At 44.6% G+C, this 70,128-nt stretch overlaps 4 protein-coding genes across 5 annotated transcripts; 3 read left to right on the top strand and 1 right to left on the bottom strand.

The window, feature by feature from the left end:
* Positions 1-1,998: 1,998 nt before the first annotated feature.
* LOC137608737 (phytanoyl-CoA dioxygenase domain-containing protein 1-like) lies at positions 1,999-5,552 on the top strand. The gene is made up of 10 exons (XM_068335291.1): positions 1,999-2,034; positions 2,412-2,570; positions 3,601-3,676; positions 4,537-4,584; positions 4,660-4,715; positions 4,789-4,851; positions 4,934-4,955; positions 5,033-5,161; positions 5,230-5,346; positions 5,422-5,552. The coding sequence occupies exons 1-10, from the start codon at positions 2,002-2,004 to the stop codon at positions 5,550-5,552; spliced, it is 834 nt and encodes a 277-aa protein (XP_068191392.1). The 5' UTR covers positions 1,999-2,001.
* A 24,768-nt stretch (positions 5,553-30,320) lies between these two features.
* On the top strand, positions 30,321-35,871 carry phyhd1 (phytanoyl-CoA dioxygenase domain containing 1). 2 transcript variants are annotated; one of them, XM_068335288.1, is made up of 11 exons: positions 30,321-30,590; positions 31,637-31,795; positions 33,330-33,405; positions 33,740-33,787; positions 33,863-33,918; positions 33,992-34,054; positions 34,137-34,158; positions 34,236-34,364; positions 34,433-34,549; positions 34,625-34,751; positions 35,670-35,871. In XM_068335288.1, the coding sequence occupies exons 1-11, from the start codon at positions 30,561-30,563 to the stop codon at positions 35,716-35,718; spliced, it is 876 nt and encodes a 291-aa protein (XP_068191389.1). In that variant the 5' UTR covers positions 30,321-30,560; the 3' UTR covers positions 35,719-35,871. The 2 variants fall into 2 exon arrangements, with proteins under 2 accessions (XP_068191389.1, XP_068191390.1); XM_068335289.1 differs by having other exon boundaries at positions 30,322-30,658.
* A 142-nt stretch (positions 35,872-36,013) lies between these two features.
* Positions 36,014-38,732, bottom strand: dolk (dolichol kinase). The gene is made up of 2 exons (XM_068335287.1): positions 38,398-38,732; positions 36,014-38,211 (listed from the first exon to the last, which is right to left on the bottom strand). Exon 2 carries the CDS (start codon positions 38,109-38,111, stop codon positions 36,540-36,542), a length of 1,572 nt encoding a protein of 523 aa, XP_068191388.1. The 5' UTR covers positions 38,112-38,211; positions 38,398-38,732; the 3' UTR covers positions 36,014-36,539.
* Positions 38,733-38,928: 196 nt separating this feature from the next.
* On the top strand, positions 38,929-57,537 carry nup188 (nucleoporin 188). Its single transcript, XM_068335285.1, has 42 exons — positions 38,929-38,996; positions 45,821-45,875; positions 46,091-46,164; positions 46,242-46,326; positions 46,395-46,475; positions 46,547-46,591; positions 46,672-46,764; positions 46,836-46,955; positions 47,022-47,233; positions 47,342-47,456; positions 47,541-47,741; positions 48,585-48,665; positions 48,741-48,833; positions 48,905-49,151; positions 49,224-49,382; positions 50,093-50,219; positions 50,282-50,369; positions 50,452-50,528; positions 50,812-50,926; positions 51,001-51,121; positions 51,198-51,264; positions 51,358-51,483; positions 51,554-51,794; positions 51,866-52,072; positions 52,139-52,308; positions 52,598-52,667; positions 52,740-52,807; positions 52,882-53,077; positions 53,147-53,224; positions 53,301-53,386; positions 53,461-53,606; positions 53,994-54,172; positions 54,241-54,438; positions 54,532-54,624; positions 54,700-54,852; positions 55,835-55,972; positions 56,044-56,118; positions 56,183-56,392; positions 56,461-56,592; positions 56,670-56,743; positions 56,957-57,086; positions 57,168-57,537. The coding sequence occupies exons 1-42, from the start codon at positions 38,971-38,973 to the stop codon at positions 57,342-57,344; spliced, it is 5,229 nt and encodes a 1,742-aa protein (XP_068191386.1). The 5' UTR covers positions 38,929-38,970; the 3' UTR covers positions 57,345-57,537.
* Positions 57,538-70,128: the final 12,591 nt, after the last annotated feature.

Here is a 70,128-nt window from a genome sequence, read left to right as displayed (position 1 = left end):
GTTCTGGATCCAAACTCCTGGATAGGGGTTGGACCTTGTTTTACTCCGGAGTTGCGTCAGGCGTGAGGCGCAGGGCGGGTGTGGGGATACTCACAAGCCCCCGGCTGAGCGCCGCTGTGTTGGAGTTTACCCCGGTGGATGAGAGGGTCGCCTCCCTACGCCTTAAGGCTGTGGGGGGGGGAACTGACCTATTTGTGCATATGCACCTAATATCAGTTCAGAGTATTCGGCCTTCTTGGGGTCCCTAAATGGGGTCCTTGAAGGGATCCGTGCAGGGGACTCCATTGTCCTCCTGGGGGACTTCAATGCACACTTAGAGGGGTGTGATTGGGGGAAATGGCCTCCCTGATCTGAACCCGAGCGGTGTTATGTTGTTGGACTTCTGTGCTAGTCACGGATTGTTCATAACTAACATCATGTTCGAACACAAGGATGCTCATAAGTGTACCTGGTACCAGAGCACCCTGGGTCAGAGGTCAATGATTGATCTTGCGATCGTGTCATCTGACCTTCATCTGACCTTCGACTGTGTGTGTGGAGGCTGGGGGCATTGAACCTGAATGGTCGATGTTCAAAGCTTCCATTGCTGAAGCTGCAGCTGAGAGCTGTGGTCTCAAGGTCTTGGGTGCCTCAAGGGGCGGTAACCCTCGAACACCGTGGTGGACCCCGGTGGTCAGGGAAGCCGTCCGACTGAAGAAGGAGGCCTTCAGGGGCATGTTGTCCCTGGGGACTCCTGAAGCAGTTGCAGGGTACCGACGGGCCAAAAGGACTGCAGCCTCGGCTGTGATGGAGGCAAAACAGAGGGTGTGGGAGGAGTTTGGAGAGGCCATGGAGAAGGACTATCGGTCGGCATCAAAGTTGTTCTGGAGGACTGTCCGACACCTCAGGAGGGGGAAACGGGGGACCATCCAAGCTGTATACAGCAAAGATGGGACACTGTTGACCTCGACTGAGGAGGTTGTCGGTCGGTGGAAGGAACACTTTGAGGAACTCCTGAATCCAACTACCCCAACTGACCCGTCCTCTGTTTGCAGAGGCAGAGCTGGAGGATGATAGGGGATCAGAGTCAATCTCTCAGGGTGAAGTCACCGAGGTAGTTAAACAACTTCACGGGGGCAAAGCCCCGGGTGTTGATGAGATTTGCCCTGAAATGCTGAAGGCTCTGGGTGTTGAGGGGCTGTCGTGGATGACACGCCTCTTTAACATTGCGTGGAAGTCTGGGACAGTGCCGAAAGAGTGGCAGACTGGGGTGGTGGTTCCTCTTTTTAAAAAGGGGGACCAGAGGGTGTGTGCCAACTACAGGGGCATCACACTCCTTAGCCTCCCTGGGAAAGTTTACTCCAAGGTGCTGGAAAGGAGGGTCCGGCCGATTGTCGAGCCTCAGATTGAGGAGGAACAATGTGGGTTCCGTCCTGGTCGTGGAACAACGGACCAGCTTTTTACTCTCACAGGGATCCTAGAGGGGGCTTGGGAGTATGCCCATCCAGTCTACATGTGTTTTGTAGACTTGGAGAAGGCATATGATCGTGTCCCCAGGGATATACTGTGGGAAGTACTGCAGGAGTATGGGGTGAGGGGGCCTCTCCTCAGGGCCATCCAATCCCTGTACGCCCAAAGTGAGAGCTGCGTTCGGGTTCTCGGCAGTAAGTCGGACTTGTGTGACTTACTATCTCAACACTGGCCTGGGGACGTCTTGGAACCCCCCAGTCAGAGCTGGTGGATGTGGGGGGAAAGGGAAGTTTGGGGATCCTTGTTGAAGCTGCTGCCCCCGCGACTCGACTATGTATAAGTGGTAGAAGATGGATGGATTTCCACGGTGACCACCAGGTGGTGCCACATCTGAGTCAGGTCGGCCTCTAGTGGTGGTCCTGGGCTCCTGCAGCCTGATTGACGCAACAGATGGGTTAAAGTCCAAAAATTTTTTGGTCTCCGGCCAGTCGGGTTGTAGTCACTTGGAGACGACCCTGCGCTGGCTGCACTTCAACAGAACCTCGGACCAGCATGGACTTCCTCACCGATCACGACATCCAGAAGGTGAGCGGATGTAATGTGAGTGGCTGTGGGCTCGTTAATGCTGGGTCACGTGGAGTGGGTTAGTGGGTTAGTTAGTGGGCTAGTTAGTTACTTCGTTAGTTACTTATTCAGTTAGTTAGTTAGACACACCTGATTTTCAGAGCTGCGGTCCAGGTGTGTTACCTGTGTGGAAACGGTCTGAAATCATTTTGACAGGACTGTCCAGTTCTCAGCCCCCCAGCCCTAATTCTAACCACACACACACACACACACACACACACACACACACACACACACACACACACACACACACACACACACACACACACACACACACACCTGTATCACACTGAGACTTTCAGGTTCCTTCATTGTCTGATCTTTAACCCCCCCCCCAGTACCTGGCGGACGGCTATGTGGTTCTGGACGGGCTGCTGACCCCCCAGGAGTGTGAGGAGTTGAGACAGAGGATGGTGGAGATAGTGGAGGAGATGGACGTCCCAGAACACTGTCGCATCACCTTCTCCACCATCCAGGACGAGCAGGCGGAACATCAGGTGGGTCGGAACCAGAACCACTAGCAGAACCAGAACCACTGCTAGAACCAGAACTGCTGCTAGAACCAGAACCACTAGCAGAACCAGAACCACTGCTAGAACCAGAGCAGATGAGAGCATTGGGTCTGGTTCTGGTACTGGTGAGATCTCAGCCGCGGTTGTTGTTTCTCAAACATTGGTTCTGAGGATTACAGTGATCCCTTGTTACCAAATGAAATTCTGCGATACAGCGTCGAACTCTCTTACTATTTATGGTAATTTTAACGTTTCTGGACCCCCCCATCCTGATATTAAACCACCTTCTGTCTGTATTACCTTTAAAACACTTGTGGTGGTTTATCTTTAATTGATGTTTAACAAAATGCTTAATAATGTTTTAATCGTGTGATAAAATAATGCGGTGGTGATGTGATGTCAAAGGCCTGACACTCATCGGCTGATGTGGACGTGGACGGTAATCTGATCTGTCTTGCACAACGTATGAAGGGGTGGGCGTTTAGGGGAAATGATTTGAGAAACACTGTCGGTCAGTCACCACCCCCTGTCAGGGTATAGGTTTATTAATCAATGAGGGACACTTGTGGGGGGGGGTGAGTTCAGCGCTGGATGAGCTTGAGTCATGTAATATGAGTTACGTATCTGTTGGTTTTTATCATGGATGATGATGTTGGATTTTCTTCCAAACCGGTTCATAAATAAATAAAAATAAAACCAGGAATTGTACTTCATACTTCTAAGTGTTTCTTTAATACATGGCAGTCTGCTGCGTTCCGTGAGTCCGCAGCACACTTCCAGATGCCATCAGCCAATAGAATGCGTGTACGGTATCACGTGACTACCGACTAAAAATCCTCGATGTAGTGAAGCCGTGTATCTCGAAGCGCAAATGCACGAGGGATTACTGTATCTGAAAACCTGTTTGGTGTAAAAATACACAACCAGCCCGGTACTGAGGCCCGGTGACTGGGGTCCACTGGGTCAGGTGGTTCCTGCCGGGTCAGGTGACCCATGTTGACCTTTTGACCCTCAGGGAAATGCCGACTACTTCCTGACCAGCGGGGACAAGATCCGGTTCTTCTTTGAGAAGGGCGTCTTCAACGCCGAAGGTGAGCTCCTCTCCATCGGACCGGTCCCAGTGGAGCGTCAGGTCGGGTTCAGGTTGGGTTAGGATCAAGTTCAGGTTGGGATCAGGCTCAGGTCAGGTTGAGATCAGGTTCGGGTTGGGATCGGGTTCAGGTCGGGTTCAGGTTAGGTTATGATTGGGATCAGGTTGGGATCGGGTTCAGGTCAGGTCGGGGTCAGGATCAGGTCAGGTCGGGATCGGGTTCAAGTCGGGTCGGGACCAGGTTCAGGTCAGGTTGGGGTCGGGTTCAGGTCGGGTCGGGTTGGGTTTAGGTCGGGATCGGGTTTAGGTCGGGTCGGGATCGGGTTCAGGTCGGTTTGGGATCGGGTTCAGGTCGGGTTCAGTTCGGGGTCGGGTTCAGGTTGCGTTCAGGTCAGGGTTGGGATCGGGTTGAGGTTGGGTTCAGGTCGGGTTCAGGTCGGGTTGGGATCAGGTTCTGGTTCAGGTTGAGTTAAGGTTGGGTTCAGGTCGGGTTCAGGTCAGGTTCAGGTCGGGATCGGGTTTAGGTTGGGTTCAGGTCAGGTTCAGGTCGGGATCGGGTTTAGGTTGGGTTCAGGTCAGGTTCAGGTCGGGTTGGGATCGGGTTCAGGTCAGGTTCAGGTTGAGTTAAGGTCGGGTTCAGGTCAGGTTCAGGTCGGGTTCAGGTCGGGTTCAGGTCAGGTTCAGGTCGGGTTCAGGTCGGGTTCAGGTCAGGTTCAGGTTGAGTTAAGGTCGGGTTCAGGTCAGGTTCAGGTCGGGTTCAGGTTGGGTTCAGGTCAGGTTCAGTTTGGGTTCAGGTCGGGTTCAGGTTGGGTTCAGGTCGGGTTCAGGTGGGGCGAGTGACACCTGTGTTTCGTCTTGCAGGAGAGTTCGTGGTGCCGAAGCAGCGGTCATTGAATAAAGTGGCGCACGGTAACGGTTCCGGTCAGAGTTTCCCGCCCTGTTCTTGAGGGTTCTAGAGGTTCTAACCCGTGTTCCTTGTTTCAGCGCTGCACGCTCACGACCCGCTGTTCAAGAAGGTGACCCATTCCCCCAGAGTCCAGGTGAGCACACAGGTGAGCACACAGGTGAGCCCGTCGAGGCACAGGGGAGACACTCAGCTGACTGTTCTCTTAGGGCGCAGCGAGGAAGCTGGGTCTGGTCCAGCCCGTGGTTCTGCAGAGCATGTTCATCTTCAAGGTACCGTATGAACCCGCTGGCGTTCCTCAGGGAGTCACATGGTCTGAGAGGAGTAACCAATCATGTTGTCTCTCCGCTGCAGCAACCAGGGATTGGAGGTGAAGGTAGGACCCCCACCTGACGGGGCTGAATGTTTGGGTGTAGAGCCACACTCAGGTTCTGGTTCTGGTCTGGTTCTCAGTGACGCAGCATCAGGATGCCACCTTCCTGCACACCGAGCCGCTGGGACGGGTCCTGGGGGTCTGGATCGCCCTGGAAGACGCCACCGTGGACAACGGCTGCCTGTGGTTCATCCCGGGGTCGCACACCTGTAGGTTCACCCCCCACCCGCCCCCCAGGGCTGTGTGTGAGGTTCTGACCCCACCCGACCCGTTCCAGGTGGGGTGTCTCGCCGGATGGTGCGTTCTCCACCGGGCAGCTTCCCCCGGACGGCGTTTGTGGGTCGGGAGCCCGAGTACGAGGAGGAGCGCTTCATTCCTGCACCTGTGAAGAAAGGTGAGTTTGGTTTAATGGGACCCAACCCGACCCGTTCTGTTAAGGATGAAGTCGTGACCCCCCCACCACCTCCAGGTGGTGCCATCCTGATCCACGGGGAGGTGGTGCACCGCAGCGCCGCCAACACCTCGCAGGACTCCCGCCAAGTCTACACCTTCCACCTGATGGAGTCCAAGGACACCCAGTGGAGCCCCGACAACTGGTGAGTCGGTCCACCGCGGGTCGGATGGCCGGATGTGGCCCCGCCCCTCACACCTGACACCTGTCTGAAACCTGCAGTGTTGTCATTAGCGTGCGTCTCTCTGCCCAGGTCATGTCTGAACTGAATGTAAAACATGACCCAGAGAGCCAGGGTGCATTGGAGAGACTCCACCAAACACTAAAAAGTATGCTTCAAAAGCTCTGCACTGAGTCAAACCGTGACTGAGGCTAACGTTAACCCTACCTTCCTAAACTTGCACTTTTCAAGTTTACCAGCCACATCAGGAAGCCACGTTCAGGGGGAGAACAGGTGCCAACATAACAAACAAAAGATATTCTAAACCAACCCTACCTTCCTAACAAAAGAAAAGGGAAATAAATCACAAGTTACTAACCTACCTACTAACTTAAAACAGGAGAAAAGGGTTGAAGGAAAACGGCTTCTCTCTCCTACCAACTGCTCAAATTGTCTCAGTTATCTACAGATTTAAATACGATATTTTTCACACTATAAGGCGCACCTAAAGCCTTTAATTTTCTCAAAAACCACCTTATATATCTTCTTCTTCTTCCTCCTCTCCTCTGGGCTTTTCCCTTCAGGGGTCGCCACAGCGAATCAATTTCCTCCATCTAACCCTGTCTTCTCATCCTCTTCTCTCACACCAACTACCTTCATGTCCTCTTTCACTACATCCATAAACCTCCTCTTTGGTCTTCCTCTAGGCCTCCTGCCTGGCAGTTCAGAACTCAGCATCCTTCTACCAATATATTCACTATCTCTCCTCTGGACATGTCCAAACCATCTCAGTCTGCAAAAACCTCTGACGTGTGCTTCAACCCACCTGCTGAATCTATCACCACCAACATCTACCTCTTCCCTTGCACTGGTCCCAATCACTCCATCAACATGTTGTTGTAGTTTAGGAGCCCAAAAATTCCATTCTTGAATTTTTCTCATCACTTCACCTCTAGACTCATGGCCTACCCCATGAGCCTCATGGATCAGTAAAGGTAGGAGTCCACTAGGAGCAACAAATAGCCCCTCATGGTTTCTCCACAATCCTTCAGCATCCTTAGAAGCTCCTCTCTGAAGCCATAAATGGCATTCTGCTTCTGGAGCCTCTTCCTGTAACAATATCAAATCTTTACAAGTTATTTGTTCCTCAAGGTCCACAGCATGAGTTACCATTACAGCTTTATTGTTCACTGAAGCTGCACTTCCAGCTGCTTCAATGTAGCCTCAAGAGGACACAAGCCAGTGTCTTATTTTGCCGGTCCCAAGCCCGGATAAATACAGAGGGTTGCGTCAGGAAGGGCATCCAGTGTAAAACTTTTGCCAAATCAAAGATGCGAATCAAACCTATGACTTCCATACCGGATCGGTCGAGGCCCGGGTTAACAACGACCACCGTCAGTGCTGTTGACCTACAGGGCGCCGGTGGAAATTGGATTACTGTTGGTCAAAGAAGGAGAGGAGGAAAGTGCGTTCGCTCGAAGAAAGAGAAGAGGAACACCAAGAGTATAGGACTGAGAGTAGGGACGTTGAATGTTGGAACTATGACAGGAAAAGGTAGAGAGTTGGTTGACATGATGCAGAGGAGGAAGGTAGACATACTGTGTGTCCAGGAGACCAGGTGGAAAGGTAGCAAGGCTAGAAGTTTAGGAGCAGGGTTCAAGTTGTTCTATCATGGTGTAGATGGGAAGAGAAATGGAGTAGGAGTTATCTTGAAGGAGGAGTTTGTTAGGAATGTCCTGGAGGTAAAAAGAGTGTCGGATAGAGTGATGAGTCTGAAGCTAGAAATAGAAGGTGTGATGTTCAATGTTGTTAGTGGGTATGCTCCACAGGTAGGATGTGAGCTGGAGGAGAAGGAGAAATTCTGGTCGGACTTTGATGAAGTGATGCAGAGCATACCTAGAAGTGAGAGAGTTGTCATTGGAGCAGACTTCAATGGACATGTTGGTGCAGGAAACAGAGGTGATGAGGAGGTGATGGGCAGGTTTGGTATCCAGGAGAGGAACGCAGAAGGACAGATGGTAGTTGACTTTGCAAAAAGGATGGAAATGGCTGTAGTGAATACTTTCTTCCAGAAGAGGCAGGAACATAGAGTGACCTATAAGAGTGGTGGTAGGAGCACACAGGTAGACTACATCTGGTGTAGACGGTGTCACCTGAAGGAGATCAGTGACTGTAAAGTAGTGGTAGGTGAGAGTGTAGCCAAACAGCATAGGATGGTGGTGTGTAGGATGACTCTGGTGGTGAGGAAGATCAAGAGGGCAAAGGCAGAGCAGAAGACGAAATGGTGGAAGCTGAAAAAGGAAGAGTGTTGCATGACTTTTAGGAAGGAGTTAAGACAGGCTCTGGGTGGTCAGGAGGTGCTTCCAGATGACTGGAGAACTACAGCTAATGTGATCAGGGAGACAGGTAGGAGAGTACTTGGTGTGTCATCTGGAGGGAAAGTAGATAAGGAGACTTGGTGGTGGAATGAGGAGGTACAGGAGTGTATACAGAGAAAGAGGTTAGCTAAGAGGAAGTGGGACACTGAGAGGACTGAGGAGAGTAGACAGGAGTACAGGGAGATGCAGCGTAAGGTGAAGGTAGAGGTAGCAAAGGCCAAACAAGAAGCTTATGATGACTTGTATGCTAGGTTGGACAGTAAGGAGGGAGAGACTGATCTATACAGGTTGGCAAGACAGAGAGACAGAGATGGGAAGGACGTGCAGCAGGTTAGGGTGATTAAGGATAGGGATGGAAGTCTATTGACAGGTGCCAGTAGTGTGATGGGAAGATGGAAAGAGTACTTTGAAGAGTTGATGAACGTGGAAAATGAGAGAGAACAAAGACTAGAAGAGGTGACTGTTGTGGACCAGGAAGTAGCAAAGATTAGTCAGGATGAAGTGAGGAGGGCACTGAAGAGGATGAAGAGTGGAAAGGCAGTTGGTCCTGATGATATACCTGTAGAGGTATGGAAGGGTCTAGGAGAGGTGGCAGTAGAGTTTCTGACTGGGTTGTTCAACAGGATCTTAGATGGTGAGAAGATGCCTGAGGAATGGAGGAGAAGTGTGCTGGTGCCCATTTTTAAGAACAAGGGAGATGTGCAGAGTTGTGGCAACTACAGAGGAATAAAGCTGATGAGCCATACAATGAAGTTATGGGAGAGAGTAGTGGAAGCTAGACTAAGGGCAGAAGTGAACATTTGTGAGCAGCAGTATGGTTTCATGCCAAAAAAGAGTACTAGAGATGCAGTATTTGCTTTGAGGATGTTGATAGAGAAGTACAGAGAAGGCCAGAGGGAGCTGCATTGTGTTTTTGTAGATCTGGAGAAAGCTGATGACAGGGTGTCCAGAGAGGAACTGTGGTATTGTATGAGGAAGTCTGGAGTGGCAGAGAAGTATGTTAGAGCCGTGCAGCACATGTATGAGGACTGTAAGACAGTGGTGAGGTGTGTGTAGGTGTGACAGAGGAGTTCAAGGTGGAGGTGGGACTGCATCAGGGATCAGCTCTGAGCCCCTTCTTGTTGCTATGGTGATGGACAGGCTGACAGACCAGGTTAGACAGGAATCTCCATGGACTATGATGTTTGCAGATGACATTGTGATCTGCAGTGAGAGCAGGGAACAGGTGGAGGAGAAGCTAGAGAGGTGGAGGTTTGTCCTGGAAAGGAGAGGAATGAAGGTTAGCCGCAGTAAGACAGAGTACATGTGTGTAAATGAGAGGGACCCAAGTGGAAGAGTGAGGTTACAGGGAGAAGAGATCAAGAAGGTGGAGGATTTGAAGTACTTAGGGGCAACAGTCCAGAGCAATGGAGAGTGTGGAAAAGAGGTGAAGAAGCGTGTCCAGGCAGGATGGAACGGGTGGAGGAAAGTGTCAGGTGTGATGTGTGATAGAAGAGTTTCAGCTAAAATGAAAGGAAAGGTGTACAAAACTGTGGTGAGACCAGCGATGTTGTTTGGTCTAGAGACAGTGTCCCTGAGGAAAAGACAGGAGACAGAGCTGGAGGTAGCAGAGATGAAGATGCTGAGGTTCTCTCTGGGAGTGACCAGGATGGATAGGATCAGGAATGAGTCCATCAGAGGGACAGCACATGTTAGAGGTTCTGGAGATAAAGTCAGAGAGGCCAGACTGAGATGGTTTGGACATGTCCAGAGGAGAGATAGTGAATATATTGGTAGAAGGATGCTGAGTTCTGAACTGCCAGGCAGGAGGCCTAGAGGAAGACCAAAGAGGAGGTTTATGGATGTAGTGAAAGAGGACATGAAGGTAGTTGGTGTGAGAGAAGAGGATTCAAAGGACAGGGCTAGATGGAGGAAATTGATTCGCTGTGGCGACCCCTGAAGGGAAAAGCCGAAAGGAGGAGAAGAAGATCTGCTGCTGCATTTCCTTTGGCAACCCATGAATCATTTTTCTGATGTGCAGCACACTTTATTATGGCTGAGGATCTTGGTTTCATCATTGCCATTAATAATTTCCTGATCTGATTACGGTGCTGAATGGGAGAGCCGTCAGTTTTTCTGAAACCTCTTCCCTTCCACGCTGCACCAAACAAATGACACACCCCATGTGCACAGGCAGAATCTGTGTAGATGTTAGCGTTTTTACCCTCTGCATACTCACATGCAGACGTCAAAGCCTTTAGTTCTGCCAACTGGCTGTAACACGGCTGCACACACTCTTCCATTGAACAATCTCAGTTCTGCCATGTTTTAACTCAATAACTGGACAACCTGCTCTGAGTGCTTCCCCATCTCTGTAGCAGGAGCCGTCCACCAACAGAGTCATGTCGACTGACTCCAAAGGGATAGCACTCAGGTCAGACCTTAGTTTAGCATCTCTCTGCCTCAGCCACACAGTCATGTGGTTCTCCCTCAAACGGGAGTGGAATGGAGTCTGCTGGGTTCTTCACCCTGCAGACATGCAATGTCACATCCGGGTATTCAAGAAGTCGGTGATAGTCAGTCAACCGTTGTGAGGTTAACAGAAATGTTCCTCTTTCAATAAGTTTATCAACTTATGATGTGATAAAATCTCTATTGAATAGCCCGTAGTAAGAGCTGATGCTTTCTCATACAACAAATGAGTGGCAGCCAGGTGCTGGTAGCATTCTGGCAAACCTAGTTCTACCGGTGTTAGTGCAACAGAATAATAGGCCATTGGTTGAGCATGTGTACCTATACCTGTTTTCTGGCCTAACATCCCTACTGCATGTCCCTGACGACACGACACAAACAACTGGAACGGTTTCTCATAGTCTGGAAGAGTCAAAGCTGCATCAACTATCTTTCCTACATGTTTTTTAGAAGCATCTCTTAATTTCTCTCCTTGGGTTTGAAACATCTGCAAAATAGCTAATTCTCTATCGCGTTTTTGAACACGTTTACGTTTATATCCATTGGTCTATAGTTTTGTATCAAAGCCTCCATCTCTCTACACTGACTTAAGTCAAATGTACCATCCACAGGCCAGGGAGACTGATTGCTTCGCGTTCGCTTGCTCCATTTTTGAGAAACTTTATTTATGTCATCAGACAACAGTGGGTTCAGTTTACTGAGAATCCCCACTGCAGTCCAACTCTGAGATTCAGAGCTCCATCTATTGCCCCTGATGAGGCACCATATGGCACCAGATCCCCGTGTCTGTGGTGACACTCGGGGCGTCGTGAGGGTGACTACAGAGCACCACAGGAGGTCAGCTGTCTAACAGCCTCTGGGAAGAAGCTGTTCCTCAGCCTGGTGGTCCTGGTGGTCCTGGTGGTCCTGGTGGTCCTGGTGGTCCTGGTGGTCCTGGTGGTCCTGGTGGTCCTGGTGGTCCTGGTGGTCCTGCTCCGGATGCTCCGTAGTCTCCTGCCTGAGGGGAGGGGTTGGAACAGACTGTGTGCTGGGTGGGTGGGGTCTCTCATGATGTAGGTGGCCCTCCTTCTACACCTACTTGTGTAGATTTCTGTGGTGGTAGGTAGGCCACCCCCTACAGTCCTCTGTGCAGCCTTCACCACCCTCTGCAGAGCTTTCCTGTCTGCTGCAGAGCAGCTGCCGTGCCACACGGTGATGCTGGTGGTGAGGATGCTCTCCACCGCGCCCCTGTAGAAGGCCTTCAGGACGGGACCCCCCAGTCCAGCACGCCTCAGCTTCCTGAGGAAGTAGAGCCACTGGGGGGCCTTCCTGAGCAGGTAGGAGGTGTTACAGCTCCAGGTGAGGTCCTCAGTCCTGTAGCTGTGGACCACCTCCACAGCTGCTCCTCCGATGTGCAGGGGGGGAGGGGAGTGTCTCTTCCTCCTGAAGTCCACCACCATCTCCTTGGTCTTCCCCACGTTGATGCAGAGGTTGTTGTGTCTGCACCAGTGCACCAGGTGCTCCACCTCCTCTCTGTATTTGGACTCATCGTCGTTCTGGATGCGTCCCACCACGACTGTGTCGTCTGTGAACTTTACGATACGACAGCTCAGGTGTTTTGCTGAACAGTCATACGTCAGTAGGGTGAACAGGGGGGGGCTGAGCACACAGCCCTGTGGGGAGCTGAGGGTGATGGGGGAGGAGACCGTGTTGTTGACCCTCACAGTCTGTGATCTGTCTGCCAGGAAGTCCAGGACCCAGTTCCCTGTGGTGGCAGACAGTCCCAGCTCTAACAGTTTCTGCACCAGGCGGGGGGGTGATGGTGTTTAAAACAGAGGTGAAGTCCAGGAAGAGCAGGAGGATGTAGGAGTCCCTGCTCTCCAGGTGGGTGAGGGACGTGTGGACCACAGAGGAGATGGCGTCGTCGGTGGAGCGGTTCCTCCTGTAGGCATATTGGTGGGGGTCCACCGTAATGTCTATGGAGTCTTTGATGTGGGCCATGACCAGCTTCTGGAAGCACTTCTTGACTATCGGGGTGGGGGCCACCGGCCGATAGTCATTCAGCTCCTTCACCGAGTGGCCTTTGGGGGCCGGGACGATGGGGGCAGGCTTCAGGCAGCTGGGGGCCGTTGCTAGCTGCAGTGAGGTGTTGAAGATGTCTGTTAGCACCTCTGCTAGCTGGTGGGAACAGAGTTCTTCCTCATAGTTGGAGATTGTGAACACATCTGGCATGTTCTCCCTCCTCTGCGCCAGAAGAATTCTGCGCACCAGTTCGTCAGCCGTTAGCATACTTAGCATTTGGACTTCGTGTGTGTCCTTAATGAGGTTCATCCTCTTGTCCATTGTTCTCACACACCATTTCCTCAGGATAGACACGATGCAACATGTCAATAAAGAGAGTAGTATCAGTATTATCAGTATAATTATCCCAGATTTAGCCAAAACGGCTCCCCATTTTCCAAACATGTCCTCTAGCCCATCCCACTTAATCCTCCACCCCTACCAGCATTGTCATTCATTTCAAACTTTAAAGCTTCAGGTTTTCTCATAGCAACAGAAAATGTTCCCTCAGGTGACGTGGTATTTGAGATTTATGTACAAGGTGTTCCAAACATTTTACACACTCAAGATTATCAAAAGGTATTATTGTGATTTTTGTATTAAACGGGGGCTGATGTTATTTTTACAGTAGTAGTAGTTGGACTAATTCTACTATATGGATATAGCGTCACATGATCAATAATATTTGGACTAGGTGTTGTGGCCTTTCTAATAATCTTAACGGTGGTTGGGGAAGCTGTTGTGCTGACTGTAGTTAGCTGTGTGGCAGTTTCTGTTGTTTTCATGGGGTAAGTTGTCCTGGCAGCTGTAGTGTTTTCTATCATAGGTGTCGGCGTTTTAATCTGCATATTGAAACCTGTAGGTCTTCTAGTTGGAGTCTTATCACTCACCGTTTCCCTGTTACACTCGTAGATCCAGACGTCCTTCCCTAAACTCTAACCTCACTATTCTCGTCCAAACAACTCCCGTCTACCCCAGTTTCAAAATGTATTCTCCAATCACACGATGGGAAGTTTACATTTCCTGTAGTCTTTATATCTTTAAGGAGGATTACATTACGAATCGAGTGACTAGTCAGCTTCTTAGAGGGGATGTCCTTCCTAACCTTTTCTCCTTCCCCTTCCAGCCTCACTGCTCTTGGACATGATAAAGCTCTTCAATGTTGTTTTTTACTGCATTCTGTGTAGTAACATGTGGAGTGGTAATTATCTGTGGGGGGTGGTTGTTAGCTTAGTCAAAGATTTAATGTCCCAGGGCCAAATCCTACGGGTTTGCTGTCCCTCCTCAACAGTTACAATCATCGCTATCGCATAGGTCATGTTGGGTTTAACAATACTTGTGTCTAGCTGAACCTGCCAAACCCCTTGTTCAAATGTTGCTGTGTCCCACATTGTTCAATTCCCCACGCTGCTCGTAGCGTCACACTAGTTTGCTAATCATGTGTGGTGCCACAGAGTACATTCTGCTCTTGGTTCAGTATATCATTTTCCAAAACTCTAAATCTTCGTTGGGTATCCCTGGCAGTTACATCCTTACTTGGAATCTTTAAGGTTATTCTCTTACCCACTAGTGTTCCTGCTAACATTGCTTCTGTCTGATAAACTGGATCCATCTTATCCACTCGATTTAGTTTAGTGTATGTTTTAAGGTTTGTGGCTCTCTCATCTTTTCTACACTTTACGTCGGCGAAGAACGCATCATTAGGATTCATTCTCCTATCTAATTTTACTTGTATCTCGAGCTCTTGATCTATGGTGATGTTTATGTGGCATAAAAAGTTGTTCATACTTATCTGCCCTTCCCCTGATTTCATCCTACATAAAATGGTTTTATTTAATTCAACACTTATTTCACATTTTGCCCCCGTCTGTCTAATCCCATCAGAAATGATCACTGTTCCTGTCCACTTCCACATAGTGTGAAGATCTCTTACTTCTCCTGTCATCTTGCTCCTGGTTTACTGGTTGTGTGTCATCATGAACATGAGATGAGAATGCCAGCATGGGCTTCAACACAGTGTGAATTGGGAATTTTGTGGTTGCATCAAACTCATCTTGATCATGGCTGTGCGGTGCTTCCTGGAGCGGCTGTGACTCCAGCGGATGTCTCTTGTTCTTTAGCTTCAGAATCTGAGTCGGGCTCCTCAGAACAGCCCCTTGTGTCCCCAGATTGCCTGTTGATTGCCACATCAGGCTTCACATTACTCCCGTCACCAACCACATCATCTTCCTCATTGTTTCTGAGTTTCATCCTGCCCTTTGTCTCTGGCTGGACTTTGGTGCAGTGGCTCAGTTGATACCACGTGGTGCTTCCCTCGACTTGGACCGCTGTTGGGGTCGCCCCCACCACGGTGTACGGCCCTTCTCTCCGTGGCTCGTGCCACTTTTGTGTTCAGAAAATTATGTGGTAGACAAGAACTACGTGTTGTGTTACCTCTGTTTGTGTAAGCAGATGCGTTTTGTGGTCATCTCCATTGTTAAATGGAGATTCCCAACAACTCACCTCAGTGTGGCGATCCTATATGTATCCTATATGTTCACTCCAACTGCTGAGGACGTGGCTCCCCCCCCCAAAGGGATTTAGCGTACACCCCGCTCCACAGGCAGTGGAGAGTGTATGTAACAATATGGAAATGTCTATAGCCATGTGTTTTCAGCTGGAACAATGGAAGCTAACCTTCCCATGAGCCCTAGGGACTCAGCAAAGCTTCATTATCGGGGTCTGTGGTAGCTAAGACAATATTACCCCCCCTTTTACCACCACAGCCCTCACATGAGCAATGAGCACAGAATTACCAACAAAACTGTCCCTGCAGCCGCGTGATCATGTGTTAGCATTAGCATTAGCGACATTGTGAATGTGAATTGTAGAACCTGACTAAGCTGCCCCCCCTCTCCATCAGAGGGATGGACGATGTCTGGACAGGCAATAGGGCCTCCTGCTCTGCCTTCTGATATGACGGGGGCGTTTCCAGTCTGCCCACCGCCCGACCGATGCTTCTTAGGAGCAACTGTTGAATGCAAGCAAACTAACAGCATCCACAGAAAACAAACAGCAATTCTGTCTTTATAAGTAACTAATGAGGTGGCAGACAATTAATCACATACAGCTTCAAGTCTGTTTCTACTGAAACTTGTCAGACATTGAATGTTGTGATGGACCTAATTAATCCTGTCAATGCTTTTTTTCCGGAGGTGATTCAAACAGAGACTGACTCAAAACCACCTGTAATTTTATCAGTCATTATATACTCATCTGAACTCCAGCTGGGATGCCAATAGCATCTGTGTAAACTGAACTGTCCTCCGGTGTCGCGGTGTATGACCTCAGGTGTGACCATGTCATCACCTCAGCCTCCAACACGTAAATCTGATTGGGAGGAATGAGACACACAAGCACACATCTCCCTGCCCAGGTTGGGGCAAGGAATCATTTGTGTCTTGGTGTTAGTCTTGTTAGTTTTGTGGTTGAGCTTTAGTTAAGTGCAACTGTAGTTTTCGTGAATTCTTTACTAAATCCTCAACTTTCTTTTGGACTTTATCATCGTCTCGACATCTCATGCTCCACTCTTTCTCTCTCTTGAGTTGACATGTTTCTGAATGGATTATTACCATTTTTTTCAAATTAAAAATTCTCTCCTATCATCAGTAAAACTATTGTCCTTGTTCATGGGTTCCGGCTGTCGCAGGAGGGCCCTTCCCCGGCAGCCAAAAATCCAAGACAGGACATGGGGGTGTGGTTTGCTATTTTCTACAGTCTCAAGAAAATACACTTTTTGACCACATCCCTTGTGAATTTCAAATCATCTGGTATCATCTTTTTATTTCAGTCTTTTCTCAAAAGCTGCTTTAAGGCATGAATGAATGAAAAATATGTTAATAACCTTAAAGGGAAATTATTTCCCTCTGATAAGAACACGTACAATCATATGTTACACAGGAATGCACAAAAAGCCAACTGTCACAGTTAGACAACACAGCATTCACTAAATAAACACATAAAAAAAATCCAGAGTTAAGTCATGTCAAGAGTTATAAAAATGAAAGAAAAAAAAAGACCTTTTAAAACCTGCTGTAAGTCAGTAAAGCAGTGTTTCAGTCCGACGTCCAAGTCATAGTCAGTCATGGCCAAACGTCTTCCCCACGTGTGATGTCATTTGGGGTTGAGAGATCTCTGTAAAATCATGGATCCAAAAACTTAAGCGCATCATTTATGTTCATTTTTCACTCACGATCTTTTGTACGAGGTCCAGACAAAGCGTATACACCTCTAGAGTAATAATTCAGCTAAAAAACCCATGTGATTGTTTCACGAGCGGAAAGAGCAAAAATATTGTCAAGAAAAAAGAAACGTGGCATTTGTCCATATATATATATATATATATATATATATATATATATATATACACACACACATATATATATATAAAGTAAAATGTTTATCATTAAAAATACAAGTAAAAGTGTGAGTCAAGGTTTGCATTTATCAAATTAAATAATCAATCAGTTAACCAACAGGAGTCTACTGGAATCTTTTTCACCTTTTACTTCAGCTGGGGCTGGATGACGTACAGATTCTTTACCCTCTGAGCTCTGACACTGGTTTCCAGCCCCCAATAGGTTCTGAACAGACAAGATGTGGTTTTCTGTGGTGGTTTAGGCCATTCAACAAAAGGCACCTTGGTTCATGAGTGATTGAATGAAAAGATAAAACATCCTGATTTTCTTCTGATCTAAATAAACATCATCATGGGCTGAATCCTGTGTTCCTAAGGTCAACCTATAATCTAATGAACAACCAGGAACTGTTGACAACATTACTTCTTCAGTCATTAGAATCATAATCATAACCTGTGGGTCTGTCTATGTTTACCATAATGGTGTTGTTGTGTGTGTTTGTATCTAAAGTGTTCATAGGTGTGTTTTCTTCACTGCTCTGGCCTTTCTCCACTGTCTCCTCATTACTTCATTTACGGCCTTGTTGCTGGATGAACACATGAGTCGTGTCACACATCCAGTCTTTAGTGAACATCATCATTGGTATCTGGTGTTGCCACCTTTGAATTCCCTTTGCTTTGTGAAAGTATCCCAGAATGCTGCTCTGGAAGAAACAGGACATCTTGGAAAAAACAGTCAGTTTGAGTGTCTTTAGGTATCAGAAATAAATGTTTGCAGACAGGATGTGAAGACAGTGAAGACAGATACAGAGCCCTATCCTATCGCTTCCCCTTCATGACTGTTTCTCCTTCTTTTCAAACATACTTTTTCCTTCATTACTTCATTTAACTGCAAACCTCTTAGAAATTACATAATCCCTCCTCTTGGAAATTAACATTCTCTTCATTCTTAGCAGTCTATCTCCTCTCTCTTCATCTTCTTTTTCTCTTATCAACATGGCCAAAACTTTCTAAACAATTCTTGTTCAATGTAACCATTAATGTAAACCCCCTTAATGATGTGGTGCCAAAGTGAAACATCTATAACCACATTTATTTACCCCATTGTTCCTAGCAGGGCCTGTGAGAGGATTACCCCCATTGGTTCCCCTTCATAATTTGAACTGACTCAGGGACATGTAGAGATTTATTCTCATTAGTATCAATTAATCTCCCTTCTTAAATCTATTCGTTTATTGGGCAGATCAATCCAGAAGCTACAGATTGTTCTCCTCCTGCACTTTTCCTCCCCTCGTAGCGATCCAGTACGCCTGGCCTGCTGTGTCTAGCCTTCCTAGCAGTGCTACAATATTTTGGACTCATTACCTGTACAGTAGCTGAAGGTGTTGTATTGTTAAATCTCATCCCTAGCCTCGTGATTACCAATGATCTGGGATGTTTCTTCTTCTTGTGGTTCATTAACATTATCATTGAAATGCAACCCACCCTCCAAGTTTGGGTATAGATCTGCAAATTCTGTTGCATTAAGTTGGTTGTCGTCCTGTCCCTTCTCTCTGCCTACGTAGTTCTGTAGTGTCCTCAGTCCTTGTCTCACCTTTGACCTGTAGAGTTTGTCTACCTCTTTGAACAACTTTTAAAATTTTAGACTCTAATTCTCTCTTCTTTAAACGTTTCTTTTAAATTTTGTTAATATCCTTTAAAATGTCCGGGTTTTTGGTTCCCACCAGAGCTACTGGTGTGGGATTCATTGTTTTAGAATGTATTATGGTTATTTAAAGTAGCTTGTGTTCTTGTGAGTGGCTCTTTAAGGAAATAAACTGTGCGCCCAAAAGGAGAGGTTGTAAGGGGGGGTTTGCTAAAGCGGGGATTTCTTCTGAAGCTTCTGCACCTGATATATTTTTAGACAAGTCCAGTCTGTGTCTGCTGACCCCTCCCCCTTCAATCTGTTTCATGATTTTAACTTCCAGTCTCTTCTTGACCCTCCTACTGTGCAGATCTCTCCACACAAACCAACTTTAAGCACTTTCTTCTTCACTACGCACAAATAAATAAATACACACACTTTCAACACACTTTAAACACACTGTGTACTACTCCATCTACAGCACATACCGTTCAATCTCAGTCGAACAGTCAATCACAAACTTTTTGTTTTTTCAACACACACACTCACATCTGAGCTCAGCGATCATTCACTCAATCACTCAGTATCACTCATGATGTCCAAACAAACAGTTTTCCACACTCATGAAAGAAAAAACCTTTTTATCCCAAGCTTGTATCTTCAGATTATTTGATTTGTATGCTTGTACTTTCAATGGGCTTATCAGTCACACAATTCTCATTGGCTCTGATCTTCCCATACGTATGGTTGGATCTTATCAAACACACACTAACTCTGGGTGACCTTATTTCAGCCAGATGACGCTTAAGAAACGCACCCCAATGTATACACGGATGTATGCAGACCCTGAAAGACTCACCACAAGTTTATATCAATTACTTACACAGTTTATGCATTCATACCCCCATTTTATTTCAGTGGGACATGTGTGTAGAGGAGGGGGGGGCTTCAATTTAGATGGGATTCACTTTAGGTTCATGCGCATGAAGTGATTGTTATATTTAGCTGCAGCCTTTTTACGCTATTTCACAAATTACGGTTCCCAAATTTTCCTTTATATCACCTTTACTTATATTACTCTTATAATTTTACTTAATTTCTTATTTTTACCGGCCGTTTATTATAATTTATTTTATATCAGCTTATGATCGTTTTCTTTTCAGACCATCTCCTGGATCGTAGAGACACGATAGGCGTAGTCTCTTAACTATGATATTTCTCAGCACCTTTTCTGAATTTTAGAGTCAAATTGTGCCACAATCAGCTACTGCCGGCGCTCGGTCAAAGACACACAAATGGACAAAAAAAACAGCTGCTTCCCCGCTGGAAGCAGTAGAAGGGCCCAGGGTTGTCAACTCAAAACCCTGGAAAAAGCTCAAAGTCCACTCTTGGACCCCGGTTTCCCAAAACCGTATTTTCAAAGTGGTCTACCCATAGACTCACCCTGGTCTCCCAAGACCAGTAACACAAGTCCACACTTGGACAATACGAGCTTCACTAAGCTCCACAAACTTCTCCCCAGCTGCTGTCTTAATTTCTGGCTGTTCCCTTTTAGTCGTAATGCCAATCAGTCCAATCTGTGCTTCACTTCTCTAAGTGAAGCTCTCCTTGCAGCAGCCGTCCATGTGCACCTGGAGTTTTAGCGAAACACACCCTCTGCTGCAACACCTCTCACGTCTCTGAGGTCTCTGAACAACTATTTGGAGCATCCAACTACGCTTAGTGACTTAAACTTTAGATATTTTAACTTTGCCAATTCAAATTTGTGTAAGGGATTCAAATGACCTTACCTTTAGCTAGCCTGTCACACCACGCAGAGAGGATGCCCCTCAGAGCCGCACCGACCGCTCTCCTTCCTTTCAGAGATCCTCCTGATCCTACATCCTGTTCGTGACGCCAGTTATGTGGTGAGAGTGTTTTGTCCAGCAAAATACCAAAATAAAACCAAAGTAAAACGAGGATGATGTTACAGCCAAAACGGGAATTCTTTATTGATACTCAGATCATCAGTACAGATCAATCAGGAACAGCCCCTGGATGCATGTCTCCTGACCCTTTTATAGTCACAGTTGTCCATTTGTGTGTGCGTGAGCTTTGTTCGTGTCCTATTCATGAGAAAACAGGAGACCAATTGTTCCTGGTAACTGTCCAAATCTAGGTAACCACCCCTTGTCAGGTTGACTTGCTTCCTGTCTTCCTGTTTTCTGGACAATCTGGTTATTCGCTGCCAAACTTAAAAGTGTGTTTCCTCTGATTTGAAGTGTGACCCACACATGCATTATTTCACTTCCACACTATGAAGTGACACACTTATCAAACTACCCAATTTTATGACAAAAATGACTTTTAACTCCACATTAAGTTTTTTCACAAGATGGTGTTTGTAAACTGGATGACCTCCAACATGAACCCAGTGTTCTGAAGCTGGATAGCCTCCAACGCCAAACATCTAAGCCTTATCCACTATTAGAGAATTTAGTTACACGCTTACTCTGAATATTCAGTAAGAAAAAATTGAAAAATAAATTTTGCAACAAATGAAAATACTAGAGATAACAGTTAATATCAATTATTGGGGGCTTTTGGATAAATCTTTAACTGCGTCTAACGCAGTAAAACTCAAACAGAGAGAGAAAGGCAAACATTGGCTCACATCTAACAAAAAATAAAAGTATTGCTCAATCACACCACAGTCATCATGCAAGAATCTAAAGTTCAGTTACCAACAGGTCAACAATCTATTTACTTATCTATCGCCTTTGAAACACCAGATACCAATACGACAAAGTAGTGCACATGAAAATGTGAGGCTCTGTCACTCGGCACTAACACAGAATGAATCGTACACACTTATCTCACTTCTGTCATTCCTTTTCATCTACACACACACACACACACACACACACATACACACACACACACACACACACACACACACACACACACACACACACACACACACACACACACACACACACGTGCTGTCCCTCTGATGGACTCATTCCTGATCCTATCCATCCTGGTCACTCCCAGAGAGAACCTCAGCATCTTCATCTCTGCTACCTCCAGCTCTGTCTCCTGTCTTTTCCTCAGGGACACTGTCTCTAGACCAAACAACATCTCTGGTCTCACCACAGTTTTGTACACCTTTCCTTTCATTTTAGCTGAAACTCTTCTATCACACATCACACCTGACACTTTCCTCCACCCGTTCCATCCTGCCTGGACACGCTTCTTCACCTCTTTTCCACACTCTCCATTGCTCTGGACTGTTGCCCCTAAGTACTTCAAATCCTCCACCTTCTTGATCTCTTCTCCCTGTAACCTCACTCTTCCACTTGGGTCCCTCTCATTTACACACATGTACTCTGTCTTACTGCGGCTAACCTTCATTCCTCTCCTTTCCAGGACAAACCTCCACCTCTCTAGCTTCTCCTCCACCTGTTCCCTGCTCTCACTGCAGATCACAATGTCATCTGCAAACATCATAGTCCATGGAGATTCCTGTCTAACCTGGTCTGTCAGCCTGTCCATCACCATAGCAACAAGAAGGGGCTCAGAGCTGATCCCTGATGCAGTCCCACCTCCACCTTGAACTCCTCTGTCACACCTACACGCACCTCACCACTGTCTTACAGTCCTCATACATGTCCTGCACCGCTCTAACATACTTCTCTGCCACTCCAGACTTCCTCATACAATACCACAGTTCCTCTCTGGACACCCTGTCATCAGCTTTCTCCAGATCTACAAAAACACAATGCAGCTCCCTCTGGCCTTCTCTGTACTTCTCTATCAACATCCTCAAAGCAAATACTGCATCTGTAGTACTCTTTTTTGGCATGAAACCAAACTGCTGCTCACAAATGTTCACTTCTGCCCTTAGTCTAGCTTCCACTACTCTCTCCCATAACTTCATTGTATGGCTCATCAGCTTTATTCCTCTGTAGTTGCCACAACTCTGCACATCTCCCTTGTTCTTAAAAATGGGCACCAGCACACTTCTCCTCCATTCCTCAGGCATCTTCTCACCATCTAAGATCCTGTTGAACAACCCAGTCAGAAACTCTACCGCCACCTCTCCTAGACACTTCCATACCTCTACAGGTATATCATCAGGACCGACTGCCTTTCCACTCTTCATCCTCTCATGTCCCTACTCTCAGTCCTATACTCTTGGCGTTCCTCTTCTCTCTCTTCCTATGGACACACTTTCCTCCTCTCCTTCTTCGACCATATATGAAAAGAAGTTTTAGAATAGGCCCTTCTTTGAAGATGAATTCTTTGATGAGTTCTCAGCTCTCAGCTGTAACCTCAACCCCCACGCTGTTGGCGATCTGGACAGCAGCCCAGACAGAATACGTAAGTCAAATACATGGCTTAATGTCAGCACCCAAGACAAATAATGAGTTGCAACTTACAAATAAAATGTGTGTCTGAAGGTTGTGTCAGCTTGGTGCAGCGTCCACAGGAGAAAACATGAATTAAAGGCAAAGAATTGAGTGAAAAAAAACTATTACATCTTTATTTCTAGAACTTCTATAAGAATGACACCAGGCATTAATATTTTGATTACTATAATATATAATTTTACTCTTAAAGTTATGATGTTATGGATAAAATCGTTAAATTAAGAGTTTGTTTTTATGTTGTACTATTGGCTAAACTCAATCCTTGTGTTTCTTCTACCGTATATTCTGTTGTTACTGTTGGGATGCACACATTTTTTGAAGCGTATCCCAGGATGCACTGCTTCCTGGCGGTAACATCAACTCTGAACCTGCTCCTTCCAGGTGGCAGCCCAGCGAGGAGCTGCCCTTCCCGCCGCTCTACACCAGCTAGGAGGCGCCAGGAGGGCGTGGCAGGACCGATAGTCGTGAACTCCGACCTGGTGTATAGGACACGCCCACCGCCACCTGAACACGTCAACACGGTTCACCTCAGTTCACCTCGGTTCACCTCGGTTCACCTCAGCTGGAATCCAACCGGTTGTATTAAAGGCACCAAACAACTGATGATGAGATAAACTTTATTTGTTAAAACAGACGTTCTGACAACACTGAGCATCACGTGTTTCACGTGTGTTCACGTATGGTCACATATGTTCACATATGTTCATGTATGTTCACGTATGTTTTAAATTTCCCAGTTTGGGATAAATAAAGTATATCTATGTTCACGTATGTTCACGTATGGTATGTTCACGTATGTTCACGTATGGTATGTTCATGTATGTTCACGTATGGTCACGTATGTTCAAGTATGTTCACGTATGGTATGTTCACGTATGTTCACGTATGTTATGTTCATGTATGTTCATGTATGGTCACGTATGTTAAAGTATGTTCACGTATGGTATGTTCACGTATGGTCACGTATGTTCACGTATGATATGTTCACGTATTTTCACGTATATTCACGTATGGTCACGTATGTTCACGTATGGTCATGTATGTTCACGTATGGTCACGTATGTTCACGTATGGTATGTTCCTCTATGTTCACGTATGTTTTAAATTTCCCAGTTTGGGATAAATAAAGTATATCTATGTTCACGTATGTTCACGCATGGTCATGTATGTTCACGTATGTTCACGTATGGTATGTTCATGTATGTTCATGTATGGTCACGTATGTTCAAGTATGTTCACGTATGGTATGTTCACGTATGGTCACGTATGTTCACGTATGATATGTTCAGGTATATCACGTATGTTCACGTATGGTCATGTATGTTCACATATGGTCACGTATGTTCACGTATGGTATGTTCACGTATGGTCACGTATGGTCACGTATGTTCACGTATGGTCATGTATGTTCACGTATGGTCATGTATGTTCATGTATGGTATGTTCAAGTATGGTCACGTATGTTCACGTATGGTCATGTATGTTCACGTATGGTCACGTATGTTCACGTATGGTCACGTATGTTCACGTATGGTCATGTATGTTCATGTATGGTATGTTCACGTATGGTCACGTATGTTCACGTATGGTCATGTATGTTCACGTATGGTCACGTATGTTCACGTATGGTCACGTATGGTCACGTATGGTCACATCAACACGTGTTCAGACAGTTGATCTTTAGTACCGAACCAAAACATGGGGGGTTGAGGGTGGTGGTCAGGATGCAGGGGGGGCGGAGATTTGGGGTCAGGACGCGGGGGGGGTGGAGGGTGAACATCACAAACATCACGTGTTGTGTGTGTGTAGCCCCGCCCTCCGTTTCACACACATCAGGCCTGCGGCGCCTTCGCTCAGTGACTTCACTTCAGTGTCAACGTGTTCTTGTGATGGCTCCCTGCTGAGTCGGATGAAAGAGCGTTGCCTGGCAACCACTTTAAAGTTTAAGGAGGAAAAGGTCACTGAGAACAGTTTCCAGCACGTCAACAACGTCAGTTCACTTCCACAGGAGCAGCTTCACGTGAGGCACAGGGCAGAGTGAGGCACAGGGCAGATGGGGCACAGGGCAGAGTGGGGAACAGGGCAGATGGGGCACAGGGCAGAGTGGGGCACAGGGCAGATGGGGCACAGGGCAGAGTGAGGCACAGGGCAGAGTGGGGCACAGGGCAGAGTGGGGCACAGGGCAGAGTGAGGCACAGGGCAGATGGGGCACAGGGCAGAGTGGGGCACAGGGCAGATGGGGCACAGGGCAGAGTGAGGCACAGGGCAGAGTGGGGCACAGGGCAGAGTGGGGCACAGGGCAGAGTGGGGCACAGGGCAGAGTGGGGCACAGGGCAGAGTGAGGCACAGGGCAGAGTGGGGCTCCATACAGTTGTGTTCATGTAGTCGCTAACAGAACCATCACTTCTCTAACATTTCTGTAACACCTGCTCTTTGGACAGGAGCCTTTTCCTTTAGCGTTAGCTCCTTTAGCGTTAGCTCCTTTAGCGTTAGCTCCTTTAGCGTTAGCTCCTTTAGCCTTAGCTCCTCTCCCAGTCTCACCAGTACTTAGCTTTCTTTCTCCAGTTAGCCTGCTAGCATTCAGCTACGGCTTCACAACGGCCCTCCCAGCGCCATCCATGATTGGCCGACACAAAGTCGTTACGTCACCACGGTGATTTTTGACTACGTTGGTGATCTTTTTTTATAAACCAATACATGTGTTTTATATGTTGGGTATGAAGTCTGATGTCATTGTTCATCGTGGAATTCACGCGGGTTCCCTCTCGAAATGCTGTAATCATTTGTCAGTGTAATTTCCACAGTGACCACCAGGTGGTACTGCAGCTGAGTCAGGTCTTTTTTCTTTTCTTTTTGTAATAAAATTTATTAAAGAAATTCAGTATAGTATACAAAAACAGTATACAATTACAGACAGAGAACATATAAAGGAGTTGCCAGGGGGTGTGACCACAGGTCCTTACATTACACTAAAACACCTAAAGCGGAACATATGTTTAAGGTCTTCACAGCTTTTTTGTTGTCAGAGCCGTCAATAAGCTGTTTATATTGTTCAACATCTTCAAGAAAATGAATGAAATTAGGTTTTTTGTTGCTGAATTTACATTTATGAATAAAAAATTTAGCCAAAATTATTAACAGATTTATAAGAAAATAAGCCTTTTCCTCTTTCTTAGAGCACTTATAAAAACAAAAAACAACATTTTCCCAGGATAGGGTAAAGTCCTTGGAAACATAGTCTATAATGAATCTACTGACATCCTTCCAAAGTTTTTTCGTATAAGGGCAATGCTAAAGTAGAGGTAACACAGTCTCTGGGTAGTCCACACAGAAAGAACAGTCTGTATTCATGTCCCTTTTAATTTAACCATGTGGTGACTTGCAGGATAGTATTTATGAATAAATCTGAAGGAAACTTCCTTCTCCTTAATGGAGATGAGATATTTGTGTGGAATCATCCAGACCTTGTTCCAAACAATGTTATTCACAAAACGATTCCAATAAGAAACAACATAAGAAACACAAACAACATCTTTCTGGAATAGAGCACGTATATGTCTGTTATCATTATGGGGAAAGGTCGAAAAACACATGTTCCCTATGTGGGACTCAATTGGATTGGGTACGGAGATTGAGGGGGGTGGGTTGGGAAGATTTCTGAGAAGCATTAAAGTACCTGATGGGATAGCGTCAGACACTACGGCAAATTCCCTGGAGTAACAGGAAAATCAGACTTAGATAAAAATTCTGTATAAGAAAGCAAAAGTCCCTCTCCATTAAACAGCTGACTTACCAGAAGAATTTTGTTCTCAACCCATCTGTCCATAAAAAGTGATTTATTCTTGAAAAGAATCTCTATTATTCCATGTTAAGTACCTGTGAGGAGAGAAGTTGTGTCTATAGATTAGAGACCAGATAGAAGAACTTGCCTGTGAAAAGCTGACAATTTTACAGGAAGTTTGTCTACATTATAATTACAACTGAGAGTAAAGTGTAAACCACCAAAGCGAGAGAAGATGTGCTGAGGAATGAAGTTCCAAATTGAGACAGGATTTTTGAGAAAGTGTCGAGCCCAATTTATTTTAAATGTATTATTAAGAGTAGCAAAATCTAGGAAGTGAAGCCCCCCATGTTCACAGTCGTTCATAACAACTCCTTTCTTAATATAATGTGTACGATTTTTCCAAATAAAACCAAAAAGTAAACGGTCAATATTTCTGGTAGTTTGATTATCCAGATGTTTGGGGAGAGCTGCAGAGGTGACCCAGAAATACCTTCAGCTTTAGTGAGAAGGACTCTGCCTTTAAGGGACAGGTCCCTCTGCAACCACTCATTTAGTTCAACTTGTTTTTGAATGATCGGGTCAAAGTTCAAAATACATCTCAAGCTCTGGTTTTTAGAGATCAGGAGCCCTAAATAAGTGACTTCTTCTTTGACAGGAATATTACAAATGGAATTTGCGTTACTGTTTTTAACAGCTAATAGCTCACATTTATTCAGATTAAGGCATCGGCCAGAGGCCCTAGAGAAATCAGTCATTACATGAAGAGCAACAGGGACTTGGTTAGCATTTGTAGGAATAGAGTAGTATCATCAGCCAGTTGGCTAATAATAACATTTTTATCAGCTATAGAGATTCCTGCACAGCACTGTAAGTGATCTGGTTTGTGAGGATTTGAGTACAGAGTAAGAAGAGGTCGGGGGAGATGGGGCGTCCCTGGCGGATGCCTCGTTTCAAGTTAAACCTTGGAGTCGTGCCATTTTTCATTTTGATTGAGCTGTTGCCGTTGGCATACAGAGTCTTAATAGCCGTGCAAAATAATTCACCAAAACCGAACATCTTTAAGCAGCGAAAGATGAATTGGTGTTCAATCGTGTCGAAGGCCTTATAGAAATCAAGCAAGAGGATAAAACTTTCATCAGAAATCAACTCAGAATAGTCAAGGATGTCTAGGACAAGTCCAACATTGTTAGATATATGTCTATTTCTCATAAAGCCCCACTGAGTCTCATCTATTATTGTATCTAAGACCTCTTTAATTCTTTTGGCGAGAATAAGGGCAGTAATTTTGTAGTCATTGTTGAGTCAACAGATGGGTCTCCAATTATTGAGAGACAGCACATCTTTTTTAGATTTTGGAATTAAGGTTATAAGGCCTTGTGTGAGACTAGGAGGACGGGTATTTTTTCCTATACTTTCTAAGAAAGCCTGTAGAAGAAAAGGGGCTAAATGTGTTGAAAAGGCTTTGTAAAATTCAGCAGTTCAGAATCAGAGACTTCTTCTACAGTAAGAGAGGTGTCACAAAAGTCCTTATCCACAGTACTGAGGATGCGTAAGTCTTTAATTGAGTCTAAGAATAAAGAGGCATGCTCTTGGTTGTATTGTGACTATAAAGGTTGCTATAAAAATTACAGCAACAGTTTGAGATTAGTTTAGCATCGTCAGTTATGACGCCATTTATATTTAATTGATGGATGGAGTTGGTTTTAGCACGCAGTTTTTCAAGCCTAAAAAAATACGCTGAATTTTGTTGCCCTTCTTCTAACCATCTCTTCCTGGACCTAATAAATAAACGATAAATGTCATCTAATTTGTTTTGCAGGTCTAAAATATTAAGTCTATCCTCTTCAGTGATTTCATCAGGGGGTCTTTGAAAGAATGAGGTGATTTTTGTTATAACTTCTTCTTCCTCTGCTCTTTTAGATGTAGAAATTGACGACCCATATCTTCTTAAGAACTTACCTGATTCAAATTTGAACAGTTCCCAATTGGTGCTGTACAATCTTTCTCTTTCAGCCTTGTTCCAGAAATGTAAAATCAATTTACAGATTTCAGGTTTAACTGCATCATGCTCTAACAAAGACTAGTTTAATGTCCAGTAGGAAGATCTGAGTGGTACATCGTCTGTAGTAGAATGTTGGATATTAATATGAATTGCTCTATGATCAGTTAAGGGTGTAGCAAGGAATTTAACTGTGATTCTATCTTAACAAAGCTGGATAATAACCAGAAATCAATACGTGATTGTCTTGAGTCTGACCTGTTGATCCATGAAAAGGTTCTTTGGTCTGGAGACTTCTCTCTCCATACATCTAGAACATCACATTTCTGCATGAATGCTTTAAGATTTAAATTAAGGGAGGAGGGCTGTCCTGGGGGCCACCTATCAGCAGCATTATGTAAGGATAGAATTTGGGAATCTCGATAACAAAAAGTCAAGTCGCCTCTCTGTGGAATGAAGTTTGTCATCCTCAGGTTTGGTGTTATATCCATATATGTTAACAGTAATTAAGGTAACATCAAGGTACTTTAGCACAAGGCAAACAAGTGACCTAAAGAATGGCTGTCTGAGTGTCGTACACATCCACTGGAAGAGTTTTAACAGTGCTGACTGACTGAGTGCTCTGTGCCGCCACAACACCAGATATCATGACCCCATCGTGATGTCCAGAAACTGCTCTGCAGTGGTCGAGCGTTTCTCTTGATAGTAACAAAAGTCCGTATGAAGATGCTTGGCAAACAGAAAGGTGGTTTGTGTTCACAGGTCTGTCTTAGACCCCCGGCATTCAGAGACACGGCAGAAAGCCACAAAGTGTTCAACAAGAACAAATACGGAGATAACGAAGTCTGACCACTGAGAGCATCATTATGAACATGAATTATAACGGTGAACCAAGGCTTCTGAAGGAAGCAGCTGGCTTCATTTACGACAGTCTTCAGTTTCCGTTCTGACCTTGAGGGCCAAGGGGGTGCACCGTGTCAACGGGGTCAGACACCCTGTTCTGCTCTGGAGGACAGCTCCACGTGTCGGTGACGTTCTCCTGTGGTTCCTCCGTCTCATCTCCACCCGTAGAGTCCCAGGTTCCACCTCCAGCTCCGACATCCTCTGCTGACACGTCCACTCCTTTCCCCTCAGTTCCTGCTCTGTCCTCCAGGGGACTCTCCTTCCTTTAGCAGCCGTGACCCCCTCCCAGACAGGACCAGTGTTTTAAGACCCTGGATCTGAGCTGCATCTGCCCTCAGAGGGCAGAGGTCACAGGTCACACCGCTTAGGCTCGCTAGCCGCTGGGTGTTGGGAGAGACCGTCGCCTTTTTCGGAGCCGGAGACCTTCTGGGGGCGATGGGGAGAGGTGGGGGGTCGTCTGAGACCGGCAGAGCGACGGGGGGGTTGACGTAGTCGGGGCAGTTGTCAATGAACACGTTGCCAGCCGTAGAAGCAGTGGGGGGTGCTACTGTCAGCCTCTGCTTCACGTTGTGGGGGGGGTCTTTCACTCCGGGCCGACATTACGTCACCAGTCTCAGGAGGGGCTGAGTGACGGGGGGGCTGAGTGACGGGGGGGCTGAGTGACGGGGGGGCTGAGTGACGGGGGGGCTGAGTGACGGGGGGGCTGAGTGACGGGGGGGCTGAGTGACGGGGGGGCTGAGTGACGGGGGGGCTGAGTGACGGGGGGACCGAGGAGGTGATGACGTGGAAAAAGCTTCGTTTTTAACCCTTTACTTCTGTAGCAGAGCTCGGCACGACGCGTCCACCCACTCCGCCATCTTGCCCCCCCCCGCCAGGTCGTCCGAGTGACGCAACGGACGGGTTCCCGTCCTGAGCCGCTTTGGTCTCCGGCCAATCAGCCGCGACGGTTGTAGTCACGTGGTCGGAGCCCAGCGCGCGCTGGCTGCTCTTTAACGGAACACCGGAGCAGCATGGACCTCACCGACCGGGACGTCCGCCAGGTGAGCGCGTGGGAGCCCCGCGTCACGCGGGAAGAACAAAGTGACGCCACGCGTCACGTGGACGTCACGTGAGTCTGTGTGGGGCCGGTGCTTAGTTAATGCTGGGTCACGTGGAGTGGGTCAGTTAATGCTGGGTCACGTGGAGTGGGTTAGTTAATGCTGGGTCACGTGGAGTGGGTTAGTTAAAGCTGGGTCACGTGGAGTGGGTTAGTTAATGCTGGGTCACGTGGAGTGGGTTAGTTAATGCTGGGTCACGTGGAGTGGGTTAGTTAAAGCTGGGTCACGTGGAGTGGGTCAGTTAATGCTGGGTCACGTGGAGTGGGTTAGTTAAAGCTGGGTCACGTGGAGTGGGTTAGTTAATGCTGGGTCACGTGGAGTGGGTTAGTTAATGCTGGGTCACGTGGAGTGGGTCAGTTAATGCTGGGTCACGTGGAGTGGGTTAGTTAATGCTGGGTCACGTGGAGTGGGTTAGTTAATGCTGGGTCACGTGGAGTGGGTCAGTTAAAGCTGGGTCATGTGGAGTGGGTCAGTTAATGCTGGGTCACGTGGAGTGGGTCAGTTAATGCTGGGTCACGTGGAGTGGGTTAGTTAATGCTGGGTCACGTGGAGTGGGTCAGTTAAAGCTGGGTCACGTGGAGTGGGTTAGTTAAAGCTGGGTCACGTGGAGTGGGTTAGTTAATGCTGGGTCACGTGGAGTGGGTCAGTTAAAGCTGGGTCACGTGGAGTGGGTTAGTTAAAGCTGGGTCACGTGGAGTGGGTTAGTTAATGCTGGGTCACGTGGAGTGGGTTAGTGGGCTAGTTAGTTACTTCGTTAGTTACTTATTCAGTTAGTTAAACACACCTGATTTTCAGAGCTGCGGTCCAGGTGTGTTACCTGTGTGGAACCGGTCTGAAACCAGTTTGACAGGACTGTCCGGTTCTCAGCCCCCCAACCCTAATTCTAACCACACACACACACACACACACACACACACACACACACACACCTGTATCACACTGAGACTTTCAGGTTCCTTCATTGTCTGATCTTTAACCCCCCCCCCCAGTACCTGGCGGACGGCTATGTGGTTCTGGACGGGCTGCTGACCCCCCAGGAGTGTGAGGAGTTGAGACAGAGGATGGTGGAGATCGTGGAGGAGATGGAGGTCCCAGAACACTGTCGCATCACCTTCTCCACAGACCAGGAGGAGCAGGTCCGACAGCAGGTGGGTCGGAACCAGAACCGCTGCTAGAACCAGAACCGCTGCTAGAACCAGAACCGCTGCTAGAACCAGAACCGTTGCTAGAACCAGAACCGCTGCTAGAACCAGAACCGCTGCTAGAACCAGAACCGCTGCTAGAACCAGAGCAGATGAGAGCATTGGGTCTGGTTCTGGTACTGGTGAGACCTCAGCCGCGGTTGTTGCTGAGATGGTTTTGAAAATTACAGGAATCCCTCGTTGCTCTCGTCGATGCGTTCCAGAACCACCCGTGAATAACGAAATTCTGTGATATAACGACAAACTATTTTATTATTTACGGTAATTTAAACGTTTATGAACCATGTTGACCTTGCGAACATGCGAATCAAACCGGTCGAGGCCCGGGTTAACAACGACCGCCATCGGCGCTGTTGACCTACAGGGCGCTGGTGGAAATTGGATTACTGTTGGTCGAAGGAGGAGAGGAGGAAAGTGTGTTCGTAGGAAGAAAAAGAAGAGGAACACCAAGAGTATAGGACTGAGAGTAGGGACGTTGAATGTTGGAACTAGGACAGGAAAAGGTAGAGAGTTGGTTGACATGATGCAGAGGAGGAAGGTAGACATACTGTGTGTCCAGGAGACCAGGTGGAAAGGTAGCAAGGCTAGAAGTTTAGGAGCAGGGTTCAAGTTGTTCTATCATGGTGTAGATGGGAAGAGAAATGGAGGAGGAGTTATCTTGAAGGAGGAGTTTGTTAGGAATGTCCTGGAGGTAAAAAGAGTGTCAGATAGAGTGATGAGTCTGAAGCTAGAAATAGAAGGTGTGATGTTCAATGTTGTTAGTGGGTATGCTCCACAGGTAGGATGTGAGCTGGAGGAGAAGGAGAAATTCTGGTCGGACCTTGATGAAGTGATGCAGAGCATACCTAGAAGTGAGAGAGTTGTCATTGGAGCAGACTTCAATGGACATGTTGGTGCAGGAAACAGAGGTGATGAGGAGGTGATGGGCAGGTTTGGTATCCAGGAGAGGAACGCAGAAGGACAGATGGTAGTTGACTTTGCAAAAAGGATGGAAATGGCTGTAGTGAATACTTTCTTCCAGAAGAGGCAGGAACATAGGGTGACCTATAAGAGTGGAGGTAGGAGCACACAGGTAGACTACATCTGGTGTAGACGGTGTAACCTGAAGGAGATCAGTGACTGCAAAGTAGTGGTAGGTGAGAGTGTAGCCAAACAGCATAGGATGGTGGTGTGTAGGATGACTCTGGTGGTGAGGAAGATGAAGAGGACAAAGGCAGAGATGGTTTGGACATGTCCAGAGGAGAGATAGTGAATATATTGGTAGAAGGATGCTGAGTTCTGAACTGCCAGGCAGGAGGCCTAGAGGAAGACCAAAGAGGAGGTTTATGGATGTAGTGAAAGAGGACATGAAGGTAGTTGGTGTGAGAGAAGAGGATGAGAAGACAGGGTTAGATGGAGGACACTGATTGGCTGTGGAGACCCTGAAGGGGAAAGCCCAAAGGAAAAAGAAGATGACCCATGTTGACCTTTTGACCCTCAGGGAAATGCCGACTACTTCCTGACCAGTGGGGACAAGATCCGGTTCTTCTTCGAGAAGGGCGTCTTCAGCGCCAAAGGTGAGCTCCTCTCCATCGGACCGGTCCCAGTGGAGCGTCAGGTCGGGTTGGGATCGGGTTCAGGTTGGGTTCAGGTCAGGTTCAGGTCGGGATCGGGTTTAGGTTGGGTTCAGGTCAGGTTCAGGTCGGGTTGGGATCGGGTTCAGGTCAGGTTCAGGTTGAGTTAAGGTCGGGTTCAGGTCAGGTTCAGGTCGGGTTCAGGTCAGGTTCAGTTTGGGTTCAGGTCAGGTTCAGTTTGGGTTCAGGTCGGGTTCAGGTTGGGTTCAGGTCGGGTTCAGTTTGGGTTCAGGTCGGGTTCAGGTGGGGCGAGTGACACCTGTGTTTCGTCTTGCAGGAGAGTTCGTGGTGCCGAAGCAGCGGTCATTGAATAAAGTGGCGCACGGTAACGGTTCCGGTCAGAGTTTCCCGCCCTGTTCTTGAGGGTTCTAGAGGTTCTAACCCGTGTTCCTTGTTTCAGCGCTGCACGCTCACGACCCGCTGTTCAAGAAGGTGACCCATTCCCCCAGAGTCCAGGTGAGCACACAGGTGAGCACACAGGTGAGCCCGTCGAGGCACAGGGGAGACACTCAGCTGACTGTTCTCTTAGGGCGCAGCGAGGAAGCTGGGTCTGGTCCAGCCCGTGGTTCTGCAGAGCATGTTCATCTTCAAGGTACCGTATGAACCCGCTGGCGTTCCTCAGGGAGTCACATGGTCTGAGAGGAGTAACCAATCATGTTGTCTCTCCGCTGCAGCAACCAGGGATTGGAGGTGAAGGTAGGACCCCCACCTGACGGGGCTGAATGTTTGGGTGTAGAGCCACACTCAGGTTCTGGTTCTGGTCTGGTTCTCAGTGACGCAGCATCAGGATGCCACCTTCCTGCACACCGAGCCGCTGGGACGGGTCCTGGGGGTCTGGATCGCCCTGGAAGACGCCACCGTGGACAACGGCTGCCTGTGGTTCATCCCGGGGTCGCACACCTGTAGGTTCACCCCCCACCCACCCCCCAGGGCTGTGTGTGAGGTTCTGACCCCGCCCGACCCGTTCCAGGTGGGGTGTCTCGCCGGATGGTGCGTTCTCCACCGGGCAGCTTCCCCCGGACGGCGTTTGTGGGTCGGGAGCCCGAGTACGAGGAGGAGCGCTTCATTCCTGCACCTGTGAAGAAAGGTGAGTTTGGTTTAATGGGACCCAACCCGACCCGTTCTGTTAAGGATGAAGTCGTGACCCCCCCACCACCTCCAGGTGGTGCCATCCTGATCCACGGGGAGGTGGTGCACCGCAGCGCCGCCAACACCTCGCAGGACTCCCGCCAAGTCTACACCTTCCACCTGATGGAGTCCAAGGACACCCAGTGGAGCCCCGACAACTGGTGAGTCGGTCCACCGCGGGTCGGATGGCCGGATGTGGCCCCGCCCCTCACACCTGACACCTGTCTGAAACATGCAGTGTTCTCGTTAGTGTGCATCTCTGGGACGCCAGATTTAAATACGTACAATAAAATAATCCATGCTACCTGTTTCTGAGATATAATAATGGGAAAAAAAATGGAAATCCATTCAACAAAAATATTCACTTTATCCATTTTTCCACTTTCATTTCGACCTTGCGTGAGTTTCTGGTCACGAGACTCACCTGCGTGATTCTGTCTGATGAAAGTCAACCAAACGGCGACACCACGTCTGCTGGTTTACACGCTGCAGCGAGGGAGGAGTCAGGCTCACATTAAAACCAACATTGATTGATTGTTTATCACCATGACTCCATGAAAGATGCAGAAGTTTGAGAAAAACCGAGTGACAGTGAGTAAAAAACACAGATATTACTGTGGACAGTACGGATAAAGACGCAGAAGAACCCGAGAGAAAAGCAGCAAAAATCCTCACATCTGTACCGCAATTGTTTCATTTCTAAAACCGTTTTTAATAATGACTACCAGTCCTAAAGGTTTTGATAAAAATACGCAACTTTACTTTTTTCTTTTTATTAAACAATTCTTCTCCTCTGGGCGTTTCCCTTCAGGGTCTCCACAGCCAATCAGTGTCCTCCATCTAACCCTGTCTTCTCATCCTCTCACACCAACTACCTTCATGTTAAAAAGTTATGACATCGTTATTGATCAAATTCAAATTTTTAGTGTTTATGTTGTACTATTGGCTAAACTCAATCCTTGTGTTTCTTCTACCGTATATTCTGTTATTACTGTTGGGATGCACACATTTTTTTGAAGCGTATCCCAGGATGCACTGCTTCCTGGAGGTAACATCAACTCTGAATCTGCTCCTTCCAGGTTGCAGCCCAGCGAGGAGCTGCCCTTCCCGCTGCTCTACACCAGCTAGGAGGCGCCAGGAGGGAGTGGCAGGGCCGACAGTCGTGACCTCCGACCTGGTGTGTAGGACACGCCCACCGCCACCTGAACACGTCAACACGGTTCACCTCGGTTCACCTCAGCTGGAATCCAACCGGTTGTATTAAAGGCACCAAACAACTGATGAGATAAACTTTATTTGTTAAAACAGACATTCTGACAACACTGAGCATCACGTGTTTCACGTGTGTTCACGTGTTCACGTATGGTCACCACAACATGTTTGTATGGTTGAACTTCAATACCAAACTTGACGCTGGGGGGTGGAGGGTTGGGGTCGGGATGTGGATCAGCTTCCTGGACAACTCTACAGTCAAATCATGCTAACACGCTAAAGCAGAAGGTTTCAGGTTCTGTGGGGGGGTGAGGGCTCAGGGGGCTGCAGACAGAACCTGTGGGTGTTCAGACCCAGAATACATTGGGGCGTCATGCAGGTGAGGCGTTTTGGTTTAAACCAGCCCTCAGCAGGGTGGGGAGTGAGAGCAGGTCTAAGTTAGGAGGTTCCACCCCCCCACTGACAAAACAAGGAACTCATAATGTTCTGATGTTCTTCACAACGCCGTTCGGACGCGTCTTCTCGTTGGGGAGTCGCTCGCCGTCACCGCGGACACGGGTGGACACGTCTCCTGGCGACTCATCTGGGCGTCGGTCTGGTTCTGGACCAATCGGGACGGAGAGGCCCGGCGCTGCGTGGCGTTGATGGGATGTGACTCCGCCTCCTGCTTCACTGTTCTGGTGCTGATGGAATGAGTCCTCTGGTGTTGCCTCCCACTCCCCAGCAGGGGGCGCCCCTCAGAGCAGCAGCAGGATGAACAGGTAGAGCGGCAGGAGGAGGTTGTCCACCTGGGAGGTGTAGGCCTCCAGCAGCGCCACCAGGCTGATGGCCCCCACCAGCCACGAGTAGGTGGAGTTCAGGTTGATGCTGCCGTCGAAGATGAGGACCATCGCCACGGCGATGATCTGGGCGAACACCGAGGTGGCCGTCCCCTCCAGGGTCTTCTTGGTGCCGGGCCAGTGGATCTCCCCCAGGGTGCTGCCGAACACGGACGCCACAGTGTCCCCGACCCCCACGGCCAGCACCCCCGCGTACGGAACCAGCCCCCCGGCGCCAGAAAGGACCCCCCTGGGGGCGCAGGGCCCGGGGAACAGCCAGAGGGGCAAGGACACGCCCAGCAGCAGGTAGATGTGGGTCAGGATGAGGGGCCCCGAGTCCCGCTCGTCCAGGAACAGGGTCAGGAGCCGCCTCAGCGGCTGGCCCAGGGGCCGGATCCGGAAGTAGCGCACGTACTCCAGGAAGAGGAAGACCGCCAGACAGCCCACGGACGCCACGTGGAGCAGCTGGCGGTCCAGGACCAGGCCCGGCACAAAGGTGGCCACCACGATCAGGTGGAAGTACTTGCGGACCACGGTGGAGGCCCGGTGCTTCTTGGAGCCGGCCTGGCGCTGCTGGTTCTGGTGCAGGACCACGGCGGTGGCCCCCAGGGCCAGCAGCAGCCAGTAGCCCAGCAGACACGGCCGCCGCTCGTTCAGCGTCACAAAGTCCAGCAGCCACATGAGGGGGTGGCGGCCGATGAACAGGGCGAGCCAGGGCAGCAGGACCCCCAGGCCCAGGACCGCCGTCATGGTGTGGAAAAAGAGCGACGCCGCCCACGTCTCCGCCTCCATGAAGCAGAAGAGCAGCGCGAAGAACACGCCCAGCAGCAGCGAGCCCACCACCGCCACCGGCAGGAAGTAGTTCACCGGCTCACCTTTGACCTCCGCCAGGTTCAGGGAGCGCTTGATGAGCTGGTTGACGATGAAGCTGATCCCGCCCACCACCAGCAGCGCCTCCCCCGGCGTGAAGCAGCGCGGCAGCAGGTAGAGCACGATGAGGCTGAGGTAGACGAAGATCAGCAGCACCTCCAGCACCTCGATCACCTCCGACACCGTCAGCGTCTGCTTGGTGGAGTACAGGATGGCGCCGCCCGCCACGCCCGCCACCACGCAGGTGTTGGTGGGGAGGGGCCTGGTGATGCCCAGCACGATGAGCGACAGGAAGAGCGCCAGCATCATGCCGCTGATGGTGACCACCATGGAGAAGCGCTCCAGGTGCACGTTCCCCGAGGCGGAGCACTCGTCCCGCAGCGCCAGGCCCAGCAGCGGCATCACCATGGAGGCGGGGACGATGCCGCTGTTGGCCCCCGGGCGGAACTGGAACACGGCCCCGCCCGCCCTCAGCAGCCGGTCCCATTTGTGCTGCACGTAGAAGGCCTGGACCAGGAGCGCCAGGCTGCACCACGAGTGCTGGTTCCACACCGCCGTGTGCACGCACAGCGCCACCGCCAGGACCACGCCCGCCTCCACGTAAGCAGGGTTGATCTGCATGGCTAGGGGGGGGGGGGCAGAAGAGGGTCGGTCTGCAACGATGAAGGCCTTCTGTCGGTTCCTCTATCCGGAACACGCCGTCAATCAGCAGCCATCATCACTGAGGAGGAGGAGGAGGAAGATTAGTCCAGTGTGTGTGTGTGTGTGTGTGTGTGTGTGTGTGTGTGTGTGTGTGTGTGTGTGTGTGTGTGTGTGTGTGTGTGTGTGTGTGTGTGTGTCTGACGGTAGAAAGAACGTGTCATACTAATCATGCATTCAGCTAACGGGTGTGGGTGAGGTTACTGACCGGTGAATGCCCGGTGAATGCCCGGTGAATGCCCGGTGAATGCCCGGTGAATGCCCGGACCCTGGACGGTGCGACCCCGGGAGCATCCAGCTAGCAGCCACACACCGCGAACCAGCGGGCTAACGGGCACCGCGGAACAACAAGCTGCCCCGTGAACACAGTTGACGTCCCGGCGAACAAAACGAGCGTCCCTTCTGCAGCAGCGCCCGGTTCCGGTTCCCGGTCGAGTCCAGAGTCGTGGTGCTGAGTCGGTGTCGTTCGTTCCTTTGTCAGCTGGCCCGTCTCTCACATCCAATAGGAGGCGGCCATATTTGACAGCGATGTCACGTGGTACAACACAAATAAATCAATAGAAATAAATAAAACATAAACGCGCGGTGTCGGTTAGCTTATTGAAGATGTGTTTAGAATTTGTAATTAAATAGTTCATAAAACAAACGTATTTAAAGTCAACTTCCGCTCGCTGGCGGAAGGAGAACGACAACTGCGTTATGAAAAAAAACAAGCCGTCGAAGAAGAAAACGATGACGATTCGATGACGTAACCACATCCAGTCACGTGGCAGGAAGAAAGATGGCGGACTCGGGGATGAGCGTCAGGTAGGAGCGTTAGCGGCTAGCTGCAGTGAACGTGTTTTAAAGTCATTCGGTGGTTTTTATCACGGGTGGGGTTTTTTTATCACGGGTGGGGGTTCGTCCGCGGCGCGCGACCACTTCCCGTTGACAGTGACGTTTGTTCTGGACGTTTGTTTCGTCTGTGGAGTCTTAGCATAGCGCTAACCTAGCATAGCTAATGCTAGCATTTGCACGTTTGAATGGCTTCCGCCGCGCGGTTTGTGAGCTGCATGTCAACAGCTGACGTTAACGGACGTTAACGGGAGCTAATTGGTCGCTAAACCGAGAAGCTGGCGTGTGGGCTGCTAGCCAGCATTAGCATGGCTACGTAGTTGAACGTCTCCCGCAGCGGAACGTGTTTGGTTTGACGCTTCCGCCGGTTTGAGCGCGAGGAGGAGACATTAGCTTATTTTAGATTACTGTTACATTAATATTAGATTACTGTTACATTAATATTAGATTACTGTTACATTAATATTAGATTACTGTTACATTAATATTAGATTACTGTTACATTAATATTACATTACTGTTACATTAATATTACATTACTGTAACATTAATATTACATTACTGTTACATTAATATTAGATTACTGTTACATTAATATTAGATTACTGTTACATTAATATTAGATTACTGTTACATTAATATTAGATTACTGTTACATTAATATTAGATTACTGTTACATGACTGTTAGATTACTGTTACATTAATGTTAGATTACTGTCACATTAATATTACATTACTGTCACATTAATATTAGATTACTGTCACATTAATATTAGATTACTGTTACATTAATATTAGATTACTGTTACATTAATATTAGATTACTGTTACATTAATATTAGATTACTGTAACATTAATATTACATTACTGTAACATTAATATTAGATTACTGTTACATTAATATTAGATTACTGTTACATTAATATTAGATTACTGTTACATTACTGTTAGATTACTGTTACATTACTGTTAGATTACTGTTACATTACTGTTAGATTACTGTTACATTACTGTTAGATTACTGTTACATTAATATTAGATTACTGTTACATTAATATTAGATTACTGTTACATTAATATTACATTACTGTAACATTAATATTACATTACTGTAACATTAATATTAGATTACTGTTACATTAATATTAGATTACTGTAACATTAATTTTAGATTGCTGTTACATTACTATTAGATTGCTGTTACATTAATATTACATTACTGTAACATTAATATTAGATTACTGTTACATTAATATTAGATTACTGTTACATTAATATTAGATTACTGTTACATTAATATTAGATTACTGTTACATTAATATTAGATTACTGTTACATTAATATTACATTACTGTAACATTAATATTACATTACTGTAACATTAATATTAGATTACTGTTACATTAATATTAGATTACTGTAACATTAATTTTAGATTGCTGTTACATTACTATTAGATTGCTGTTACATTAATATTACATTACTGTAACATTAATATTAGATTACTGTTACATTAATATTAGATTACTGTTACATTAATATTAGATTACTGTTACATTAATATTAGATTACTGTTACATTAATATTAGATTACTGTTACATTAATATTAGATTACTGTTACATTAATATTAGATTACTGTTACATTAATATTACATTACTGTAACATTAATATTAGATTACTGTTACATTAATATTAGATTACTGTTACATTAATATTAGATTACTGTTACATTAATATTAGATTACTGTTACATTAATATTAGATTACTGTTACATTAATATTACATTACTGTTACATTAATATTACATTACTGTAACATTAATATTAGATTACTGTAACATTAATATTAGATTACTGTTACATTAATATTAGATTACTGTTACATTAATATTAGATTACTGTTACATTAATATTAGATTACTGTTACATTAATATTAGATTACTGTTACATTAATATTAGATTACTGTTACATGACTGTTAGATTACTGTTACATTAATGTTAGATTACTGTCACATTAATATTACATTACTGTCACATTAATATTAGATTACTGTCACATTAATATTAGATTACTGTTACATTAATATTAGATTACTGTTACATTAATATTAGATTACTGTTACATTAATATTAGATTACTGTAACATTAATATTACATTACTGTAACATTAATATTAGATTACTGTTACATTAATATTAGATTACTGTTACATTAATATTAGATTACTGTTACATTACTGTTAGATTACTGTTACATTACTGTTAGATTACTGTTACATTACTGTTAGATTACTGTTACATTACTGTTAGATTACTGTTACATTAATATTAGATTACTGTTACATTAATATTAGATTACTGTTACATTAATATTACATTACTGTAACATTAATATTACATTACTGTAACATTAATATTAGATTACTGTTACATTAATATTAGATTACTGTAACATTAATTTTAGATTGCTGTTACATTACTATTAGATTGCTGTTACATTAATATTACATTACTGTAACATTAATATTAGATTACTGTTACATTAATATTAGATTACTGTTACATTAATATTAGATTACTGTTACATTAATATTAGATTACTGTTACATTAATATTAGATTACTGTTACATTAATATTAGATTACTGTTACATTAATATTACATTACTGTAACATTAATATTACATTACTGTAACATTAATATTAGATTACTGTTACATTAATATTAGATTACTGTAACATTAATTTTAGATTGCTGTTACATTACTATTAGATTGCTGTTACATTAATATTACATTACTGTAACATTAATATTAGATTACTGTTACATTAATATTAGATTACTGTTACATTAATATTAGATTACTGTTACATTAATATTAGATTACTGTTACATTAATATTAGATTACTGTTACATTAATATTAGATTACTGTTACATTAATATTAGATTACTGTTACATTAATATTACATTACTGTTACATTAATATTACATTACTGTAACATTAATATTAGATTACTGTAACATTAATATTAGATTACTGTTACATTAATATTAGATTACTGTTACATTAATATTAGATTACTGTTACATTAATATTAGATTACTGTTACATTAATATTAGATTACTGTTACATTAATATTAGATTACTGTTACATGACTGTTAGATTACTGTTACATTAATGTTAGATTACTGTCACATTAATATTAGATTACTGTCACATTAATATTAGATTACTGTCACATTAATATTAGATTACTGTTACATTAATATTAGATTACTGTTACATTAATATTAGATTACTGTAACATTAATATTACATTACTGTAACATTAATATTAGATTACTGTTACATTAATATTAGATTACTGTTACATTAATATTAGATTACTGTTACATTAATATTAGATTACTGTTACATTACTGTTAGATTACTGTTACATTACTGTTAGATTACTGTTACATTACTGTTAGATTACTGTTACATTACTGTTAGATTACTGTTACATTAATATTAGATTACTGTTACATTAATATTAGATTACTGTTACATTAATATTAGATTACTGTTACATTAATATTACATTACTGTAACATTAATATTAGATTACTGTTACATTAATATTAGATTACTGTAACATTAATTTTAGATTGCTGTTACATTACTATTAGATTGCTGTTACATTAATATTAGATTACTGTAACATTAATATTAGATTACTGTTACATTAATATTAGATTACTGTTACATTACTGTTAGATTACTGTTACATTACTGTTAGATTACTGTTACATTACTGTTAGATTACTGTTACATTAATATTAGATTACTGTTACATTAATATTAGATTACTGTTACATTAATATTACATTACTGTAACATTAATATTACATTACTGTAACATTAATATTAGATTACTGTTACATTAATATTAGATTACTGTAACATTAATTTTAGATTGCTGTTACATTACTATTAGATTGCTGTTACATTAATATTACATTACTGTAACATTAATATTAGATTACTGTTACATTAATATTAGATTACTGTTACATTAATATTAGATTACTGTTACATTAATATTAGATTACTGTTACATTAATATTAGATTACTGTTACATTAATATTACATTACTGTAACATTAATATTACATTACTGTAACATTAATATTAGATTACTGTTACATTAATATTAGATTACTGTAACATTAATTTTAGATTGCTGTTACATTACTATTAGATTGCTGTTACATTAATATTACATTACTGTAACATTAATATTAGATTACTGTTACATTAATATTAGATTACTGTTACATTAATATTAGATTACTGTTACATTAATATTAGATTACTGTTACATTAATATTAGATTACTGTTACATTAATATTAGATTACTGTTACATTAATATTAGATTACTGTTACATTAATATTACATTACTGTAACATTAATATTAGATTACTGTAACATTAATATTAGATTACTGTTACATTAATATTAGATTACTGTTACATTAATATTAGATTACTGTTACATTAATATTAGATTACTGTTACATTAATATTAGATTACTGTTACATTAATATTACATTACTGTTACATTAATATTACATTACTGTAACATTAATATTAGATTACTGTAACATTAATATTAGATTACTGTTACATTAATATTAGATTACTGTTACATTAATATTAGATTACTGTTACATTAATATTAGATTACTGTTACATGACTGTTAGATTACTGTTACATTAATGTTAGATTACTGTCACATTAATATTACATTACTGTCACATTAATATTAGATTACTGTCACATTAATATTAGATTACTGTTACATTAATATTAGATTACTGTTACATTAATATTAGATTACTGTTACATTAATATTAGATTACTGTAACATTAATATTACATTACTGTAACATTAATATTAGATTACTGTTACATTAATATTAGATTACTGTTACATTAATATTAGATTACTGTTACATTACTGTTAGATTACTGTTACATTACTGTTAGATTACTGTTACATTACTGTTAGATTACTGTTACATTACTGTTAGATTACTGTTACATTAATATTAGATTACTGTTACATTAATATTAGATTACTGTTACATTAATATTACATTACTGTAACATTAATATTACATTACTGTAACATTAATATTAGATTACTGTTACATTAATATTAGATTACTGTAACATTACTATTAGATTGCTGTTACATTAATATTACATTACTGTAACATTAATATTAGATTACTGTTACATTAATATTAGATTACTGTTACATTAATATTAGATTACTGTTACATTAATATTAGATTACTGTTACATTAATATTAGATTACTGTTACATTAATATTAGATTACTGTTACATTAATATTACATTACTGTAACATTAATATTACATTACTGTAACATTAATATTAGATTACTGTTACATTAATATTAGATTACTGTAACATTAATTTTAGATTGCTGTTACATTACTATTAGATTGCTGTTACATTAATATTACATTACTGTAACATTAATATTAGATTACTGTTACATTAATATTAGATTACTGTTACATTAATATTAGATTACTGTTACATTAATATTAGATTACTGTTACATTAATATTACATTACTGTTACATTAATATTACATTACTGTAACATTAATATTAGATTACTGTAACATTAATATTAGATTACTGTTACATTAATATTAGATTACTGTTACATTAATATTAGATTACTGTTACATTAATATTAGATTACTGTTACATTAATATTAGATTACTGTTACATTAATATTAGATTACTGTTACATGACTGTTAGATTACTGTTACATTAATGTTAGATTACTGTCACATTAATATTAGATTACTGTCACATTAATATTAGATTACTGTCACATTAATATTAGATTACTGTTACATTAATATTAGATTACTGTTACATTAATATTAGATTACTGTAACATTAATATTACATTACTGTAACATTAATATTAGATTACTGTTACATTAATATTAGATTACTGTTACATTAATATTAGATTACTGTTACATTAATATTAGATTACTGTTACATTACTGTTAGATTACTGTTACATTACTGTTAGATTACTGTTACATTACTGTTAGATTACTGTTACATTACTGTTAGATTACTGTTACATTAATATTAGATTACTGTTACATTAATATTAGATTACTGTTACATTAATATTAGATTACTGTTACATTAATATTACATTACTGTAACATTAATATTAGATTACTGTTACATTAATATTAGATTACTGTAACATTAATTTTAGATTGCTGTTACATTACTATTAGATTGCTGTTACATTAATATTAGATTACTGTAACATTAATATTAGATTACTGTTACATTAATATTAGATTACTGTTACATTAATTTTAGATTGCTGTTACATTACTGTTGGATTACTGTTTTCAGTTAAAAGTTTTAAAAACTCCTTTCCAACTGGTTTGAATGAATCCATTAGTCCAGTGGGCCAACATAACGATTAGTGTGTTTCTATGAGCTTCACAATGTCACATGATTAAGAGCAGATCGATTGACTTATTGATTCCAAACTAATCAACACAAACACAAATCTTTAGCCACCAAATGAGATATTAAAAAAAGAACAGCTGATAAGTGTTTATTAATACTATCTCATGAAAAATCTACCTTACAAGTCAATTATGACTTTACTTGCCTCTACCCATGATTCTTTGCCTTTGTACCCATGATCCTTCCAGAAGCTGCCGGGAGCTGTGGACCATCCTGCTGGGACGGTCGGCTCTGCGAGAACCGGTATGAAGTCCCGTTTTTTGTTTTTCTCCACTGGTAGGGTGTGTGTTCAGCTCTGGTAGGGTGTGTGTTCAGCTCCGGTAGGGTGTGTGTTCAGCTCCGGTAGGGTGTGTGTTCAGCTCCGGTAGGGTGTGTGTTCAGCTCCGGTAGGGTGTGTGTTCACTGGGCTCAGGAGGTCGTGGGGTCAGACGCTACTCACGATGATATGTATGATGCAGGCCCACATCGAGGCGGAGCTGGAGAGGCACTGGGACCGCCTTCATCAAGGCCTCCATTACTACAAGCCCCCCAGGTAGAGCGGCGTGAGGTGAGCGTCCAGCAGCGGTTCTGCTGCAGCCCCCCAGGCTGACGTTCCCCTCTGTGTTTCAGCCCTTCTGCTGCTGCCAGGCTGAAGGAGAACAAAGAGGTGGCGGCGCCGCTGAAGGACCTGGCCCTGAGGATCAGTAAGCTGCTGGTAAGCGTGGAGACCGACTGTAATGCTGTTGCTGGGGCGATCACGACCTCACGCTCCAATGGTTTCAGGGTCTGGACGAGCAGCAGAGCGTGCAGCTCCTCCAGTGCTACCTGCAGGAGGACTACAGAGGAACCCGGGACTCCTTGAAGGTCCGGCTGTTCTCAATGTTTCAGGAAGTTGTTACGTGAGAGGCCTCCAGCTAACAGAGTCTTCCTCACAGGTTGTTCTGAAGGACGAGCGGCAGAGCCAGACGCTGCTGCTGAAGGTCGGTGCCGTCCGTCGGTGCTAACGTGTAGCCACAGTGCTGCTGACTCAGCATTAACAGCTGCCGTGTGTTCCTCCCAGATCGCTGACTACTACTACGACGAGCGCACCTGTCTGCTCAGGTGTGTCCTGCTCCTGCTGACCTACTTCCAGGATGAACGACATCCCTACCGGGTGAGGGGGGCGCACCCAGCAGGACGCCGTGGGTGCTGGTTGCTCCTCTAACCGGGTGTGTTCTGGTGCAGGCTGAATACAGTAACTGTGTCAACAAGCTGGAGAAGGACCTGGTCAGCAGATACCAGTCGCAGTTTGAGACGCTCTTCAAAGCAGAAGCTCCGACGTGGGAGACTCACGGGAACCTGATGGTGAGGACGGGTGGGTGTGCTTCACGCTGCTGACCCGCTCGGGTGTGACTGACTGTCTCCGTGCAGACGGAGCGGCAGGCGTCTCTGTGGTTCCTCCAGTGTCTGAGGGAGCAGTCGCTGCTGCTGGAGATCATCTTCCTGTACTACGCCTACTTCGAGATGAGCCCCCCTGACCTGCTGAGCTTCACCAAGATGTTCAAGGAGGAGGGCTTTGGCCTGCGGCAGACCAACCGACACCTGGTGGACAGGAGCATGGACGCCCTGGTGGAGCGGATCGGGTGAGAGCACAGCTTCCTGTGACATCATCGATTGGCAGCGTGACTGGAGCTGCTGGGGGGCCAAACTGTTCCTGACACCAGAACCTTCTGTGTGGTCTCCACCTGCAGATACCTGAGCTCCCTCATCCTGGTGGAGGGCATGGACATTGACTTCCTGCACAAGTGTGCCCTGGAGGACTGTCCAGAGCAACATCAGTTCTCAGGAGCCGCTGACATCATCAAGGTTTGGCCCGCCTCTAAACCCACACGGACGACCTGAGGTGACCTTTGACCTCAGCAGCCGTTCAGCGTCGTCTCCTCCTGGCAGGAGATGGACCAGCTGCTGCTGACGCTGGGCGACATCCCCCATCACGGGCCGGTGCTGCTGGCGTGGGTCCTGCTGAGACACACCCTGAGGCCGGACGAGTCCCCCCCGGTGGTGAGGAGGATCGGCAGCACGGCGCTGCAGCTGGAGGTCTTCAAGTACATGTCCACCATGCTGAGGGGCCTCGGGGCCTCCGGGAACAACGTAAGGAGGCAGCGCCTCACCACACCTGAAGCTCCACCTGCTTCACATGTGCTGTTGCTATGGTGATGTCCAGGCCCAAACGAGACGTGTTGTCTGGGTCATTATCACATCTCGCTTCAAAGCGGTGATGTGTTGTAATGTCAGTGTTCGTCTGTCCGTTAGTCCACCAAACATCTCCACAACCGTTCAGACAGATGAAACAAACACATTCCAGGCAGCAGAGGGGAGGAGAAGAGACGAAGAGCTTGAGAAAACCAGCTCAAAATATTATACACTCAGGAACTGAGGCGCCCTGAAGCTGAGGCGCCCTGAAGCTGAGGCGCCCTGAAGCTGAGGCGCCCTGAAGCTGAGGCGCCCCTGAAGCTGAGGCGCCCTGAAGCTGAGGCGCCCTGAAGCTGAGGTGCCCTGAAGCTGAGGCGCCCTGAAGCTGAGGCGCCCCTGAGGCTGAGGCGCCCCTGAGGCTGAGGCGCCCTGAAGCTGAGGCGCCCTGAAGCTGAGGCGCCCCTGAAGCTGAGGCGCCCCTGAAGCTGAGGCGCCCCTGAGGCTGAGGCGCCCTGAAGCTGAGGCGCCCTGAAGCTGAGGCGCCCCTGAAGCTGAGGCGCCCCTGAAGCTGAGGCGCCCCTGAAGCTGAGGCGCCCTGAAGCTGAGGCGCCCTGAAGCTGAGGCGCCCCTGAGGCTGAGGCGCCCCTGAAGCTGAGGCGCCCTGAAGCTGAGGCGCCCTGAAGCTGAGGCGCCCCTGAAGCTGAGGCGCCCTGAAGCTGAGGCGTCTCAGCGCTGCTGGGGGACAGGGAGGCGGGGCTGACCCTCGTGTGGTGGTGATCACTAGTCGTGTGTTTGTTGCAGTGCACGGCGAGCACCGCCAAGATGTGCGTCTACGGCCTGCTGTCGTTCGTCATGACCTCGTTTGAAGAAGAAAGCCTTCAGGTACGGAGCAGCTTTTATTGGGGGGGGTTGTTGGTGTGTTTTTACGAGCTGCTCACGCTCCCGACCCGGCGACAGAGTGGCGGCGTGGCGACGCCCTGCTCCCACCTGATCGACGCCGCCTGCGAGGTGCTCTCCGCCCCCAGCCTGGCTGAAGTCTTCTGGGAAATGGTGAGAAACGGACGCGACAGGAGGTTTGTTCCGGCGTGGGGGGGCTGACGACGGGTCCGTTTGCGCTCCAGAAGCCGGACATGGGGCTGGGGGTGATCCTGGACAGCGCCGTGGGGACGTTCCCCCACCAGATCGGCCCCCTGCTGCAGCTCCTCACTGCCCTGCTGTCCAACAAGTCCACCGTCAAGAAGGTGTACAACTTCCTGGACAAGATGTCCTTCTACACGCAGGCCCTCCCCCACAGGCCCCCCGACGTGGTCGCCAAGGACGACGGCACGCTGTGGAGGAGGCAGACGCCCAAACTCCTCTACCCCCTGGGTGAGCCCCCGTCACGCCAGACCCCCGGGTCAGGCCCTCACGTGCTCCTGACACATCTCCTGTGACCCCCAGGCTCCGGGCAGGCCAACCTGTGGATGCCCCAGGGCATTCTGGGTCAGGTGGTGGCGGGGGGCGAGCAGGGCTACGTGGTTCGCTGGGACTTCTCCTACAGCGCCTGGACGCTGTTCACCTGTGAGGTGGAGATGCTGCTGCACGTGGTGTCCACCGCAGGTGTGTGTGTGTGTCTGTGTGTGTGTGTGTGTGTGTGTGTGTGTGTGTGTGTGTGTGTGTGTCTGTGTGTGTGTGTGTGTGTGTCTGTGTGTGTGTGTCTGTGTGTGTGTGTGTGTCTGTGTGTGTGTGTGTGTGTCTGTGTGTGTGTGTGTGTGTCTGTGTGTGTGTCTGTGTGTGTGTGTGTGTGTGTGTGTGTGTCTGTGTGTGTGTGTGTGTCTGTGTGTCTGTGTGTGTGTGTCTGTGTGTGTGTGTGTGTCTGTGTGTGTGTGTCTGTGTGTGTGTGTGTGTGTGTGTGTGTGTGTGTGTGTGTCTGTGTGTGTGTGTGTGTGTGTCTGTGTGTGTGTGTCTGTGTGTGTGTGTGTGTGTGTCTGTGTGTGTGTGTGTGTGTCTGTGTGTGTGTCTGTGTGTGTGTCTGTGTGTGTGTCTGTGTGTGTGTGTGTGTGTCTGTGTGTGTGTCTGTGTGTGTGTGTGTGTGTCTGTGTGTGTGTGTGTGTGTGTGTGTCTGTGTGTGTGTCTGTGTGTGTGTCTGTGTGTGTGTCTGTGTGTGTGTCTGTGTGTGTGTGTGTGTGTGTGTGTCTGTGTGTGTGTGTGTGTGTCTGTGTGTGTGTGTGTGTGTGTGTGTCTGTGTGTGTGTGTGTGTGTCTGTGTGTGTGTGTGTGTGTGTGTGTGTCTGTGTGTGTGTTCCTCACCCTGTCCCCCCTCCTGCCCAGACGTGGTCGCCCACTGCGCCCGTGTGAAGCCCATCCTGGACCTGATCCACCGGATCCTGACCACCGATTGGACGGTGTCCGACTGCCTGCTGCCGCTGACGTCACGCATCTACCTGCTGCTCCAGAGGTAAGTGAGGCTCCGCCCCCCTCCAGGCGTGGGCGTCTGGTTCTGACCCGTCTGTCCTCCAGGCTGACATCCGTCATCTGCCCCCCGGTGGACGTCATCGCCTCCTGCGTGAGCTGCCTGTCCGTGCTGGCTGCCAGGACGCCTGGCAAGGTGTGTGTGTGTGTGTGTGTGTGTGTGTGTGTGTGTGTGTGTGAGTTCAGGGGGCGTGGCCTCACCTGTGTGTCGTGTCCAGGTGTGGTCCAGCCTGCAGCACACGGGCTTCCTGCCCTTCGCCTCCACGCCTCTGACCAGCATGGCTCAGTGCTCCAGGTAGGACCGCCTGCAGCGGGCGCCGCTCACACACACACACACACACACACACACGCTCACACACACTCACACACACACACACACACGCTCACACACACTCACACACACACACACACACACACTCACACACACACACGCTCACACACACTCACACACACACACTCACACACACACACACACACACACACACACACGCTCACACACACTCACACACACTCACACACACACACACACACACACACACACACACACACACACACACACACTGTCACTTCCTGTGCAGTGCCGAGGGGATGAAGGCAGGTAACTACGGCAACCTGCTGGTCCAGATGGAGCAGCCGGGGGGGGAGTACGCCGTGACCGTGGCCTTCCTGCGCCTCATCACCACTCTGGTCAAGGTAGGCTCCCCTCCTCCAGACGGGCTACACCCCGGGCCCGGCGCCGGCGCCGCTCACCTGTTCTGTGTCTGCAGGGGCAGCTGGGCAGCACCCAGAGCCGGGGGCTGGTGCCCTGCGTGCTGCTGGTGCTGAAGGAGATGCTGCCCACCTACCACAAGTGGCGCTACAACACCTACGGCGTCAGGGAGAGGATAGGTGAGTCCCGGCTCCGCCCCCCCCGGCCCGTGGGTCGCCGTCACTCTGACGCCGCCGCTGCTTCCTGTCGCTGCAGGGTGTCTCATCCTGGAGCTGATCCACGCCATCCTGAACCTGAGCCCCGAGGGCGAGGACCCGGGCAGGTAGGGGGGGTCCACCGATCCATTATGGACAAGATCAATGAACCTGATCGTAACCCAATCGATCTGATCCTACTCCGATTGGCTCCCCTGCAGCGCCCCCACCCTGCAGTCGCTGTGCATCTACAGCCTGGCCAACACGGAGGCGGGGCAGGCCGTGGTGGACATCATGGGGGTGGGCGTGGACACCATCGATGTGGTGCTGGCGGCGCAGCCCAGCAGGTGAGATGTCACGCCCTCTGGTGCCCCCCCCCCCTCCGTCCTGTCTAAACGCACCCCCCCTCCCCCCCAGCTGTGGCTCTGAAGGCCCAGGGCAGATCCTGATCCAGACGGTGAAGCTGGCGTTCTCCGTCACCAACAACGCCATCCGCCTGAAGCCGCCGTCGGACGCCGCGTCGCCGTTGGAGACGGCGCTGACCCAACACGGGGGCCAGGGGGGGAACCTGATCGCCGTCCTGGCCAAGTACATCTACCACAAACACGACCCGGCGCTGCCGCGGCTCGCCATCCAGCTGCTGAAGAGGCTCGCCACGGTGAGACCCCGCCCCCCACCGCTGACGGGTACGTCCGGTCAGTCCGCTGACTGCTGTCCCCACCCCCTCAGGTGGCGCCCATGTCCGTGTACGCCTGCCTGGGGGGCGACGCCGCCGCCATCAGGGACGCCTTCCTGACGCGGCTGCAGAGCCGCACCGAGGACCTGAGGATCAAAGTGATGATCCTGGAGTTCCTCACCGTCGCCGTGGAGACGCAGCCCGGCCTCATCGAGCTCTTCCTCCACCTGGAGGCCACGGACGGCGAGGAGGGGTCGAAGGTGAGCGGCGCGTCCGGGGCCGGCCCCCGCGGCCCGCCCGCATCTCACCCCGCTGTCCCGCCCCAGGATTTCCTGCTGGGGGAGTGGAGCTGCCTGCACCTGGTCCTGGACCTGATGGACTCCCAGCAGCAGGGCCGCTACTGGTGCCCCCCCCTGCTGCACCGCGCCGCCCTCGCCTTCCTGCTCGCCCTCTGGCAGGACCGCAGGGACAGCGCCATCGCCGTGCTGCGCAGGAAGTGTGTGTCACACACACACAGTAACACACACACACACACAGTAACACACACACAGTAACACACACACAGTAACACACACACACACAGTAACACACACACACACACACAGTAACACACACACACACACACACACACACACACACACACACAGTAACACACACACACACACACAGTAACACACACACACAGTAACACACACACACACACACAGTAACACACACACAGTAACACACACACAGTAACACACACACACACACACACAGTAACACACACTCTCGTGTCTCCTCAGGGAGCGTTTCTGGGACAACCTGATCACCCCTCTTTTCGGGACGCTCGCCCCCCCATCAGACACCACAGAGGTAGGCCCCGCCCCTTCCATCAGGTGTCTCCAGGATGTGTTTTAGTCTGACGTGTCCCCCCCGGCCCCCCAGCCCTGCGTTCTGGAGACGTGTGCGTTGGTGATGAAGATCGTGGGCCTGGAGATCTTCTACGTGGTCAGGTGACCCCTCCCGGCCCGGCGGTCCAATCACACGCGTGGACCAGCCGTCACATGATGTCACCTGTGTGTTCCAGCGGCTCCCTGGAGACGTCCCTGAGGGAGGGGCTGCGGCGGCTGGCGGGGGCGCGGCGCTACGAGTTCTGGTCTCAGTATGTGAGGGCGGCGGTGGAGGGCGTGGCCAAGAGGGAGGAGGAGGGCTTCTGCTGCTTCCAGGAGACGCAGATGCTGATCTCCGCCTGGAGGATGCTCCTCATCCTCTCCACCAGTCACGTATGTTCACACACGTCTAGACCCTCTCCGGCCCCGCCCCCCGACCCCTGACCTATGGTGTGCTTCCAGAGCGACGTGATGCAGCTGACGGATGACGCCACCAAGCTGAAGCTGTTCACGGACGTCCTGGAGGCCACCAGAGCCGCCGTGAGTCGCCTCAGACGCACTTCCTGTCCCCGCCCTCTCGCCTGCGCGTTCTAGCGACCCATTTCCTGTCTTGCAGCTGACCACGCCCACGTCGGTGGCGTGTCTGCGCCTGGGATCCATGATGGCCACGCTGCTGCTGGTCCTGTTGAAGCAGTGGAGGAGGTGTGGCCTCCGACAGCGGGTGTGTCCTCTGTGCATGGCTCCGCCCAACTCCTCCGTCTGCTTCCTGTCTGCAGCGTGGTGTCCGCGGCCCCCGACGTGCTGGCCCCCCTGGCCCTGATCCTGGAGAGCGTCCTGCAGGCCGACCAGCAGATGATGGACCGGACCAAAGCCAAGATCTTCTCCGCCCTCATCTCAGTCCTGCAGATCCAGGGTCTGAACGGTACGGAGGAGCTCTCCCCTCGGGTGTCTGTCGGGTTCCCCTCGGGTGTCTGTCGGGTTCCCCTCGGGTGTCTGTCGGGTTCCCCTCGGGTGTCTGTCGGGTTCCCCTCGGGTGTCTGTTGGGTTCCCCTCGGGTGTCTGTCGGGTTCCCCTCGGGTGTCTGTCGGGTTCCCCTCGGGTGTCTGTCGGGTTCCCCTCGGGTGTCTGTCGGGTTCCCCTCGGGTGTCTGTCGGGTTCCCCTCGGGTGTCTGTCGGGTTCCCCTCGGGTGTCTGTCGGGTTCCCCTCGGGTGTCTGTTGGGTTCCCGTCGGGTGTCTGTTGGGTTCCCGTCGGGTTCCCGTCGGGTTCCTGTTGGTGTGCTCTGGGTAACTCCTCTGTCTGGCCACCAGGGGGAGACATTTCCCAGCTGCCCCAGCTGCTGCTGTCGGTGTGTGAGACGGTGAAGGACGAAGCCCTGCGGTTGGTCGACAGCACGCGTCACATGACCCAGACGGGGGAGGTGGGGGAGGACGAGGACAGCATGGAGACGGACTCCCCCCGCGGGCCGCAGAAGGACCAGCGTGATGGGGTGGGCGGGGCGTGGGGCGTGTGGCGGGGAGTGTCAGAGGGCGGGGCTGACCCTGCTCCTGTCCCCAGGTGTGCGTGCTGGCGCTGCACCTGGCCAAGGAGCTGTGCCGCAGCGACGAGGACGAGCACTGGGTGTCGGTCCTGGGGAGGGTCCCGGTCCTGCCGGCGGTGCTGAACGGCGTGGAGCTCAGCCTGCGCTCCAGACACAACCTGTACTTCACCGAGGCGGCGCTGCACCTGCTGCTGACGCTGGCTCGTAGCCCCCAGGTGACGCCCCCCACTGACAGGGAGGAGTATCACCCCCCGATGTCAGAGCGACTGAACTGAGTGTAACCTGCTGGTGCCTCCCTCGTCCTCCAGGGGGCAGCAGCGGTCGCTGGGGCAGGAATCATCCAGACCATCTGCCTCCCTCTGCTGAGCGTCTACGAGGGCTCGTCCAACGGGGCGTCACAGGTGAATAAAACAGAAAGCGCCTCCTGGGGGGGTTCCATCCACACAACAACACCACCCCTCCGTGTCCACGTGCAGAGCTTCTCCAGGAAGTCCCAGGACGCCGCCTGCTGGCCCGGCGTGTACCGCCTCTGCCTGTCCCTGATGGAGAGTCTGCTGAAGACGCTGCGCCACAACTTCATCCACCAGGCCCTGGACTTCGTGGGGGTCCATCAGGAACGCATCCTGCAGGTACGAGTGCTGAGAACTGTGGGTATGAGAACATGAGAACGGGCGCTACGGGCGTGAGAACGGGCGCTACGGGCGTGAGAACGTGCGCTACGGGCGTGAGAACGGGCGCTACGGGCGTGAGAACGGGCGCTACGGGCGTGAGAACGTGCGCTACGGGCGTGAGAACGGGCGCTACGGGCGTGAGAACGGGCGCTACGGGCGTGAGAACGGGCGCTACGGGCGTGAGAACGGGCGCTACGGGCGTGAGAACGTGCGCTACGGGCGTGAGAACGTGCGCTACGGGCGTGAGAACGGGCGCTACGGGCGTGAGAACGGGCGCTACGGGCGTGAGAACGGGCGCTACGGGCGTGAGAACGGGCGCTACGGGCGTGAGAACGGGCGCCTCGGGCATGAGAACGTGAGAACGGGCGCTACGGACGTGAGAACGTGCGCTACGGGCGTGAGAACGGGCGCTACGGGCGTGAGAACGTGCGCTACGGGCGTGAGAACGGGCGCTACGGGCGTGAGAACGGGCGCTACGGGCGTGAGAACGGGCGCTACGGGCGTGAGAACGTGCGCTACGGGCGTGAGAACGTGCGCTACGGGCGTGAGAACGGGCGCTACGGGCGTGAGAACGGGCGCTACGGGCGTGAGAACGGGTGTGAGAACGTGAGAACGTGCGCTACGGGCGTGAGAACGTGCGCTACGGGCGTGAGAACGTGCGCTACGGGCGTGAGAACGTGCGCTACGGGCGTGAGAACGTGCGCTACGGGCGTGAGAACGTGCGCTACGGGCGTGAGAACGGGCGCTACGGGCCTGAGAACGGGCGCTACGGGCGTGAGAACGTGCGCTACGGGCGTGAGAACGTGCGCTACGGGCGTGAGAACGTGCGCTACGGGCGTGAGAACGTGCGCTACGGGCGTGAGAACGTGCGCTACGGGCCGAAGTGTCCTCAGTGGGCGGGGTCCCGCTGAAGGAGCCCTCTGATTGGTGGTCCCCCCAGTGCCTGACGGCGGTGCGCAGCGTCCAGAGCCTGTCCTGTCTGGACGAGGCCGACCACACGGTGGGCTTCCTGCTGCAGATCTCCAGCTTCTGTCAGGACTGGCAGTTCCACCTCCCCCAGCTGCTGAGGGACGTCCAGGTGAGTCCAGGGGACCGGGGGGTCCGTCGGGGGGGGTCCCGGCCGTCACTCACCCAGCGTGTTCCTCACAGGTGAACCTGTGCTACCTGTGCCAGACCTGCACCTACCTGCTTCATGGCAAGAAGATGCTGCACCACTACCTCCAGGTCAGGCCCCCCGCCCCCCATCGCTGCTGCTGCTGCAGGTCCCCTAATGCTCTGATGGTTCTAGGCTAAGAATGGAGACACGCTGCCCCCCGCCCACCTTCCAAAGACACAGCGGCCCCCCCAGCCTCTGTCCAAAGAGGCGGGCGGCGAGCGGGAGGAGGCGGAACAGAAGGCGGTACTCGCCGTCCAGTGCAGCCTGCTGAAGATCCTCAGCAAGACCCTGGCCACGCTGCAGCACTTCACCCCCGACTGCTGCCAGATCCTCGTGGACCAGGTGTGTGTCCCCCCCCAGACCTGCAGAGCCCTGACCCCCCCGTTCCGCTAACGCTGTGTGTCTCTCAGACCATGGACCTGGCGGAGTACAGCACCCTGTTTGTGCTCAGCTTCACCACCCCCGCCTTCGAGCCTGACGTGGCCCCCTCCTTTGGAACCCTGCTGGCCACCATCAACGTGGCCCTGAGCATGTTGGGCGAGGTAGGAGCGGACCCCCCCGCCCCCGGTGAGTACCTCCTGCTGAGGCGACGCCATTCAACACGACTGTCTGGTTCCAGGTGGAGAAGAAGAAAGAACCCGTCGCCCTGAGCATCGCAGCGCTGGCCTCGTCCGAGGAGGTCCAGGTCCTGAAGTGAGTCAGGGGGGTGGCTCAGGTCTGGGGGGGCTGTGACCTCCAGCTCGGGGCTGGGGGGGCTGTGACCTCCAGCTCGGGGCTGGGGGGGCTGTGACCTCCAGCTCAGGTCTGGGGGGGCTGTAACCTCCAGCTCAGGTCTGGGGGGGCTGTGACCTCCAGCTCGGGGCTGGGGGGTTGTGCTCTCCTCTCATGGGGGTGTCTGTCCTGCAGGTCTCTGCTGATGTTCACCATGGAGAACTGTTTCTACGTCCTGGTCTCCCAGGCGGCCCGGTGCCTCAAGGATCCTTCCGTCGTCCCTCGAGACAAGCAGAGGCTGAAGCAGGAGCTGAGCTCTGAGCTGGTGAGTCTGAAGCTCCGCCCCCGGCCGCCGCCCACACAGGAAGTTGTTCCCCAGCTGACTGCGGTCCGTTCCTCCCCCCAGAGCACGCTCCTCTCCAGCCTGTCCCGCCACTTCCGCAGGGGCTCGCCGTCGTCTCCGGCCGGCGCCATTCTGCCCCCATCCCAGAAGCCCCCGACGCCAGGCTCCAAGGCGGGCCCCGAAGGCCAGGAGCCCTTCATCCAGCTGGTGCAGGCCTTCATCAGGCTGGTGCAGCGATGAGGGGACGTCCACGCGCCCTTTGACCCCCCAGCAGCTGATGAAGAGCGTTTCCTCAGACCTAGTTTTATAGGTCATGTATACGTGGACACGTTTCAGGGGCCTCTTTGGAACAGCCATGCCTCATCGCCTCTATTTTCTTACAGCATGCTGATATTTGTACTCTAACGTCTTTCACCAATAAAGGGACTTTTGTACCAAAGGTGGAGTCAAACATTCTCAACTAAAATTTGCAAATAAATCCACCCTAAACAAGAAAAAAATAGGAAATGAGCTGGAAAAATTATGTCGAATGAGTAAAAATTTGGAAAAATGAGGTATAAAATGTAGATCGAAGGAGAAAAAAGGGAAAATGAGGTACAATGAGTAAAAAAATTTAGGAAAATGAGGTGGAATGAGTAAAGACATTTGGGTAAAATGTAGAAAATTTATTGGAAATATGAATTATCGTAAGTAGAAAAATTGGAAAAATGAGGTAGAATGATTAAAATAGGAAAATTAGGTGGAAGGACTTTTAAAAAATTGGAAAAAGGTAGAAAATGTATTGGAAAAATGAATGAGAAAAAAATTTGGAAAAATGAGGTAGAATAAGAAAAAAATGAGGTAGAATGAGTAAAAAAAATTGGGAAAATGAGGTAGAGTAAAAAAAATTGTGAAAAGGTAAAAAAAAGTATTGGGAAGATGAGGTAGACTAAGGAAAAATGAAAAGGTAGAATGAGTAATAACATTTTGGGAAAATGAGGTAGAGTGAGTAAAAAAATTGGTAAAATGTAGAAAATTTATTAGAAAAATGAGACTAAAAAATGAGGTAGTCTGAGTTAAAAAAAATCAGGGGAAATGAGGTAGAAAAATTTATCGGAAAAATGAATGAGAAAAAACATTGGAAAAATGAGGTAGAATAAGAAAAAATGAGGTAGAATGAGTTAAAAAAAATTGGAAAAATGAGGTAGAATGAGTAAAAATGAATTCGGAAAATGTAGAAAATTTATTGGAAAAATGAGGTAGAATAAGAAAAAAATGAGGTAGAATGAGTTAAAAAAAATTAGGGGAAATGAGGTAGAGTGAGTAAATTTTTTGGGAAAAAGTAGAAAATCTATTTGAAAAATGAGGTAAAATATGAAAAAAATGAGGTAGAAAGAGTCAAAAAATGAGGGGAAATGAGGTAGAAAAAATTTATCAGAAAATGAATGAGAAAAAAAATTAGAAAAATAAGGTAGAATAAGAAAAAAATGAGGTAGAATGAGTCAAAAAAATTAGGGGAAATGAGGTAGAAAATTAATCGGAAAATGAATGAGGAAAAAAAAATGGAAAAATGAGGTAGAATAAGAAACAAATGAGGTATAATGAGTAAAAATGAATTCGGAAAATGTAGAAAATTTATTGGTAAAATGAGGTAGAATAAGAAAAAAATGAGGTAGAATGAGATTTAAAAAATGAGTGGAAATGAGGTAGAAAATTTATCAGAAAATGAATGAGAAAAAAAATTGGAAAAATGAGGTAGAATAAGAAAAAAATGAGGTAGAATGAGTCAAAAAATTAGGGGAAATGAGGTAGAAAACTTATCGGAAAAATGAATGAGAAAAAACATTGGAAAAATGAGGTGGAATAAGAAAAAAATGAGGTAGAATGAGTTAAAAAAATTAGGGGAAATGAGGTAGAAAATTTATTGTATAAATGATTGAGAAAAAAATTGGAAAGAGGTAGAATAAGAAAAAAATGAGGTAGAATGAGTCAAAAAATTAGGGGAAATGAGGTAGAAAATTTATCGGAAAATGAATGACAAAAAAAATTGGAAAAATGAGGTAGAATAAGAAAAAAAGGAGGTAGAATGAGTAAAAAAAATTGGGAAAATGAGGTAGAGTGAGCACAATTTTTTGGGAAAAGTAAAAAATCTATTGGAAAAATGAGGTAAAATTTAAAAAAAAATGAGGTAGAAAGAGTCAAAACATGAGGGGAAATGAGGTAGAATAAGAAAAAAATGAGGTAGAATGAGGGAAAAAAATTGGGAAAATGAGGTAGAATGAGTAAAATTTTTGGGAAAAAGTAGACAATTTATTGGAAAAATGAGGTAGAATAAGAAAAAAATGAGGTAGAATGAGGAAAAATAAATACGGAAAATGTAGAAAATCTATTGGAAAATTGAGGAAAAACAAGAAAAAAATGAGGTAGAATGAGTCAAAAAATTAGGGGAAATGAGGTAGAAAATTTATCGGAAAATGAATGAGAAAAAAAATTGGAAAAATGAGGTAGAATAAGAAAAAAATGAGGTAGAACGAGGGGAAAAAATTGGGAAAATGAGGTAGAATGAGTAAAAAATTTTGGGAAAAAGTAGAAAATTTACTGGAAAAATGAGGTAGAATAAGAAAAAAATGAGGTAGAATGAGTAAAACATCAGGGGAAATGAGGTAGAAAATTTATTGGATAAATGAATGAGAAAAAAATGGAAAAATGAGGTAGAATTAGAAAAAAATGAGGTAGAATGAGTCAAAAAATTAGGGGAAATGAGGTAGAAAATTTATCGGAAAATGAATGAGAAAAAAAATTGGAAAAACGAGGTAGAATAAGAAAAAAATGAGGTAGAGTCAAAATTTAGGGGCAATGAGGTAGAAAATTTATCGGAAAATGAATGACAAAAAAATTGGAAAAATGAGGTAGAATAAGAAAAAAATGAGGTAGAATGAGTCAAAAAATTAGGGGCAATGAGGTAGAAAATTTATCGGAAAATGAATGAGAAAAATCTACTTGAAAAATGAGGTAAAATAAGAAAAAATGAGGTAGAATGACTCAAAAAATTAGGGGCAATGAGGTAGAAAATTTATCATGAAATGAATGAGAAAAAAAATGGAAAAATGAGGTAGAATAAGAATGAGGTAGAATAACTAAAAAAATTGGGAAAATGAGGTAGAGTGAGTACAATTTTTTAGGAAAAAGCAAAAAATCTATTGGAAAAATGACGTAAAATATGAAAAAAATGAGGTAAAAAGAGTCAAAAAAATGAGGGGAAATGAGGTAGAAAATTTATCGGAAAATGAATGAGAAAAAAAATTGGAAAAACGAGGTAGAATAAGACAAAATGAGGTAGAAAGAGTCAAAAAATTAGAGGCAATGAGGTAGAAAATTTATCGGAAAATGAATGAGAAAAAAATATGGAAAAATGAGGTAGAATTAGAAAAAAATGAGGTAGAATGAGTTAAAGAATTGGGAAAATAAGGTAGAATGAGTAAATTTTTTTGGGAAAAAGCAAAAAATCTATTGGAAAAATGAGGTAAAATATGAAAAAAATGAGGTAGAAAGAGTCAAAAAATTAGGGGCAATGAGGTAGAAAATTTATCGGAAAATGAATGAGAAAAAAATATGGAAAAATGAGGTAGAATTAGAAAAAAATGAGGTAGAATGAGTTTTAAAAATTGGGAAAATGAGGTAGAATGAGTAAATTTTTTTGGGAAAAAGTAGAAAATCTACTTGAAAAATGAGGTAAAATAAGAAAAAATGAGGTAGAATGACTCAAAAAATTAGGGGCAATGAGGTAGAAAATTTATCAGGAAATGAATGAGAAAAAAAATGGAAAAATGAGGTAGAATAAGAAGAATGAGGTAGAATAACTAAAAAAATTTGGGAAAATGAGGTAGAGTGAGTACAATTTTTTAGGAAAAAGCAAAAAATCTATTGGAAAAATGACGTAAAATATGAAAGAAATGAGGTAGAAAGAGTCAAAAAAATGAGGGGAAATGAGGTAGAAAATTTATCGGAAAATGAATGAGAAAAAAAATTGGAAAAACGAGGTAGAATAACACAAATTGAGGTAGAAAGAGTCAAAAAATTAGAGGCAATGAGGTAGAAAATTTATCAGAAAATGAATGAGAAAAAAAATGGAAAAATGAGGTAGAATGAGTAAATTTTTTTGGAAAAAGTAGAAAATTTATTTGAAAAATGAGGTAAAATAAGAAAAAAATGAGGTAGAATGAGTCAAAAAATTAGGGGCAATGAGGTAGAAAATTTATCGGAAAATGAATGAGAAAAAAAATTGGAAAAATGAGGTAGAATAAGAAAAAATGAGGTAGAACGAGGGGAAAAAATTGGGAAAATGAGGTAGAATGAGTAAAAAATTTTGGGAAAAAGTAGAAAATTTACTGGAAAAATGAGTAGAATAAGAAAAAAATGAGGTAGAATGAGTAAAACATCAGGGAAATGAGGTAGAAAATTTATTGGATAATGAATGAGAAAAAAATGGAAAAATGAGGTAGAATTAGAAAAAAATGAGGTAGAATGAGTCAAAAAATTAGGGGAAATGAGGTAGGAAAATTTATCGGAAAATGAATGAGAAAAAAAATTGGAAAAACGAGGTAGAATAAGAAAAAAATGAGGTAGAGTCAAAATTTAGGGGCAATGAGGTAGAAAATTTATCGGAAAATGAATGACAAAAAATTGGAAAAATGAGGTAGAATAAGAAAAAAATGAGGTAGAATGAGTCAAAAAATTAGGGGCAATGAGGTAGAAAATTTATCGGAAAATGAATGAGAAAAATCTACTTGAAAAATGAGGTAAAATAAGAAAAAATGAGGTAGAATGACTCAAAAAATTAGGGGCAATGAGGTAGAAAATTTTATCATGAAATGAATGAGAAAAAAATGGAAAATGAGGTAGAATAAGAAGAATGAGGTAGAATAACTAAAAAAAAATTGGGAAAATGAGGTAGAGTGAGTACAATTTTTAGGAAAAAGCAAAAAATCTATTGGAAAAATGACGTAAAATATGAAAAAAATGAGGTAGAAAGAGTCAAAAAAATGAGGGGAAATGAGGTAGAAAATTTATCGGAAAATGAATGAGAAAAAAAATTGGAAAAACGAGGTAGAATAAGACAAAATGAGTAGAAGAGTCAAAAAATTAGAGGCAATGAGGTAGAAAATTTATCGGAAAATGAATGAGAAAAAATATGGAAAAATGAGGTAGAATTAGAAAAAAATGAGGTAGAATGAGTTAAAGAATTGGGAAAATAAGGTAGAATGAGTAAATTTTTTTGGGAAAAGCAAAAAATCTATTGGAAAAAATGAGGGTAAGTAATATGAAAAAAATGAGGTAGAAAGAGTCAAAAAATTAGGGGCAATGAGGTAGAAAATTTATCGGAAAATGAATGAGAAAAAAATATGGAAAAATGAGGTAGAATTAGAAAAAAATGAGGTAGAATGAGTTTTAAAAATTGGGAAAATGAGGTAGAATGAGTAAATTTTTTTGGGAAAAAGTAGAAAATCTACTTGAAAAAATGAGGTAAAATAAGAAAAAATGAGGTAGAATGACTCAAAAAATTAGGGCAATGAGGTAGAAAATTTATCAGGAAATGAATGAGAAAAAAAATGGAAAAATGAGGTAGAATAAGAAGAATGAGGTAGAATAACTAAAAAAATTTGGGAAAATGAGGTAGAGTGAGTACAATTTTTTAGGAAAAAGCAAAAAATCTATTGGAAAAATGACGTAAAATATGAAAGAAATGAGGTAGAAAGAGTCAAAAAAATGAGGGGAAATGAGGTAGAAAATTTATCGGAAAATGAATGAGAAAAAAAATTGGAAAAACGAGGTAGAATAACACAAATGAGGTAGAAAGAGTCAAAAAATTAGAGGCAATGAGGTAGAAAATTTATCAGAAAATGAATGAGAAAAAAAATGGAAAAATGAGGTAGAATGAGTAAATTTTTTTGGAAAAAGTAGAAAATTTATTTGAAAAATGAGGTAAAATAAGAAAAAAATGAGGTAGAATGAGTCAAAAAATTAGGGGCAATGAGGTAGAAAATTTATCGGAAAATGAATGAGAAAAAAATATGGAAAAATGAGGTAGAATTAGAAAAAAATGAGGTAGAATGAGTTTAAAAAATTGGGAAAATGAGGTAGAATGAGTAAAATTTTTTGGGAAAAAGCAAAAAATCTATTGGAAAAATGAGGTAAAATATGAAAAAAATGAGGTAGAAAGAGTCAAAAAAATGAGGGGAAATGAGGTAGAAAATTTATCGGAAAATGAATGAGAAAAAAATTGGAAAAATGAGGTAGAATAAGAAAAAAATGAGGTAGAATGAGTCAAAAAATTAGGGGCAATGAGGTAGAAAATTTATCGGAATATGAATGAGAAAAAAATATGGAAAAATGAGGTAGAATTAGAAAAAATGAGGTAGAATGAGTAAAAAAATTGGGAAAATGAGGTAGAATGAGTAAATTTTTATGGGAAAAAGTAGAAAATTTATTTGAAAAATGAGGTAAAATAAGAAAAAAATGAGGTAGAATGACTCAAAAAATTAGGGGCAATGAGGTAGAAAATTTATCAGGAATGAATGAGAAAAAAATTTGGAAAAAAGAGGTAGAATAAGAAAAAAATGACGTAGAATGAGGAAAAATAAATTCACAAGTAGAAAATCTATTGGAAAAATTAGGTAGCATAAGAAAAAAATGAGGTAGAATGAGTCAAAAAATGAGGGGAAATGAGGTAGAAAATTTATCGGAAAATGAATGAGAAAAAATGGAAAATGAAGTAGAATAAGAAAAAAATGAGGTAGAATAACTCAAAAAATTAGGGGCAATGAGGTAGAAAATTTATCAGAAAATGAATGAGAAAAAAATTTGGAAAAATGAGGTAGAATAAGAAAAAAATGAGGTAGAATGAGTAAAAAAAATTAGGGGAAATGATGTAGAAAATTTATCGGAAATGAATGAGAAAAAAAATTGGAAAAACGAGGTAGAATAAGACAAATTGAGGTAGAAAGAGTCAAAAAATTAGAGCAATGAGGTAGAAAATTGATCAGAAATGACTGAGAAAAAAAATGGAAAAATGAGGTAGAATGAGTAAATTTTTTTGGGAAAAAGTAGAAAATTATTTGAAAAATGAGGTAAAATAAGAAAAAAATGAGGTAGAATGAGTCAAAAAATTAGGGGCAATGAGGTAGAAAATTTATCGGAAAATGAATGAGAAAAAAATATGGAAAAATGAGGTAGAATAAGAAAAAAATGACGTAGAATGAGGAAAAATAAATTCACAAGTAGAAAATCTATTGGAAAAATTAGGTAGCATAAGAAAAAAATGAGGTAGAATGAGTCAAAAAATGAGGGGAAATGAGGTAGAAAATTTATCGGAAAATGAATGAGAAAAAATGGAAAAATGAAGTAGAATAAGAAAAAAATGAGGTAGAATAACTCAAAAAATTAGGGGCAATGAGGTAGAAAATTTATCAGAAAATGAATGAGAAAAAAATTTGGAAAAATGAGGTAGAATAAGAAAAAAATGAGGTAGAATGAGTCAAAAAATTAGGGGAAATGAGGTAGAAAATTTATCGGAAAATGAATGAGAAAAAAAATTGGAAAATGAGGTAGAATAAGAAAAAAATGAGGTAGAAACGAGGGGAAAAAATTGGGAAAATGAGGTAGAATGAGTAAAAAATTTTGGGAAAAAGTAGAAAATTTACTGGAAAAATGAGGTAGAATAGAAAAAAAATGAGGTAGAATGAGTAAAACATCAGGGGAAATGAGGTAGAAAATTTATTGGATAAATGAATGAGAAAAAAATGGAAAAATGAGGTAGAATTAGAAAAAATGAGGTAGAATGAGTCAAAAAATTAGGGGAAATGAGGTAGAAAATTTATCGGAAAATGAATGAGAAAAAAAATTGGAAAAACGAGGTAGAATAAGAAAAAAATGAGGTAGAGTCAAAATTTAGGGGCAATGAGGTAGAAAATTTATCGGAAAATGAATGACAAAAAAATTGGAAAAATGAGGTAGAATAAGAAAAAAATGAGGTAGAATGAGTCAAAAAATTAGGGGCAATGAGGTAGAAAATTTATCGGAAAATGAATGAGAAAAATCTACTTGAAAAATGAGGTAAAATAAGAAAAAATGAGGTAGAATGACTCAAAAAATTAGGGGCAATGAGGTAGAAAATTTATCATGAAATGAATGAGAAAAAAAATGGAAAAATGAGGTAGAATAGAAGAATGAGGTAGAATGAGTAAAAAAAAATTAGGGGAAATGATGTAGAAAATTTATCGGAAAATGAATGAGAAAAAAAATTGGAAAAACGAGGTAGAAATAAGACAAATTGAGGTAGAAAGAGTCAAAAATTAGAGGCAATGAGGTAGAAAATTTATCAGAAAATGACTGAGAAAAAAAATGGAAAAATGAGGTAGAATGAGTAAATTTTTTTGGAAAAAGTAGAAAATTTATTTGAAAAATGAGGTAAAATAAGAAAAAAATGAGGTAGAATGAGTCAAAAAATTAGGGGCAATGAGGTAGAAAATTATCGGAAAATGAATGAGAAAAAATATGGAAAAATGAGGTAGAATAAGAAAAAAATGACGTAGAATGAGGAAAAATAAATTCACAAGTAGAAAATCTATTGGAAAAATTAGGTAGCATAAGAAAAAAATGAGGTAGAATGAGTCAAAAAATGAGGGGAAATGAGGTAGAAAATTTATCGGAAAATGAATGTGAAAAAATGGAAAAATGAAGTAGAATAAGAAAAAAATGAGGTAGAATAACTCAAAAAATTAGGGGCAATGAGGTAGAAAATTTATCAGAAAATGAATGAGAAAAAAATTTGGAAAAATGAGGTAGAATAAGAAAAAAATGAGGTAGAATGAGGAAAAATAAATTCGGAAGAAGTAGAAAATCTATTGGAAAAATGAAGTAGAATAAGAAAAAAATGAGGTAGAATGAGTAAAAAAAAATTAGGGGAAATGATGTAGAAAATTTATCGGAAAATGAATAAGAAAAAAAAATTGGAAAAATGAGGTAAAATATGAAAAAAATGAGGTAGAAAGAGTCAAAAAAATGAGGGAAATGAGGTAGAATAAGAAAAAAATGAGGTAGAATGAGGGAAAAAAATTGGGAAAATGAGGTAGAAAATTTATCGGAAAATGAATGAGAAAAAAATATGGAAAAATGAGGTAGAAATAGAAAAAAAATGAGGTAGAATGAGTTAAAAAAAAATTGGGAAAATGAGGTAGAATGAGTAAATTTTTTTTGGGAAAAAGTAGAAAAATCTACTTGAAAAATGAGGTAAAATAAGAAAAAATGAGGTAGAATGACTCAAAAAATTAGGGGCAATGAGGTAGAAAATTTATCAGGAAATGAATGAGAAAAAAAATGGAAAAATGAGGTAGAATAAGAAAAGAATGAGGTAGAATAACTAAAAAAAATTGGGAAAATGAGGTAGAGTGAGTACAATTTTTTGGGAAAAAGCAAAAAATCTATTGGAAAAATGACGTAAAATATGAAAAAAATGAGGTAGAAAGAGTCAAAAAATGAGGGGAAATGAGGTAGAAATTTATCGGAAAATGAATGAGAAAAAAAATTGGAAAAACGAGGTAGAATAAGACAAATGAGGTAGAAAGAGTCAAAAAATTAGAGGCAATGAGGTAGAAAATTTATCGGAAAATGAATGAGAAAAAAATTGGAAAAATGAGGTAGAATAAGGAAAAATTAGGTAGAATGAGTCAAAAAATTAGGGGCAATGAGGTAGAAAATTATCGGAAAATGAATGAGAAAAAAATATGGAAAAATGAGGTAGAATTAGAAAAAATGAGGTAGAATGATTAAAAAAATTGGAAAAACGAGTAGAGTGAGTACAATTTTTTGGGAAAAAGCAAAAAATCTATTGGAAAAATGACGTAAAATATGAAAAAAATGAGGTAGAAAGAGTCAAAAAAGTAGAGGCAATGAGGTAGAAAATTTATCGGAAAATGAATGAGAAAAAAATTGGAAAAATGAGATAGAATAAGAAAAAAATGAGGTAGAATGAGTCAAAAAATTAGGGGCAATGAGGTAGAAAATTTATCGGAAAATGAATGAGAAAAAAAATATGGAAAAATGAGGTAGAATTAGAAAAAATGAGGTAAAATGATTAAAAAAAATTGGGAAAATGAGGTAGAATGAGTAAATTTTTTTGGGAAAAAGTAGAAAATTTATTTGAAAAATGAGGTAAAATGAGAAAAAAATGAGGTAGAATGAGTCAAAAAATTAGGGGCAATGAGGTAGAAAATTTATCGGAAAATGAATGAGAAAAAAATATGGAAAAATGAGGTAGAATTAGAAAAAAATGAGGTAGAATGAGTAAAACATCAGGGGAAATGAGGTAGAAATTTATTGGATAAATGAATGAGAAAAAAATGGAAAAATGAGGTAGAATTAGAAAAAAATGAGGTAGAATGAGTCAAAAAATTAGGGGAAATGAGGTAGAAAATTTATCGGAAAATGAATGAGAAAAAAATTGGAAAAACGAGGTAGAATAAGAAAAAAATGAGGTAGAGTCAAAATTTAGGGGCAATGAGGTAGAAAATTTATCGGAAAATGAATGACAAAAAAATTGGAAAAATGAGGTAGAATAAGAAAAAAATGAGGTAGAATGAGTCAAAAAATTAGGGGCAATGAGGTAGAAAATTTATCATGAAATGAATGAGAAAAAAAATGAAAAATGAGGTAGAATAAGAAGAATGAGGTAGAATGAGTAAAAAAAAATTAGGGGAAATGATGTAGAAAATTTATCGGAAAATGAATGAGAAAAAAAATTGGAAAAACGAGGTAGAATAAGACAAATTGAGGTAGAAAGAGTCAAAAAATTAGAGGCAATGAGGTAGAAATTTATCAGAAAATGACTGAGAAAAAAAATGGAAAAATGAGGTAGAATGAGTAAATTTTTTGGGAAAAAGTAGAAAATTTATTTGAAAAAATGAGGTAAAATAAGAAAAAAATGAGGTAGAATGAGTCAAAAAATTAGGGGCAATGAGGTAGAAAATTTATCGGAAAATGAATGAGAAAAAAATATGGAAAAATGAGGTAGAATAAGAAAAAATGACGTAGAATGAGGAAAAATAAATTCACAAGTAGAAAATCTATTGGAAAAATTAGGTAGCATAAGAAAAAAATGAGGTAGAATGAGTCAAAAAATGAGGGGAAATGAGGTAGAAAATTTATCGGAAAATGAATGTGAAAAAATGGAAAAATGAAGTAGAATAAGAAAAAAATGAGGTAGAATAACTCAAAAAATTAGGGGCAATGAGGTAGAAAATTTATCAGAAAATGAATGAGAAAAAAATTTGGAAAAATGAGGTAGAATAAGAAAAAAATGAGGTAGAATGAGTAAAAAAAAATTAGGGGAATTGATGTAGAAAATTTATCGGAAAATGAATGAGAAAAAAAATTGGAAAAACGAGGTAGAATAAGAAAAAAATGAGGTAGAAAGAGTCAAAATTTAGGGGCAATGAGGTAGAATATTTATCGGAAAATGAATGAGAAAAAAATTGGAAAAATGAGGTAGAATAAGACAAATTGAGGTAGAAAGAATCAAAAATTAGAGGCAATGAGGTAGAAAATTTATCAGAAAATGAATGAGAAAAAAAATGGAAAAATGAGGTAGAATGAGTAAATTTTTTTGGGAAAAAGTAGAAAATTTATTTGAAAAATGAGGTAAAATAAGAAAAAAATGAGGTAGAATGAGTCAAAAAATTAGGGCAATGAGGTAGAAAATTTATCGGAAAATGAATGAGAAAAAAATATGGAAAAATGAGGTAGAATTAGAAAAAAATGAGGTAGAATGAGTTAAAAAAATTGGGAAAATGAGGTAGAATGAGTAAAATTTTTTGGGAAAAAGCAAAAAATCTATTGGAAAAATGAGGTAAAATATGAAAAAAATGAGGTAGAAAGAGTCAAAAAAAATGAGGGGAAATGAGGTAGAAAATTTATCGGAAAATGAATGAGAAAAAAATTGGAAAAATGAGGTAGAATAAGAAAAAAATGAGGTAGAATGAGTCAAAAAATTAGGGGCAATGAGGTAGTAAATTTATCGGAAAATGAATGAGAAAAAAATATGTATGGAAAAATGAGGTAGAATTAGAAAAAATGAGGTAGAATGAGTAAAAAAAATTGGGAAAATGAGGTAGAATGAGTAAATTTTTTGGGAAAAAGTAGAAAATTTATTTGAAAAATGAGGTAAAATAAGAAAAAAATGAGGTAGAATGACTCAAAAAATTAGGGGCAATGAGGTAGAAAATTTATCAGGAAATGAATGAGAAAAAAATTTGGAAAAAAGAGGTAGAATAAGAAAAAAATGACGTAGAATGAGGAAAAATAAATTCAGAAGTAGAAAATCTATTGGAAAATTAGGTAGCATAAGAAAAAAATGAGGTAGAATGAGTCAAAAAATGAGGGGAAATGAGGTAGAAAATTTATCGGAAAATGAATGAGAAAAAATGGAAAAATGAAGTAGAATAAGAAAAAATGAGGTAGAATAACTCAAAAAATTAGGGGCAATGAGGTAGAAAATTTATCAGAAAATGAATGAGAAAAAAATTTGGAAAATGAGGTAGAATAAGAAAAAAATGAGGTAGAATGAGTAAAAAAAAATTAGGGGAAATGATGTAGAAAATTTATCGGAAAATGAATGAGAAAAAAAATTGGAAAAAACGAGGTAGAATAAGACAAATTGAGGTAGAAAGAGTCAAAAAATTAGAGGCAATGAGGTAGAAAATTTATCAGAAAATGAATGAGAAAAAAATGGAAAAATGAGGTAGAATGAGTAAATTTTTTTGGGAAAAAGTAGAAAATTTATTTGAAAAATGAGGTAAAATAAGAAAAAAATGAGGTAGAATGAGTCAAAAAATTAGGGGCAATGAGGTAGAAAATTTATCGGAAAATGAATGAGAAAAAAATATGGAAAAATGAGGTAGAATTAGAAAAAAATGAGGTAGAATGAGTTAAAAAAATTGGGAAAATGAGGTAGAATGAGTAAAATTTTTTTGGGAAAAAGCAAAAAATCTAT

This window comes from Antennarius striatus, chromosome 15, assembly GCF_040054535.1.
Source record: "Antennarius striatus isolate MH-2024 chromosome 15, ASM4005453v1, whole genome shotgun sequence".
Classification (NCBI taxonomy): domain Eukaryota; kingdom Metazoa; phylum Chordata; class Actinopteri; order Lophiiformes; family Antennariidae; genus Antennarius; species Antennarius striatus.
Note: the sequence above shows the minus strand (reverse complement) of the source record. Positions and strands in the feature narration are given on the sequence as shown.

Excerpts from the sequence above, each read along its gene's own strand:
- LOC137608737 (XM_068335291.1), top strand. The coding sequence starts at position 2,002 with ATGGACTTCCTCACCGATCACGACATCCAGAAG. Across the intron at positions 2,571-3,600 it reads ACGAGCAGGCGGAACATCAG|GGAAATGCCGACTACTTCCT; the intron begins GTGGGTCGGAAC and ends TTTGACCCTCAG. Across the intron at positions 5,162-5,229 it reads CATCCCGGGGTCGCACACCT|GTGGGGTGTCTCGCCGGATG; the intron begins GTAGGTTCACCC and ends GACCCGTTCCAG.
- phyhd1 (XM_068335288.1), top strand. The coding sequence starts at position 30,561 with ATGGACCTCACCGACCGGGACGTCCGCCAG. Across the intron at positions 34,055-34,136 it reads AGAGCATGTTCATCTTCAAG|CAACCAGGGATTGGAGGTGA; the intron begins GTACCGTATGAA and ends TCTCCGCTGCAG. Across the intron at positions 34,365-34,432 it reads CATCCCGGGGTCGCACACCT|GTGGGGTGTCTCGCCGGATG; the intron begins GTAGGTTCACCC and ends GACCCGTTCCAG.
- dolk (XM_068335287.1), bottom strand. The coding sequence starts at position 38,111 with ATGCAGATCAACCCTGCTTACGTGGAGGCGGGCGTGGTCCTGGCGGTG.
- nup188 (XM_068335285.1), top strand. The coding sequence starts at position 38,971 with ATGGCGGACTCGGGGATGAGCGTCAG. Across the intron at positions 38,997-45,820 it reads GACTCGGGGATGAGCGTCAG|AAGCTGCCGGGAGCTGTGGA; the intron begins GTAGGAGCGTTA and ends TGATCCTTCCAG. Across the intron at positions 52,073-52,138 it reads ACGGCGAGGAGGGGTCGAAG|GATTTCCTGCTGGGGGAGTG; the intron begins GTGAGCGGCGCG and ends GTCCCGCCCCAG.